Here is a 72089-nt window from a genome sequence, read left to right as displayed (position 1 = left end):
TCATGCACAAGGACACCCAGATCCCTCTGCATTGAAGCATTCTGAAGTTTCTCTCCATTTAAATAATGTTGCCTTTTTATTCTTCCGGCCAAAATGGATAACCTCACACTTATCCACGTTAAACTCCATCTGCCAAATTTTGGCCCATTCACCTAACCTGTCCATATCCATCTGTAAATTTCTTATTTCTTCATTGCAACTTTCCCAACTATTTTGGTGTCATCTGCAAATTTAGGTATAGTACCTTCTATCCCTGAATCCAAGTCATTAATATAGATTGTAAATAGTTGGGGCCCAAGGACCGAACCCTGTGACACTCCACTAGTTACAGCTTGCCATCCTGGCTCTCTGCTTTCTGTTGGTTAGCCAATCCTCTATCCAAGCTAATATATTACCCCTAACTCCGTGTGATCTTATCTTGTGTATTAATCTTTTGTGTGGCACCTTATCAAAGGCCTTCTGGAAGTCCAGACATACTACATCTACAGGATCTCCATTATCGACTTTGCTTGTCACATCTTCAAAGAACTCTAGCAAATTAATCAAACATGATTTACTCTTCACAAAACCATGCTGACTGTGATGGTTTGCATTTTGACTTTCCAAATGCCCCATTACTACTTTCTTAATAATGGATTCCAACAATTTTCCAACTACAGACATTTAACTAACTGGTCTATAGTTTCCTGCTTTCTGCCTCCCCCCATTTTTTGAATAAGGGCATTTTCCCAATCCACTGGAACCTTTCCAGAATCCAGGGAATTTTGGAATATTATAGCCAATGCATCTACTATCTCCGCTGCCACTTCCTTTAAGACCCTGGGATGTTGGCCATCAGGTCCTGGGGACTTGTCACCCTTTAATCCCAATAGTTTGCTCAGTATTTTTTCTCTAGTGATGGTGATTGTTCTAAGTTCCTCCTTCTCTATACCCTCTGCACTACCTGTTACTATTGGGGTGGTACTAGTGTCCTCCACTGTGAAAACTGAGGCAAAATATTGATTAAGCGTCTCTGCCATTTTTGCGTTCCTCACTATTAACTCCCCAGTCTCGTCCTCCAAGGGCCAACATTCACTTTAGTTACTCTCTTTCCTTTTATATACTTGTAGAAGCTTTTGCTATCAGTTTTTACATTTTGCACTAGTTTTCTTTCATAATTCACCTTTGCTCTTTTTATCATTTTTTTAGTAACCCTTTGTTGATCTTTAAAAGTTTCCCAATCTTCCAGCCTGCCACTGACCTTTGCAATTTGGTATGCCTTAGTTTTTGCCTTTATGTTATCTTTAACTTCCTTGCTTAGCCATGGATACTTTTTCCCCCTCTTACCATCTTTCTTCCTCATTGGGATATATTTTACTTGGGAGGAATTGAATATCTCCTTAAATATCTGCCACTGTTCATCAACTGTCCGACCTTGTAGTCTTCCTGCCCAGTCCACTCGAGCCAAATCTGCCCTCATGCCTATGTAGTTACATTTATTTAACTCCAGAACACTAGTGTGGGACTCAAGTTTCTCACTCTCAAACTGAACTTTAAATTCCATCATGCTATGATCACTCTTCCCTAGAGGATCCTTTACTCTGAGATCATTAATTAATCCCATCTCATTACACAAACCCAAATCCAGAATAACCTGCTCCCTGGTTGGTTCCACAACATATTGCTCCAAGAAACAATCTCTAATACACTCTATGAACTCTCCCTCAAGGTTACCCTTGCCAATTTGATTAGTCCAGTCGATATACATATTAAAATCACCCATGATTATTGCCGTGCCTTTCTTACATGCTCCCAGTGTTTCCTCGTTTATACTGTGCCCTACTGCTGAACAACTGTTTGGGGACCTATAGATTACTCCCACCAGGGACTTCTTTCCCTTGCTATTTCTTATTTCTACCTAGACTAACTCTACATCTTGCTCTCCAGTGCCTATATCATTCCTCACTATAGCACTGATCTCTTCCTTTACTAACAAAGCTACACCACCTCCTTTTCTTTCCTGCTTATCCTTCCGAAACACTGAGTACCCTTGGATATTCAACTCCCAAACCTGTTCTCCATGTAACTGCATCTCAGTAATCACCAACAAATCATACCTTTTTATCTCTATTTGCGCCGTTAACTCATTAGTTTTAATCCGAATGCTGCACACATTCAGATACAAAGCCTTTAAGTTTGCCCTATTGTCAATTTTCCCTACTCTTATATGATTCTTTGGTGCAACATGGCGTTCACACACTCTGTCCCTTCCTTTCATTTTTTGGTAACAATCAACCTCGTCACTAACCTGCACTCTTACCCTCTACTTAAACTTTGATTTTTTTTATATTCCCATGCAACTGAACCCTCCCCCCCACTATTTAGTTTAAAGCCCCATCTACGACCCTAGTTATGCGATTTGCCAGGACGCTGGTCCCAGCCTGATTCAAATGGAACCCGTCCGAACGGAATAGCTCCCTCTTTCCCCAGTACTGGTGCCAATGTCCCATGAATTCGAACCCATTTCTCCCACACCAATCTTTGAGCCATGCATTTACCTCTTTAATCTTATTGACCCTGTGACAATTAGCTCGTGGCTCAGGTAGTAATCCGGAGATTATTACCTTTTTGGTTCTGCTTTTTAATTTAGCCCCTAGCAGAACCACTTTCCCCGTTCTACCTATAACGTTGGTATCTACGTGGACCACGACAACTGGATCTTTCCCCTCCCACTCCAAGTTCCTCTGCAGCCCAGATGAGATATCCTTAACCCTGAAGCTTTAGACTGGGCCATGAGGGGCCCAGTTTCTGTGTGTCACCACAAGGAGGCACAGCTGAGGACTTGCTTTTGGAGAAGCTGTACACTGACAGGGAGAGGCTTACACATTTGGCTAGGTTGATATGATATGTCTAGTGTGTGGGTGAAGGGATTTAACATGCTTTCAGCCCTTGCAAGCTAGTTTGCTTCTCATTTTCAGCCGAGACCACAGCTTAGCAACAATGTGAAAAAGAGAGCTTAATGTGTAACCCTCTTCATAGGAGTAATCTGACCAAAAAATGACATTGAGTTAAAGAAGGAAAATTTAGGCCAGGTGACTAACAACTTGGTAAAAGAGGTAAATTCTAAGCTAAGTCTTAAAGGAGGTAAATTGGTGAAGAGGTTTGGGAGGGAATTCCGGAGTTTAGGACCCAGGCAGCTAAAGGCACATCCACCAATGGTGGAGTGAAGTAAGTGGGGGATGGGCAAGAGGGAGGAGATAAACACAGAAATCTGTGGATTGTGGGGCTAGATGGGATTACAGAGATAAGGAGAGGTGAGGCCATGGAGGGATTTGAAAACAAGGAGAACTTTAAAATCACGATGTAAAAACCAGAGGAAGAGGGTTATCATACGAAAGCATTAAGGCTTTAAAGTGATATAGCTAGTGACCAATTCTAGACTCTGAAGCTCAAAGCATAATTTATTTTTAACAATTCTAGGGTGGGAATCTTTTTATTCTCATGTAGAAGTGATTCAGGAAAAGTTTTAAAAATTCTGTTACACAGAAAAAATTGTCACAGGAGACAATTCAGGAAAATGAGTCTCTAATCTCTGGAGTGTAGAAGAATTAGAGATGATCTCACTGAAGTGCCATAACATTCTTATGATGGATTGATAGAGTAGGTTGTTCCCCTAACTGGGGAATCTAGAACTACAGATCACAGCCTCAGAATAAGGGGTCGGCCATTTAGAACAGAGCTGAGGAGAAATTTCTTCACTCAGAGGCTTGTGAATCTTTGGAGTTCTGTATCCCAGAGGGATGCAGATGTTTGGTCATTTGTGTATTCAAAACAGAAAACGGTAGACTTATAGGTTTTAAGGAAATCAAAGGATACAGGGATAAGGTTGGAAAGTGGAGTTGATGTGGAAGTTCAGCCAGGATCTTGTTGAATGGCGGAACAGCCTTGAGGGGCCGAATGGCCTACTACTCCTATTTCTTGTGTCCTTTGGCCACTTTTCAGTGTTCTGCTTTCTAAAAGGACAGTGTTTAGTAATATAAGAAAGAAATAATGGAAACAGGAATTTTAAGTATGTTTTCTATACTTCTGAGATGGTTTAGCTGTAATTGGAACAGATGCTGTAGCTCTGCCACATTTATGGAAGTATGCATATGTCTCACAAGGTTAGGTGCTTTTATTGCATTCTAAGAAGGCAATTACAAGATTCCTTCTTTATGTCCTGTCCTTCACTATTGCTCTTCACCTGTGTTTGATTATGAAAACCATAAACACTGTTACTTTTTTCTGTATAGTACTGTGGGCTGTTTCGTGACAAACCTGCTGGGTATGCTACCGAGCTAGTTTGTTATTGCTTTTGTATGTGCAGACCATAGACGAGGAAGATTTTGCGTTGAATTTTGTTGCAGCTGCTGGAATGACAGAGAAGATGAGAAAGAAATAAACTTGCATTTATCACATTCTCAGAGTATCCCAAATTGCTTCACAGTCAATGGAGCACTTTGGAAGTGCCCACATTCATGCAGTTAAGAATCACAGCAATGCAGCAATGCCTCACAAACTACAAAGAACATAAGGTTTAATCTGTGTAATTCTTTACCACAGAGGGCTGTAGAGGCTGGGTCACTAAGTATATTCAAGGCTGAGATAGATTTTAAAATTTTTAATCAGTGAGGGAATCAAGGGCTGTGGGGAAAAGGCAGGAAAGTGGAGTTGAAGATTATCAGATCAGCCATGATCTCATTGAATGGTAGAGCAGACTCAGTGGGCCGAATGGCCTACTTCTGCTCCTACATCTTATGATCTTATGGGTCTGTTTAATCAGGGCTCTCTTTGGTGACTTTGGTAGAATGAAGAATGTGGGTCAAGAACTTCCTGTTCTCCTTCAAAAAGTCCATGGAATTTTTACATAGATCTGGAAAACAGCACTTCCAGCAATGCAGCACACTCTCACTGGAGAATCAGCATGGATTATGGCTCAGAAAAGTGCAGGATCGGGTACTAAATATTCCCCAATACAAGGTGTCCATGAAAAACAGGGAAGGGAAGGAAAGGAGAGGTAACATATTAAGGAGAACATTACAGTGCTGAAGAGGGAGGATGTCAAAGAGGGGTCAGAAGAGAATCTATTTGGCTAGGGCTAGAAACAATAGAAGCACCATTACATTGCTGGATGTATTCTATAGGCCATCAACTAGTTGAGAAGACATAGAGGAACAAATTTTCAAGGAAATTACAGAGATGTATAAGAATTATAGAGCAGTTATAATGAGGGGCATTCATTATCTGAATATAGACTGCGATAGTAGTGTAAAGGACAGAGAGGGGCAAGGGTTCCTAGAGTGTTCAGGAGAATTTTCCACAGCAGTATGTTTCCAGCCCAACGAGGAAGAGATCATTGATGGTTCTGGTTCTGGGAAATGAGTTGGGTCAAATGAATCAAGTGTTAGTGGGGGAACATTTAGGGGGCAGTGATCATACTATTACAAGGTTTAGATTGGCTATGGAAAAGAACATGGAGTGATCCAGAATAATAACAATTAACTGGAGGAAAGCCAACTTCAGTTGGGTAAGATTGGTCCACTCCTCCATCACCCCCTACTCCTCAACCCCTACCTATGGCACCATCCCATGCCCACGCAAAAGATGCAACACCTGCCCTTTCACTTCCTCTCTCCTCACCGTCCAAGGGCCCAAACACTCCTTTCAAGTGAAGCAGCATTTCACTTGCATTTCCCCCAACTTAGTCTACTGCATTCGTTGCTCCCAATGTGGTCTCCTCTACATTGGAGAGACCAAACGTAAACTGGGCGTCGGCTTTGCAGACCTGCGGTCTGTCCGCAAGAATGACCCAAACCTCACTGTTGCTTGCCATTTTAACACTCCACCCTGCTGTCTTGCCCACATGTCTGTCCTTGGCTTGCTGCATTGTTCCAGTGAAGCCCAACGCAAACTGGAGGAACAACACCTCATCTTCCGACTAGGCACTTTACAGCCTTCTGGACTGAATATTGAATTCAACAACTTTAGGTCGTGAGCTCCCTCCCCCATCCCCACCCCCTTTCTGTTTCCCCCTTCCTTTTTTTTCCAATAAATTATATAGATTTTTCTTTTCCCACCTATTTCCGTTATTTTTAAATATTTTAAAATCTTTTATGCTCTCCCCACCCCCACTAGAGCTATACCTTGAGTGCCCTACCATCCATTCTTAATAAGCACATTCGTTTAGATAATATCACCAACTTTAACATCTATGTGTTCTTTTGTTCTATTGTTGTTGACATCTTTTGATGATCTGCTTCTATCACTGCTTGTTTGTCCCTACAACCACACCCCCCCTCCACTTCTCTCTCTCTCTCTCTCTCTCTCTCTCTCTCAATCTCCGCCCCCCCCCCCAAACACACACACACCTTAAACCAGCTTATATTTCAACTCTTTCTTGGACTCGAACTCAAGTTCTGTCGAAGGGTCATGAGGACTTGAAACGTCAACTCTTTTCTTCTCCGCCGATGCTGCCAGACCTGCTGAGTTTTTCCAGGTAATTCTGTTTTTGTTTTGGATCTTCTCCAGGTGAATTGGAGTAAAGATTAACAGGCAAAACAGTAACAGGAAAAAAGAGCTGCCTTTACAGAATAGATAGTTCCTGTACAGTCAAGGTACATTCCCATCAGGGGAAGAGATGAGGAAAACTAAGCCACAGCTACCTGGGGGCCAAAGGAGATGGAGAGTAAATTGAAGCAGAAAAATAATGCATATGACAGATGTCAGGTGGATAGTACAATAGGCCATCAGGCTCACTACAGAATGTTAGAGGGGAAGTGAAAAATGAAATAAGAGAAGCAAAGAGAGAGTGTGAGAAGAGACTGGCAGCCAACATAAACGTGGAAACAAAATCTCCTACAGGCATGTAAATGTAAAAGGTAGTTAGAGGAAGAATGGGGCTGATTAGGGATTTATGCATGGAAGCATTGGACACAGCTGAGGTATTAAATGAATACTTTGCACCTGTCTTTACCAAGAAAGAAGATACTGCCCAGGTCATAGTCAGGGAGGAGGGAATTGAGATACTGGATGGGATGAAAATTGATACTGAAGGGGCATTAGATAGGCTGACTGCACTTATAGATATTCAACATTATGAGGGGTCTGGACAGAATAAATGGGGAGAAACTGTTTCCATTGGTGGAAAGATCACAAACAAGAGGACACAGAGTTAAGGTGATTGGCAAAATAAGCAACGGCAGTATGAGGAAAACCATTTTACGAAGTGAGTGAATGCACTGCCTGAAAGTGTGGTGGAGGCAGATTCAACTGCGGCTTTCAAAAGAAATATATGAAGAAAAGAATTGTGGTGTTGCAGGGAAATGTCAGAGGACTGGGGCTAGGTGTGCCCTTCTGCAGAGACTTGAGCTCATAATCCAGGTTGACACTCGTAGTGAAGTTATCCACTTTGGTGGCAAAAACAGGAAGGCAGATTATTGTCTGAATGGCTATAATTTGAGAGAGGGGAATGTGCAATGAGACCTGGGTGTCCTTGTACACCAGTCGCTGAAGGTAAGCATACAGGTGCAGTAGGTGGTAAAGAAGGCAAATGGTATGTTGGCCTTCATAATGAGAGGATTCAAGTACAGGAACAGAGATGTCTTGCTGCAATTATGCAGGATCTTGGTGAGACTACACCTGGAATATTGTGTGAAGTTTTAGTTTCCTTATCTGAGGAAGGATGTTCTTGCTATAGAGGGAGTGCAGCGAAGGTCTACCAGACTGATTTCTGGGATGACAGGACTGACATAGGAGGAGAGATTGAATCAGTTAGGATTATATTCACCGGAGTTCAGAAGAAAGAGGGGGGATCTCATGGAAACCTATAAAGTTCTAACAGACTAGACAGGGTAGATGCAGGAAGGACGTTCCCAATGGTGGGGGAGTCCAGAACCAGGGGTCACAGTCTGAGGATACGGAGTAGACTATTTAGAACTGAGATGAGGAGAAATTTCTTCACCCAGAGAGTGGTGAGCCTGTGGAATTCGCTACCACAGAAAGTAATTGAGGCCAAAACATTGCATGTTTTCAAGAAGGAGTTAGATATAGCTCTTGGGGCAAAAGGAATGAAAGGATATGGGGAGAAAGAGGGAGCAGGCTATTGAGTTGGATGATCAGCCATGATCATAATGAATGGCGGAGCAGGCTCGAAGGGCCGAATGGCCTATTCCTGCTCCGAGTTTCTATGGTTCTATGTTTCAGAGAGAGTTCTGCACTGTCGGAGGTGCCATCATTCTGGAGAGACTTTAACCCAAGGCTCAATCTTCCCTCTCAGGTGGACATAAAAGGTGTCATGGCCTCTATTTGGTGAAGAGCATAGGAGTTCTCCCTGGCATCCTGAACAATATTTATCCCTGAGCCAACATCACAAAATAAAACCATTGGTCACGTAGCTCATTTGTGCAATCTTGCCATACTCAAGTTTATTGCCATGTCCAAATTAAGAGGAACAGGTGGAGTTCACAGAGAGGACCCCTCGGGCTGATTGGGGAAGTTTAGGATTATGGCACAGAGTCGAAAAATCAGAGCCAGGCCTTTCAGGAGTGAAATTAAGAGACACTCTAAAACCCAGGGAGGAGTTGGAACTCCATTCTGTAAATAGCAATTGATGCTAGATCGATTCCTAAATTTCAAATTGATGATGATAGATTTTTGTTAAATAAAAGTATTAAGGGATTTGGAGCAAAGTCGGGTATGTGGAGTTAGGTCACAGATCAGCAATTATCTTATTGAATGGCTCAAAAGGTTCAACGGCTACATCCTGTTCCTTCTGAACCCAATAATTATCCTCCGCATCCAATGAACCCACTACCCTGCATCAATTTCTTTTCAAAGATGAAGTGCCCAAGATGGTTCCATCAGCTGTCCTGTTGACAGTACAAGTAAGGAGAAGATGTTTGGTGTGGCAGGAGGGTTGAAAACCTGGAAATAAACAAACTCATGGCGGAACTGGTCTTTGCTCCAAATACTGTCCCTCACCCATAGACCTTGACTGGATTGCGCAGTCCTGTGATTTTAGGGGGCAGGGGGTTGAAATTAGACTTTGATAAATTCATTGGACACTGTGTCCAACTTTCTTTACCATTAACTTTGATAGAAAAGAAAACCAGCATGGTTTCAAACAGGCTGCTAGTTCTCGATGAGCTCAAACTGGCAATGACCAATTTTATCCCTTGTGATTCCAGGTTGCAGTAATTATAATTACACTGAACTAATTTGTTTTTTGTTATTATCCCATTTCAGTTTTTACATTACCATTGTGCTGTTACATCTAGAAGGCTGGAGGTTATAATGACCTATCTGACTTTTATCACCTTAGGCTCAAGTTTTACAGTATTGCTAAACTTTTGCAATGGAAAATGAAAGCAAGCAGATATTTTTATCAATATATTGAACAAGGAACATGAAAGCCCCATTTCATGTGGCAGAAACGACCACTATCAACATCCTCGGGGTTACCATTGACCAGTAACTGAACCGGACTAGCCATATAAATACTATGGTTACAAGAGCAGTTCAGAGGTGGAATTCTGCCACAATAACTCATCTCCTGACCCCCCAAAGCCTTTCCATCATATACAAGGCTCAAGTCAATAGTGTGATGGAATACTCCCCACTTGCCTGGATGAGTGCAGCTCCAACACTTAAGAAGCTTGACACTGTCCAGGACAAAGCAGCCCACTTAGTTGGCGCCACATCCACTAACATTCACTCCTTCCACCACTGATGCACAGCAGCTGCAGTGTGTACCATCTACAAGATGCAACGCAGAAATTCACCAAGGCTCCATCGACAGCAGCTTCCAAATTCATGCCCACTACCACTTAGAAGGACAAGGGCAGCAGATACATGGGAACACCACCACTTGGAAGTTCCCCTCCAAGTCACTCACCATCCTGACTTGGAAATATATTGCCGTTCCTTCACTATTGCTGGGTCAAAATCCTGCAACTCCCTTCCTAACTGCACTGTGGGTGTACCTAAGCCACACGAAAACATATAAACATAGAAAATAGGAGCAGGAGCAGGAGTAGGCTATTCGGCCCTTTGAGCCTGCTCCACCATTCATTATGATCATGGCTGATCATCCAACTCAATAGCCTGCTCCCGCTTTCTCCTCATATCCTTTGATCCCTTTCGCCCGAAGAGCTATATCTAACTCCTTCTTGAAAATATACAATATTTTGGCCTCAACTACTTTCTGTGGTGGTGAATTCCACAGGCTCACCACTCTCTGGGTGAAGAAATTTCTCCTCATCTCAGTCCTAAATGGTCTACCCTGTATCCTCAGACTGTAACCCCTGGATCTGGACTCCAACTGTCTAGTCCTGTTAGAATTTTATAGGTTTCTATGAGATCCCCCCTCATTCTTCTGAACTCCAGCGAATATAATTCAAACTGACTCAAACTCTCCTTATATGTCAGTCCTGCCATCCCAGCAATCAGTCTGGTCAACCTACGCTGCACTCTCTCTATAGCAAGAACGTCCTTCCTCAGATAAGGAAACCAAAACTTCACACAATATTCCAGGTGTGGTCTGACCAAGGCCCTGTACAATTGCAGCAAGACATCCCTGTTCCTGTACTCGAATCCTCTCACTATGAAGGCCAACATACCATTTGCCTTCTTTACCACCTGCTGCACCTGCATGCTTACCTTCAGCGACTGCTTTATGAGGACACCCAGGTCTCGTTACACATTCCTTTTTTTTTTGCAAAAATATACTTTATTCATAAATCTTCAAAAACATTTCAAAACATTTCAAATCACCATTACAAAAATACAAACAGGTTCAACTTTTACAACATGAAACAAGGTGTATCAGAAAAATCAATGAATATTTCAATCATTGGCAGACATACATTTTAATCTGTACAGTCTGAGGGGCTCTAAACAGTTCCCAGCCCCCCAGTGCACTGTGTCAGAAAGGTCTTAGGCAGCGACCCTTCCCCATTGCGCCTTTGCGGCGGCTGCCCCAAGCTTAACTGTGTCCCTCAGCACGTAGTCCTGGACCTTGGAAAGTGCTAGTCTGCTACACTCGGTCGGGGACAACTCTTTGCGCTGGAAAACCAACAAGTTTCGGGCAGTCCAAAGAGCGCCTTTCACTGAGTTGATGATCCTCCAGCTGCAGTTGATGTTTGTCTCGGTGTGTGTCCCTGGGAACAGCCCATAGAGCACAGAGTCCTCTGTCACAGAACTGCTCGGGATGAACCTCGACAGCAACCACTGCCTCTCTCTCCAGACCTTCTTTGCAAAGACACAACCTACAAGGAGGTGAACAACGGTCTCTTCCCCACCACAGCCACCTCGAGGGCAACGTGCAGAGGGGGTGAGACTCCTGGCATTTAGGAAGGAGCTTACAGGGAGGGCCTTTCTCACCACCAGCCAAGCTACATTTTGGTGTTTGTTGGAAAGTTCTGGCGATGAGGCATTCTGCCAAATGACTTTGTCAGTCTGCTCAGGGAACCATCCCACAGGATCCACCCTCTCCTTTTCCCTCAGGGCCTTTAAGACGTTACGTGCCAACCACTGCCTGACGGACTTGTGGTCGAAGGTGTTTCTCTGCATAAATTTTCCCACGAGGGACAGGTGGTACGGCACAGTCCAACTACTTGGAGCGTTCTGCGGCAGCGTGGTCGGACCCATCCTTCGTAACACTGGGGACAGGTAGAACCTCAGCATGTAGTGACACTTGGTGTTTGCGTACTGAGGGTCTACGCACCGCTTGATGCAACTGCACACAAAGGTGGCCATCAGTATGAGGGCGATGTTGGGCACGTTTTTTTCCCCCTTTATCTGGAGGCTTGTACATCGTGTCCCTGCAGACACGATCCATTTTCGACCTCCAGATAAAGCGGAAGATGGCTTGGGTGATCGCCACCACACAGGAGTGTGCAATGGGCCAGACCTGCGCCACGTACAGCAACAGCGAGAGTGCCTCACACCTGATGACCAGGTTCTTACCCGCAATGGAGAGGGAGCGTCGCTCCTACATGCCCAGTTTCCTTTCCACCATAGACACTCGCTCCTTCCAGTTTCTAACGTGTGTCCTGGTCCCTCCGAACCATATCCCCAGCACCTTCAGGCCATCAGCCCTGACAGTGAAGGGGACAAAGGATCGGTCAGCCCAGTTCCCGAAGAACATGGCCTCGCTCTTCCCACGATTTACCTTGGCTCCCGAGACCAGTTCGAAACGGTCGCAAATGTGGATAAGTCTGTGCACCGACGGTGGATCCGAGCAGAAGACGGAGACATCGTCCATGTACAGGGAGGCTTTGATCTGAGTGCCTCCACTATCTGAGATCGTCACTCCTCTTATGCCCGGATCCTTCCTGATGGACTCAGCAAAGGGTTCTATGCAACACACGAAAAGAACAGGCGAGAGAGGGCAGCCCTGCCTGACTCCAGATTTAATAGGAAAGCTATCTGATTCCCACCCATTGATTGAGACTGCACTACTGATGTTAGTGTAGAGCAGTTGGATCCAATTGCGAATTCCCTCCCCAAACCCCATTTTGGAGAGCACATCCACCATGTAGGTGTGCGATATTCTGTCAAAGGCCTTCTCCTGATCCAGGCTGATGAGGCAGGTGTCCACACCCCTGTCCTGTACATAGGCAATCGTATCCCTGAGCAGCACAAGGCTGTCAGAGATCTTCCTGCCCGGCACAGTGCAGGTCTGGTCAGGGTGGATCACCAATTCCAGAGCGGATTTGACCCGATTGGCGATGACCTTGGACAGAATCTTATAGTCCACATTCAACAGTGAAATGGGTCGCCAATTTCTAATTTCCTCCCTTTCCCCCTTGTGCTCGTAGATGAGGGTGATAATGCCTTTCCTCATGGATTCTGACATACTGCCAGCCAGGGGCATACTCTCGTACACTTCTAGCAGGTCTGGGCCGATCCAGTCCCACAGAGCCGAATACAACTCTGCCGGCAAGCCGTTGCTTCTGGGAGTTTTACTCTTCTCGAAGGACTCAAGGGCCTCAGTCAGTTCGTCAGGAGTTAGCGCTTTGTCCAGACTCTCCCATGTACTGTCATCTAAGACCTCCGTGATAAAGGACAGGAAGGACTGGGAGGCCGTGCTGTCTGTGGGCTTCACGTCATACAATCTGGCATAAAAGGATTTGCTGATCCTCAAAATGTCGGACTGAGATGACTTTACTGAGCTGTCTTCTTCCTTCAGGCTGCTGATCACAGAGCCCTCTCTGTGTACCTTTTGGAAGAAGAAACATGAGCACATCTCATCCTGCTCCATGGAGCGGACTCTGGAACGGAAGATGATCTTGGAGGCCTCCGAGGCAAAGAGCGAGGCTTGCTGGCTCTTCACCTCTTGGAGTTCCTCCTTGATATCGACCCCCATCGACCGCAGCCAGAGCAGATTCTGCATGTTTTTCTGGAGTCGGGACATTTCCCTCTGTTCCTTTCTAGCTTTCTGGGTGCCTTTGAGGACGACAAACCTCTTGATGTTTCTCTTGATCGCTTCCCACCAGTGTGTCAGTGACTCAAAGTGGGGTTTCATGGTTCTCCAACCTTTGTAATCCCTCTTGAGCTCCTCAATGTTCTCTGGGGTCAGCAGTTGCATGTTTAGCTTCCATACCCCCCTGCCCACCCTCTGGTCCTTCTCTAAGTGACAGTCAGCCAGTGGGAGGCAGTGGTCAGAGAAGAACACCGGCTTGACGTCGGTGGATCTGACTGTGAATGCACGGGACACAAACAGGAAGCCTATCCTGGAACAGATGGACCCGTCTGGCTGCGACCAGGTGTATCTACGCTGCGCTCCATCTGCAGGGTTGCTGAAGACGTCGTGCAGCTTGGCATCCTTTACTGTTTCCATCAGGGATCTGGACGTAGCGTCCAATCTGCTGTCGGCCCTGCCGGATCGTCCAGCCGCATCGATGATGCAGTTGAAGTCACCGCCCAGAATGACCGGTCTGGAGGTCGCCAGCAGCAGTGGGAGCTGCTGAAAAACCTCCAGCTGCTCAGCCCCTTTTGACGGGGCATAGACGTTAATTAACCGGAGTGGAGCATTCTTGTACATTACGTCTGCTATGAGTAGGCGCCCGCCCACCACCTCCTTAACCTGGGAGACGGTGAAGCTGCCTCCCCGCAGCAGAATCCCCAGGCCGGAGGAACGAGAGTCGTTTCCTCCCGACCAGATCGATGGCCCATGGGACCACCATCGTGACCATTGCCTGTAGGAGCTGAGCTGCGGTATCGCACACTCCTGCAGAAACAACAGGTCAGCTTTGACCTTGGCAAGGTAGTCCAAGATCGCAACACATCGCGTAGTAGGTTTAATGCTACGCACATTTATGGATACAATCTTTACACCCATTTTAAAGCAGTTAGTCGCTTACCAAACCTGTTGTCTCTGAGAGTTCCTTCATGCCCGTGGTGTGCTCACATTGCTTCACTTGGGATAGGCTGAGGAAAGCGTCCTGAACCTCCCCATTGGAGATGTTCTGCTCGGGTGACATCTGGGGGTCCGTGCAGAGAGCGGGGTTTGAAATGTCCTCTGTTGGAGAAGCTTCTCCAATCCTCTCCCCCTCTGGGGCGTTGCTGCTCCCGGCTTCCCGGAGCTGGGGTGCGCTGAGCGCCTCACTGCTCCCAGGTTCCTGGGGTTGTGGTGCACTGGCCTCTTTGGGTTGTGGGCAAAGTTGGGGTGCGCTGGTCTCCTCATTTTCTCCAATGTTCTGGAGCTTGGGTGTCTCATCCTCCAACTCCCTAGTGTTTTGCCGCTTCTTCTGTTGGCACCGCCCTGGCACTTCTTCGTCCGAAGAGCTGCTGCTCTTGTTATCTGTGTCGGATAGGAGATGCCTCTTGACTCTTGTCTGGGAAGAGGCTTGGTTTCTTTTTTGCCCCTTCTTCCTTTTTGCTCTCTTCACCAGCTGCCACTCCCCCTGCTGCTTTCCCACTGCTGCCTCCTCCTCCTCCGTTGATTCGCTCTCCTGAGGAGTGGGAGGTTCAGGGGGCAGTGCTGTTGATTGGCTGTCTGTTGCCCCAATTTTTTCCTCCACCTTGTCTCTCTCTGTGTCCTCCTTTGTCCCGTTGTTCTCCCTGGGGGCCTTGGTGGTTGGAGTGACACGAGGCATTTCTTCTGCTTCCCCCTCGTTGGCTTTAGCTGCCTGTGCATAAGTACGGCAACGTTTGGGGCAGGTCTTGTAGAGGTGACTTGCCTCGCCACACAGGTTGCAGCACTTACCCTGTTTACAATCTTTTGTCTGGTGCCCTTCCTTTTTGCAGTTTTTGCGGAGGACAGCACTGCAGTTGGCCGCCACATGACCAGACTTGCCGCATGAGCGACAAAGTTTGGGTTGCCCAGTGTAGACAAGGTACCCACGGCTTCCCCCGATAGCGAATCTGGAAGGGGGGTGGAAAACGGCTCCCTTACCGTCGGTCTTGAGCGTTACCTCAACCTGGCGTTTACATGTCCAGATCCCCAAATTATCTTTAACTTCAGTGCAGCTCCCAACCTTATCGAAGTACCTGGTAAGGAAGGTGAGCACGTCAGCGACAGGGACGTAGGGGTTGTACAGATGCACCGTCGCAACCCGTTCACGATGCAACAGTAGAACAAAGAGCGGCTCCGCCGTCAGGATCTTCATTTCTGGCAGGTCTTTCTTTTCCTCAAACACCTTCAGGAGTTTGACACAAGCTGCCACGTGCTTGAAGGTCACATCAAAGAAACCAGCGCTGGGGAAATCCTGTAGGCATCAAAGCTGAGATCTCCTCAGCCTCGAAACCACACAGCTTGAATAGGATCCTCTTGGTGAAGAAGGTCCTATCCATTCCTGTTCCTTGCTCGCTGCCCTTCACCATGACTCGGATGGTGTTAGGTACCCCATGGTAAGGGGTTTGACTGGTTATAGCCATTGCTCTTTCCCTGGAAGAAAAGCAATAAAGATCTCTCCCCTGCCAGTGCTCGTTACACATTCCCCTCTCTCAATTTATAGCCATTCAGATAATAATCTGAATTACCTGGAAAAACTCAGCAGGTTTGGCAGCATCGGCGGAGAAGAAAAGAGTTGATGTTTCGAGTCCTCATGACCCTTCGACAGAACTACAGTCTTTCTTTTCTTTCTTTCATTCAGAACCACAGTTCTGTCAAAGGGTCATGAGGACTCGAAACGTCAACTCTTTTCTTCTCCGCCGATGCTGCCAGACCTGCTGAGTTTTTCCAGGTAATTCTGTTTTTGTTTTGGATTTCCAGCATCCGCAGTTTTTTTGTTCTTATCAGATAATAATCTGCCTTCCTGCTTTTTCTACCAAAGTGGATAACCTCACATCTATTCACATTATACTGCATCTGCCATGCATTTGCCCACTCACTCAGCTTGTCCAAATCACACTGAAGCATCTCTGCATCCTCCTCACAGCTCACCCTCCCGCCCAGCTTTGTGTCATCTGCAAATTTGGAGATATTTAGTTCCTTCATCTAAGTCATTAATATATATTTGAATACTGGGGTCCCAGCACCAATCCCTGCAGTACCCCACTGGTCACTACCTGCCATTCGGAAAAAGACCTGTTTATTCCTACTCTTTGTTCCCTGTCTGCCAATCAGTTTTATATCCATCTCAATACACTACCCCCAATCCCATGTGCTTTAAATTTACACACCAATCTCTTATGTGGTTATCTCTCAGGGCTCCAGAGAAGCCCACATCCCATGAATGAATAAAAAAAAAAGAAAATGAAGTCAGAAGGAAATGAAGCGGTTCAGGAAGAAGCTGTTAAAAAGATGCCAAGCTCGTTAATTATCCAGTTGAAACTTACCTTCTATAATTGGAATCTGTGAATTAAAGGAATTTTTCTGGAAATTCAAAGAAATTAATCTAAGTAAAAGGAAAAAAATAAAACGCTTCTGTTGCTGCATGGACATCTGAAACAAAATTGGGAAAACACTGGGAACACTCGGCAGATCAGGAAGCATCTGTGGAGAGAACCAACAGATGAGTGTTGCAGCTGTGGCCCTCAACACAACTGAAACGTAAGAGATGATAGGACTCCTGATAATAGCATTTGACAAACTGGCAAAATACAAAAAGCAATAGCACTGCAGGTCACCTGCATCTAATAACAGATAGAAGCAATGAAGAATAAAAGACATTAAAGAGATAAAGGATATGCTTGTAGTGAAGGAAGTGAGAGGCCTGGGGAATATGGGAGAGGTGGAAAATCTGGGGATGGTTGGGAGTTGGTGAATTGGGTATAAAATTAAAACAGGTACAAAAATGAGGATATGTATAAAGCCTGAAGTTACTGAAGGCAATGGTTAGACCAGGTGGTTGCAGGCTTGGGGTCATTTGGTTCATGAAGCTTGCATTGACTTTCATTGGGATAGTGCATGGGGATAATTACAGAGAGGCTAGAGTGGAAATGGAAGGGGGGTGGGGGGGCGGTGGATAAGGTGGGTGAGCCATGGGCAGCTCGGTTGCATGACCACATAGAGGAAATAATTATATATCTGTGTTTATCTTTAATGTACAGGCGACCTGCTAAGAGTGGTAATATACGTCCTCATCTGAGTTAACACTCAGTTAATACAATATATAGATACTATAAGATTTTCAAACCTCTAGCTGGGTAAAGAATATTGGTGAATAATTTGCTGCCAAAATAATGGGAAGGTGAATGGTACTCAGCAGCATTTATATGCAAATGGCACAGTAACTTCAGATAAGAGTCACATGTCTGGTGAAATGCAAATATCCAAAGGATGCTGCCTGAGTTGCATTGCTCCTGGTTAAACATAGCCAGCCTCATGTGTCCATCTCACCATTGAAATTCATCAAATAGTGTGAAGTTACTGGACTTGTGCTGTAGGTATGAACTAAACTCAGCACAGAAAGTTGTCTTGTCAAACCCTTTTGAATTACCATTCTAATGCTGTGATAAGTATTAATAATTGACAGTTAACCTCTCTAACACTAAAAATTAACTTGTTCAAGTGTGGAGTCTCATTCCTTTAGGTTTTAATTATTGTTGGAGATTTTTAAAAAAACCAAAAGTAAAAGTACAACTTCTCTTTACTTTTCCTTTGTCTCTTTTTTCTAACCCACGTAATCCTATCTTTCTTTCACTCTCATTTCATTTCCTGTATCATGATTTGACACCCACTTTAATTTACACTTCCATCTCAGCCCTTGAACTGTTAATTTCACAATTTTGTCGCCCTGTTCATTCAGTTCCCAGATGTCTGGCTTCCCTCACAGCAATGTTATCAGCTTACATTTTCAGTAATTTGCTACATGTAAATTTTAAAAAGCTAAATTTGTTAGAGTAAGTCTGACTAATGGCAGACACTCTTAGATGTTCTGCCACAGCAAAGTATGGCCCATTGTCTCAGCCTTTTGACCTATCTCCAACATGAAATGAAGAAACCAACATTGACTCTCATAAGGAATATTTGGCAACAAGAAAATTCTTGTAACCAAACAAGTTACCATTCCAGCCCTTTCATAGGAACATGGAAACATAGTAAATAGTAGCAGGAGTAGGTCATTTGGCCCTTCGAGCCTGCTCCGCCATTCAGTATGATCATGGCTGATCCTCTATCTCAATGCGACACTCCCATTCTCTCCCCGTGCCCTTTGACGCCTTTATAGTCCAGAAATCTATCTATTTCCTTCTTAAATATATTCAGTGACTTGGCCTCTACAGCCTCTGTAGTAGAGAATTCCACAGGTTCACCACTCTTGGAGTGAAGAAGTTTCCCTTCATCTCAGCCCTAAATGGCCCACCCCGTATCCTTAGACTGTGACCCCTTGTTCTAGACCCCCCAACCAGAGGAATCATCATCCCTGCATCCAGTCTGTCCATCCCTGTCAGAATTTTATAGGTTTTAATGAGATCGTCTCTCCTTCTTCTAAACTCCAGTGAATTCAGGCCTAGTTGGCCCAATCTCTCCTCATACAACAATCTTGTCATCCCAGGAATCAGTCTGATGAACCTTTGTTGCACTCTCTCTATGGCAAGTATATCCTTTCTTGGGTAAGGAGACGAAAACTGTACACAATATTCTAGGTGTGCTCTCACCAAGACCCTGTGCAGCTGCAGTAAGACATCCTTGCTCTTGTACTCAAGTCCTCTCGCAATGAAGGCCAATGTACCATTTGCCTTCTTAACTACTTGATGCACCTGCATGCTTGCTTTCAGTGATTAGTGTACAAAGACATCCAGGTCCCTTTGTACATCAACATTTCCCAAGCTTACACCATTTAAATAATACTCTGCCATTCTGTTTTTCCAACTGAAGTGGATAACTTCACACTTATCCATGTTATACTGCATCTGCCATGTATTTTCCTACTTAACCTGTCTAAATTGCCTTGAAGCCTCTTAATACCCTCCTCATTGCTCACATTCCCGCCAAGTTTAGTGTCGTCAGCAAACTTGGAAATATTACATTTGGTTCCCTCATCCAAATCATTGATATATATTGTGAATAACTGGGGCCCAAGCACTGATCCCTGCAGTACCCACTGGTCACCACCTGCCACTCCAGTAAAGACCAATTTACTCCTACTCTCTGTTTCCTGTCTGCTAACCAGTTCTCAATCCATATATTATCCCCAATTCCAGGTGCTTTAATTTTACACACTAACCTCTTATGTGGGACATTATTAAAAGCCTTCTGAAAACCCAAATACACCACATCCACTGCTTCTCCCTTATCTATGCTGCTAGTGACATCCTCAAAAAACACCAGTAGGTTTGTCAAACATGGTTTGCCTTCATAAATCCAGGTTGACTTTGTCTAATCCTGTTGATATTTTCTCAGTGTCCCTTTATCACATCCTTTCCACACATATTGCCTCAGACTTGCTACAGTTTGCTAGCAAAAGTTCCATGCGTATGAATTGTGATTGAAATATGACCCTAGAGATTTCTTGTGTTAATAGTGCCGCATGAATAATAATCGTGTGATAGGTTTGGCAAGTTCGTGGAGGACTGGTTAGCAAACAGCAGAAATGGCAAGTTATTCTGCGCTGGATGATCCTGCTCTGTGGACCAGCACAAACATTATGTGGCCTCAGTGACCAATAAGAAGGTAATTCCTCTCAGAAAACTCCCTGCTCATAAGCGAGATAGGAGTGTGAGTGAGTGGGTGCGGGTGAGGGTGTGAAATGAAGGGTTTTGGGCTACTATCTGGCATCTAGTAAAAAAAACAAATCCTCGCTCTTTGCTGCTGTCACCAATCTGCATTTTCTATTGCGAGGTTAGCAAAGTATTATCAAGGGTGCAATGGTATAATGGTTCTACTGCTGAACTAGTATGAGTTTAGAAAGCTTTTATTCCATCAATGCTAGAAATGTAATAACATCAGCAGAGGTTTAATACTGTATATTGTACATTCCTGTGTCTGTAGAATCAACTGGGACCAGTCTGCAAGACAAACACCTGCTAACCACTGTGCAACATTCAATTCTAATTGTTCCCTCTGCCTTTTAATTGGTTTAAATGAGGCTTGAAATATTTAGTCTTTGCTCCACTGTTCCAAGCTCCCTTTATCCCTCAGAGAAAAGTTAGGTAAATATCAAATTGATACATTGTTACTTTATGACGTTCTGTGCAGATGTTCAATTAAATATATTAATTATTCAAACCATTTCTTCCTAGGTTACCTGTAAACCCAGGTTTCGCATGAACTGGAGGTGAATGTTTGGAAGGTTTTAAAAATTTAAACCCGACCAGTCTTGTACATTGACATCAGTTTTGGATGAAGCTAGTCATGCCGAGGGTTACATTCCTTGCCCACCCTCACTTGCCCCCCCGTCATGCTCCACTTATAAAGATATGAAAGGTGATCTATAAATTCAAGTTTTTCCCTTCTCCCTCCATCCTTCCTTCCCTCATTCCTTGGGAGAAATGTCTAGACCAGTTCTTTCCCCCCAAAAACCATGTAATTTCTGTTGACGTATCAAAGAATCTTTGCCCTGGAGAACCTGTTGTTAAATCTGTCTCAGCACCTCATGGTTCACTGCTTCAGGAAAGATCCATATTTTCTGCAACACTCGGGATGCAATGCCAGAATGAAACAGAAAGGCTAAAAACCTGAATTGCACCGTGCCCATTTTATAGATGTAAAACAGGTTCACAATGGCCCAAAATGGCAGGTGTTGTGCACAGGTTCAGTCCACACCAATAACCAAATTGGATTATGCTTCTCTGTAGGGATCCAGGTTGTGTGCCTGAAGCAGGTGGGTAGGCCTTTCTTCATTATTGAATAGTTAGCCTCATACTTGTTTGAAGCCCCATTTGCAACATGCAAATTGTGTTTAATCACCAGCACGAACCATGCATTTCTTCATCCCCTTGGAGGTCAAACCAGTCGCCCTTAAAGGGACCACCGCTTGCCCCATCTTGCCCCTCCTTATTGCCTCAGCATCCCCTGCTCCAAACTCTCCTGTGGACTCTGGGTGGTATCCTGTGCCATGTGATCCTGTGCCATGTGATCCTGTGCCATGTGATCCTGTGCCATGTGATCCCTATCTCGTCGGTGGGACCAGTGAGTTGCCTTTGGGGCAGGTGAATCAGTTTGGGATGCTCTCGCCGTGTGCTCATACGCTGCTTTGAGATAGCACCCCGATTCATGTCCAGTTCCAAGGCAGGAATGTTTACTGATTGCTTATTGACTTACCATATATTTTCCTCGCACAATTTCAATTGCAACCAGGCACATTTTTGAATGACTAAATGCTACATTATCCATTGAATGAATGAATGTAAAGATACATACACCTGCAAATGGATGTTCTTAGCACATAATTATAAATGATGATTAAACATTCCTATAATGTTTTGGTTGCTTTTTGAACTGGAGAAAGGAATATGATGGATAGAGCACTCGGCTGCTGCTGTTCTTAAGATGTATCAATGACTTTGACTTTCGTGTATAAGGGACCATTTCAGAATTTGCAGGTAACATCAAATTTGGAAGCATTGTGGACTGTGAGGAAGAAGGTGATAGACTTCAAGAGGACATAAGTGGAATGGGCAGACATGTGGCAGATGAGATTTAATGTAGAGAAGGGTGTCGTGATACATTTTGGTAGGAAGAATGAGGAGAGGCAATTTAAACTAAAGAGTACAATTCCAAAGACCGCGCAGGAGCAGAGGGACCTGGGGTATATGTGCATAAGTTGTTGAAGGTGGCAGGACAGATTGAGAAGGTGGTTTAAAAGGCTTACAGGATCCTTATAAGTAGGGGCATAGAGTACAATAACAAGGAAGTTATGATGATCTCTTATAAAACACTGGTTCAACATCTACTGGAGCTTTGTGTCCAATTCTGTGCACCACATTTTTGGAAGGGTGCGAAGCCATTAGAGAGGGTACAGAAAAGATTTATGAGAGTGTTTCCAGGATTGAGGGACTTCAGTTATGTGGATAGGGCTGTTCTCCTTAGAGAGAGGGTTGTGAGTTGTTAGAGAAAAGCAGTTCCTATTGGCAGAAGAACTGAAAACCAGGGGACACTGATTTAAGATAATTAGCAAAAGAATAATGGCGACACAAGGAAAGGCTTGCTTCCACAGCATGTGGTTAGAATCTGGAATGCACGGTCTGAGAGTGTGGAGGAGGCAGATTCTAGCATGGCCTTGAAAAGGGAATTTGATAAGCACCTGAAGAGAAAAATATGCAGGTCTCTGGGGAAAGGGCAGGGGAGTGGTAAAGCAAAATTGCTGTTACAGAGAGTCAGCATTAACTCATTGGGCTGAATGGTCTCCTTCCCTTCTCTAATCGTTCTACAGTTCCTTTGCCAATGGAAAATGATTTAAATATGTCAGGATCCATTCACATTCTTCAGATTCAGCTTTTGCAGATCCCTTTATGTCACAGAACGTAATTGTTGAATCACTGAGGTTAAGGAGGGGACAGTTGATACAAGCATTCCTGAGAAGCTTGCCCTCTTGCTTCTAATCTTTGGATGAATTCTGGTGAGCCTTTATGTTTTTTGAGTGACCTTTGATTAAAAAAAAAAGAAAAATAAGAGGTGGAGCTATGATCACTTTGCCACAATTGAGGAAGTTAAAATTCTTCTCTCCTGTTAAACTCCTCATTGTGGATCCCTCCTGACCGGTCCACTGCTGGCTTAGCTCTGCTTGCTCAGGTAGCTCATCACAATATTTGAAAAATTAAAACGGACGCTGGATTTTTTTGACCCTGTAAATATTGATCTGAATGTTGGGCTTTTTAAACCTTAGGCCAGGATCCTCCCTGCCCTCCAGCTTCGGGTGTGGCGATGGTGCCAGCGGGCAATGTGGCGCGATCGGTTTCACGACAGCGTGAAAGTAGTTTGCGATCGTCCGCTCAGCCGGCTGATGGTGAGCCGTGCTTCCCACCACCGGACATCGGGAACCCATCGGAACACATCTGCACATCGTTATTAGGCTAGGCCAGCCCACTGGGATCCTCCCCTCTCCTCCACTGGATCGTCCACACACATCATGGGGAAAACACACCGACCCGTTTCACAACAGCACATAAAAGACATGCATTTGGTGGGCTGCACCTTGAGGGGGACTCAGAGGTGAGTGCATAGTAACGATGTGCAGCACTCACCAGGGCTGTCTGCTGCACTTCAAGATTGAGGCGCGTTGAGGGAGGAGGGGCAAGGGCTGCCCTGCGATTGAGTGTAGCGTAACAACATTTGGGGTGAGGGGGTATGGTGGGTGAAGGAAGCGGCCACACATAAGGGAAGCCTTATATAAAGTAACCATTCCTCTGCAGCTGAGTCAGTTAGTGGACTGCAGTTGGACGATTGGGTACGTTGTGCAATCTCCTTGCTAAATCTGGCCATGGAACAGTCACTGGTGGAGGTGCTCACAGCCCCTTGCAATGTCATCATCCCGGCGTAGCCGCATTGATATGAGTGGAATTGGGCCTCTAGCTTCTCTGCCCACTCAAGCAACGCAGAGGCATGAAAATGCCACCAAGTGCTCCACAGCCTTTCACCCCTCGGGCACAGAGCGTTTTAGTGGACTGCAGTTGGACGATTGGGTACGTTGTGCAATCTCCTTGCTAAATCTGGCCATGGAACAGTCACTGGTGGAGGTGCTCACAGCCCCTTGCAATGTCATCATCCCGGTTTGGACCAGTCTCCTCCATGGTTCAAGCTAACAGTGCAGCCTTGCAGTGTGGGTTAGGAGAAGGCCTGTGTCTGAGCTGAGAGCCACAGCCTGCAGTCCAATTGGCAAAGCTGCTGCCAATTGGTCAGGTGGAGTGGGGTGGAGGTGGGTGAGGGTCTCAGGCAGCCATGCAGCGCACTAAACTCTGGCCATCCAAGTGGTGGTCAGCGCTCTCCGGGATGGGTTAAGGGACCTTCAAACTTAACCAGGACATGTTCTTAGCACACTCATGCTAACCCACACATCTCCCTCTTTCATCCTGCAGGAGGAGTACATCAGGATTAAGGTGAAGCTCAACACAAACTGGAGGAACAGCACCTCATCTTCCGACTAGGCACTTTACAGCCTTCCGGACTGAATATTGAGTTCAACAATTTTAGATCATGAACTCTCTCCTCCATCCCCACCCCCTTTCTGATTTTCCCCCTCCTTTTTGTTTTTTCCAATAGTTTATATAGATTTTTCTTTTCTCACCTATTTCCATTATTTTTAAATGTATTTCCATCCATTGTTTTATCTCTACCTTTTAGCCTTTATCGATCCCTTCCCGCCACCCCAACCCCACTAGGGCTATCTGTACCTTTATTATCACATTCCTTAGATAATATCACCACCTTCAACACCTCTTTGTCCTTTTGTCTATGACATCTTTTGGTTATCTCCACCTATCACTGGCCCTCTATCCAGCTCTACCTGTCCCACTCCCCCACCCTTAAACCAGCTTATATTTCACCTCTTTTCTATTTTTCCTTCATCCTGTTGAAGAGTCATACGGATTATAAACGTTAACTGTGTTCCTCTCCGCAGATGCTGCCAGACCTGCTGAGTTTTTCCAGGGATTTTTATTTTTGTTTTGGATTTCCAGCATCCGCAGTTTTTTGCTTTTATCAGGATTAAGGAGCCTGGTGAACTAGTTGTATGCCTTGTGGTGTATAGAGAGTGAAGACAGTGGAGGAGAGAGTGACTTGGGTGTCTAGCTGGGCAGAGGGAGGAGCAGAACCTTCCGGAAGAAGGGGCGGATGAGGCTCCTGCACAATCTGCCGAAGAGCCAAGATGAGTCATCGCTGGTCGGCACTTAGCAAACCTAAGACCTATAGACACTGCCTTTCATTCCTGTAGATGACCGAGAACCAGTGTCGCCAAAGATTGCGCATGTCCAGGGAACTGATTGGTCACATCTGCCACCTGCTGGAGGACTTGGTGCCAGGGGGACATGGAGGACATTCACTGCCAGTGGCCATGAAAGTGACCGGGCACTCAATTTCTACAGGAGTGGCTCCTTTCAGGGCTCCACAGATGGTCTCTGTGGGATATCACAAGCCTCCACCCACAAATGCATCCATGAGGTCACAGATGCCGTCTTCTCCATGGCAACAACTTTGTGCATTTTGCCCGGGACCAAGAGGGCCAGGATGCAAGAGTGATTGGATTTGCCCAGACCTTGGATTTCCCACAGGTTCAGGGTGCTAACGACTGCGCTCATGTGGCGTTCAGGTCTCCATCACAACACGTGGTCAACTATGTCAACCATAAGGAATTCCATTCACTGAATGTGCAGCTGGTGTGAGACAACTAGAAACGCAACATGCATATGGTTTCCAGGGAGTGTGCACAACTCCTATATTTTCAGTCAGTCACAGATCCCTGACATATTCCAGGGTCCACAGAAGCTGCAGGGTTGGCTCCATGGGGACAAGGGCCACCCGCAGAGGCCGTGGCTGATGACACCCGTGTGGCAGCCTCAGACTGCAGCAGAGCGACGCTATAATGAGGCTCATGCTGCAGCTCACACCTTAGTGGAGCAGACCATCGGGATGGTGATGATGCAGTTCCGGTGCTTGGACCGGTCTGGTGGAGCCCTGAAATATAGTCCACAGAGGGTGTCACGCATCATCACCATCTGCTGTGCCCTTTACAACCTGGTGCTGCAATGGGGTGAGGAGCTGGCTGAGGAGGGAATGAGGGAGCTGCACGTCTCCTCTGATGAAGAGGATGCCGATGAGGGTGAGGAGGTCCTTGAAGGTGCCAATGACGGGAATGAGGCCCTCTCTATGGCTAGACGAGGCAAGCGCACTTGGGAAGCCCTCCTGGCTGCTTAACCATTGAGCTAACTGACCCTTGGTCAATGACTATTGGGTTATTTAACTCTTAGGCCTTGACCATTTGACTAATTGACCTGTAGTTCTTGACAATTTGGCTATTTAATCCTCAACATTTGACCATTGGGCTATTTGATCCTTAGACTTTGACCATTGCACTAATTGACCCTTAGACCTTGACTATTGAACTATTTGATCCTTATTCATTGGCTATTGGCCTATTTTGACGCTTGGTCTTTGACCATTAAGCTATTTAACACATGCTCCTTGACCACTGGACTAACTGACTCTTTGTCTTTCACTATTGGGCTATCTCATGCTTAGTCCTTGGCCACTGGTCTTCTTGACTCTAGGCCCTTGGCTGCTGGGCTATCTGACTGTGTGAGTTACATCCTGATAATGGTATTTGCACTGTGAACTTCTGCTGTCCCCTTGGAATGTTATCGGATCTATTCTGTCCTAAATGGGTGAATTGGAGTCTGATTTTCAATTTGCATTTTCAAGGGTCCCACTGCCTGAATTAGGCACTTTCCTGTCTCGCATTATGCCCCCGTGAAAGTTGTAGTGAGTTGATCTTCAGGGTTAACAGGACGTTAATTGTCCCCACCTGATTATGAAGTCACTATCCTCATTTTAATATCATTTTGGGTAAGTGAAAAGAAACCCTTTCTTTCTAGAATCAACCTAGCCAAAAGGAACTCAAGGCACATCCAAGGTGAGGGAGGAACAACCAATGTCCATCTAGCTTATCTTCTACAATCCTGATAGTTATGCGGTGGGTGCTATTTGAGGCTGCTTTGGCCACACTCTCATCTCTGAATCTGAAGATGGTGGGTTCAAGGTCCACTCTTGAAGTTTGAGCTCAAAAATGTGGCTGACACTTTGGTACAGTGAGGAGAGAGTACTGAGGAGAGTGTACCATCTTTGATTTGGGATGTTAAATTGAGGTCTCAATCTCTTCTCCCAGGCGGCCACCCTGTTTCAAAGAAGAACAGGGGAGTCGTTCCCAGTGTTCTGGCCATTTTTTAAAAATTCATTTACGGGATGTGGACGTCACTGGCTGGACTGGCATTTATTACCAATCCCCAATTGCCCTTGAGAAGGTGGTGGTGAGCTGCCTTCTTGAACCACTGCAGTCTGTGGTGTAGGTGCACCCACAGTGCTGTTAGGGAGGGAGTTCCGGGATTTTGACCCAGTGACAGTAAAGGAATGGTGATATATTTCCAAGTTAGGATGGTGAGTGACTTGGAGGTGGTGGTGTTTGCATCTGTCTGCCATTCCTGTCGTTCTATAATGTAGTCATTGTAAATTTGGAAGGCGCTGTCTAAGGAACCTTAGTGAATTCCTGCAGTGCATCTTGTAGATGGTGCACACTGCTGCTACTGTGTGCTGGTAGTGGAGGGAGTGAAGATTTGTGGAAGGGGTGCCATTGGAGTGGGCTGCTTTCCAGGATGGTGTTGAGCTTCTTGAGTTTTGTTGGAGCTGCACTCATCCAGGCAAGTGGGGAGTATTCCATCACATTCCTGACTTGTGCCTTGTAGATGGTGGACAGGCTTTGGGAGTCAGGAGCTGAATTGCTCGCCACAGGATTCCCAGCCTCTGACCTGTTCTTATAACCACAGTATTTAAATGGCTAGTCCAATGTTCAGTTTCTGGTCAATGGTACCCCCTAGGATGTTGATATCACTCAACTAACATCACCAAAAAGACAGATTATCTGGCCATTGTCACATTGCTTTTTCCTGTGTAATTGGTTGCCATGTTTCCTATAGTCCAACACTGCACTGTCATGGTGACGCTTCAAAAGTATTTCATTGGCTGTAAGGTGCTTCGGGGCATCCTGAAACTGTGGAAGGTGCTATTTAAATGCAAGTTTTTCTTTCCTTTCAACAGTTATGACAGAACAGTTGATTAATCACTGCAACTAATTGATATAGATTGATAGCTACGATTAGTCAATGGCTCCATTATTGCATCAGGATGAAAGCCAATTAAATGGACCTCAATGCTTCTTAAGTCTAGTAGTTGCAATGTTTCTAGAACGGGAGACCTGCTTTACAGAGAATCAACAGCGACTATTTCCTGTATACATTCACAGATAAATTATACAGAAGCCAAAATTGTCAGCTAGCAAATTATCTGTAAGGCTGTAATTAATGTACTGATTAGCAAGAAGGGCAGGATCTAATTCGTAACCATGCGTGACACGCCAGAGATTTAATAATCAGAAGCTGCTGATTACAACCAATGCATGTTAAAGTTATTGTATACCCCCTGGATAGGAACCTTAGTGGAAAAGCTTCCTACAGTTTGCTGCAAGGAGATGAATTTAATGTTTATCTTGTTCAAAAGCAGTTGGGTTTTTATCCATTCCTGGTGTCAGCAGTTTTATTTTTTGTGGGTGGGGGTAAAGGGGAGTTTATCCATTCGGAGTGTGGTTTGTGATTTATTTTCTGTTCAGGGTAAATGGTTTTATGCTTAGTTTTGCAGAAATAGTTTTCATTGTTTTTTTTTCTCTTTGAATAAATGCTTAAACGTTTGGGAGCCCCTGCGGATTTTAAACATCAGAAATCCATAAAGCTGCCTTTGATTAGACCCAGAAGAAAGTACCAAAGCTGTACACTTCAGGACTTTCCTCCATTAGTTAGAAACTGAATATTTTATAATGCTGGAAAAAGAATTGTGTTTAGACGAGGTTATACCACAAACAGAAATGGTTCAGATCCAGCAATTAGTTTGTGAGCTACATATTCTGAGCAAATTAACTTAAACAACATGATTTTTAGTACAAATTGTTTTAGATTTTATTTTTTCACTTTATTCCATTTCACTCATTCTTTATCTAGCTGTGCAGCAGCAATGTGACTGAATCTTAGAGCGTATTTGACTATTGCAAATTACTTGATTTGTTTGTGGCTAACTTATTGAAATAACAGATAAACTACTGTTTTTCTACCACAGCTTAGAAAATGGATAATGGGGCCAGGGGATTTAGAGTTGGATTTTATTTCTTATTTGAAAAATTGAAAGTAAGGTCTGCTTTTCATTATAATTTATGACTCATAAACAAACCTGCGGAGACATGCGGTTTGCAAATGTGCAATTCTAGAGAACAAGATTTTATTAGTGGTAATGTTGAAATAACAACCAATCACAGTGCATTTATACAAGAACCTAAGAACATAAGAAATGGGAGCAGGAGTAGACCATACAGCTCACCAAGCCTGCTCCGTCATTCAAAACTATTATGGCTGATCTGATCGTGGCCTTTCCTGCCCGGTCTCCATAGCCATTGACTTCCCTATAGTTCAAGAATCTGCCTAACTCAGCCTTGAATATATTCACTGCTCTCTGGGGTAGACAATTCAAAAGATTAATGACACTCTGAGAGAAGAAATTCCTCCTCACCTCTGTCTTAAATGGGAGACCCCTTGTTTTTAAACTATGGCAGCGAGTAATAGGTTCCCCCACAAGAGGAAAACATCCTTTCAGCATCTACCCTGTAAAACTGGGAAATTAAGCATTTTATGTTTTGGCAAGAGACGGCTGATTATGTAGTGCTGGGGTGGGGTGGAGGGGTGGGAGTGGGTGTGGGTGGAGAGGGGCCGATTACAGTGTGTGTGGCGTGGGGGTGGACAGAAGGGCTTCACTGGATCTTCTGTCCCTGGGGAATATGCAGAGATTGGGTGAAACCTTAGTTACCAGTAACTGTTGCACATTTTGTTCTATGCCTGTTCAGAAGCATTCCACTTTCCTTATAATACTCAACTCCAGTTTCGGAGGATCATGGCTCCACATTCAGGTAAATCACCTACTTGGTGAATTAAATCCATTTAATTTTAAAACTGCTTTGTCTGAGCCGAATCCACAGTGAAACAGCAGTCTCTGGGACTATGAATGTTATTTTGTGTTGTTTGAAGCCCTCAGTAAAACTTTAACAATTTATTTGGCTCATTTCACATTAAAATCAATGATGTCAAGGTGGCCTTTAGAGAACCCAGGTATCATGTTGATATAGATCAGTAATGCTAAATGCAAATGTGAAGATCAGTAACATCCCCAGCTTCCTGACCAAAGCCCGTGAGTTAGAGTGTCTTAGAGTGGACGAGTAATCCAGAGACCTAGGGTAATGCTCTGGGGATCTGGGTTTGAATCCTGCCAAGGCAAATGGTGGAATTTGAATTCAATAAAAATCTGGAATTAAAAGTCTAATGATGACCATGAAACCATTGTTGATTGCTGTAGAAACCTATCTGGTTCACTAACATCCTTTAGGGTAGGAAATCTGCTGTCCTTACCTGGTTTGGCCTACATGTGACTCCAGACCCACATCAATGTCTGAAATGGCCTAGCAAGCCGCTCAGTTGTAACAAACCATTACAAAGTCTCAATAAAGGAATGAAACCGAGAAAGGACCACCCGGCATCGACCTAGGCACAGGAAACAACAATGGCAATCTCAGCTCTGTCGACCCTGAAAAGCCCTCCTTTGGCTAGAGCCAACATTAGGAGAGCTGCCTTGCAGGCTAGTCAAGCAACAGTGTGATACAGTCATCCTCACGGAATCATACCTTACCGATACTGTCCCAGACACCACCATTACCATCCCTGAGCATGTCCTGTCCCACTGGCAAGACAGACCCAGCAGAGGTGGGGCACAGTGGTATACAGTCAGGAAGGAGTTGCCCTGGGAGCCCTCAACATCGACTCCAGGCCCCACGAAGTCTCATGGTACCAGGTCAAACATGAGCAAGGAAACCTCCTGCTGATTATCACGTACCACCCTCCCTCAACTGATGGATCAGTGCTCCGCCATGTTGAGCATCACTTGGAAGAAGCACTGAGTGGGGCAACAGCACAGAATGTACCCTGGGCGGGGGACTTCAATGTCCATCACCAAGTTCAGTAGCACCACTGCTGGCTGAGTCCTAAAGGATATAATTGCTAAACTGGTTCTGTGGCAGATAGCGAGGGAACCAACAATAGGGAAAAACATACTTGACCTCATCCTCACCAACCTGCCTGCCACAGATGCATCTGTCCATGACAGTATCGGTAGGAGTGACAACCGCACAGTCATTGTGGAGACGAAGTCCTGCCTTCACATTGAGGACACCCTCCATCGTGGTATGTGACACTTCCACCGTGCTACATGGGATAGATTTCGAACAGAACTAGCAACTTAAGACTGGGCATCCATGAGATGCTGTGGGCCATCAGCAGCAGCAGAATTATACTCGAACACAATCTGTAACCTCATGGCCCGACATATCCCCCACTCTACCATTACCATCAAGCCAGGGGATCAACCCTGGTTCAATGAAGAGTGCGGGAGGGCATTCCAGGAGCAGCACCAGGCATAGCTTAAAATGATGTGTCAACCTGGTGAATCTATAACACAGGATTACTTGCCTGCCAAACAGCATAAGTAGCAGGTGATAGAGCTAAGCGATCCCGCAACTAACAGATCAGATCTAAGCTCTACAATCCTGCCACATCCTGACGTGAATGGTGGTGGACAATTAAACAACTCACTGGAGAAGGAGGTTCCACAAATATCCCCATCCTCAATGATGGAGGAATCCAGCACATCAGTGTAAAAGACAAGGCAGAAGCATTCGCAACCATCTTTAGCCAGAAATGCCGGGTGGATGATCCATCTCGGCCTCCTCCGGAGGTCCGCAGCATCACAGATGCCAGTCTTCAGCCAATTCAATTCACTCCACGTGATCTCAAGAAACAGCTGAAGGCACTGGATACTGCAAAGGCTATGGGCCCTGACAATATTCCAGCAAGAGTACTGAAGACTTGTGCCCCAGAACTTGCTGTGCCCCTAGCCAAGCTGTTTCAGTACAGTTACAACACTGGCATCTACCCGGCTATGTGGAAAATTGCCCAGGTATGTCCAGTACACAAAAAGCAGGACAAATCCAACCCGGCCAATTACCAACCCATCAGTCTACTCTTGATCATCAGTAAAGTAATGGAAGGGGTCATCAACAGTGCTATCAAGCAGCACTTGCTTAGCAATAACCTGCTCACTGACGCCCAGTTTGGGTACTGCCAGGGTCACTCAGCTCCTGACCTCATTACAGCCTTGGTTCAAACATGGACAAAAGAACTGAGCTCCCGAGGTGAGGTGAGAGTGACTGCCCTTGACATCAAGGCCGCATTTGACTGAGTGTGACATCAAGGAGCCCTAGCAAAGCTGGAATCAATGGGAATCGGGGGGGAAAACTCTCCACTGGTTGGAGTCATACCTAGCACAAAGGAAGATGGTTGTGGTTGTTGGAGGTCAGTCATCTCAGCTCCAGGACATCACTGCAGGAGTTCCTCAGGGTAGTGTGTTAGACCCAATCATCTTCAGCTGCTTCATCAATGACCTTCCTTCCATCATAAGGTCAGAAGTGGGGATGTTCACTGATGATTGCACAATGTTTAGCACCATTCGCAACTCCTCAGATACTGAAGCAGTCCATGTCCAAATGCAGCAAGAACTGGACAATATCCAGGCTTTGGCTGACAAATGGCAAGTGATATATGCACCACACAAGTATCAGGCAATGACCATCTCCAACAAGAAGGAATCCAACCATCACCCTTTGATGTTCAATGGCATTACCATTGCTGAAAACCCCACTATCAACATTCTGGGGGTTATCATTTACCAGAAACTGAACTGGACTAGCCATATAAGTACTGTGGCTGTAAGAGCAGGTCAGAGGCTAGGAATTGTGCAACGAGTAACTCACCTCCTGACTCCCTAAAGCCAGTCCAACATCTACAAGGCACAAATCACGAGTGTGATGGAATACTCTCCACTTGCCTGGATGAGTGCAGTTCCCACAACACTGAAGAAGCTTGACACCGTCCAGGATAAAGCAGCCGCTTGATTGGTACCCCATCCACAAACATTCACTCCCTCCACCACTGACGCACAGTAGCAGCAGTGTGTACCATCTACAAGATGCACTGCAGGAATTCACCAAGGCTCCTTCGACAGCACCTTCCAAACCCATGACCACTACCACCTAGAAGGACAAGGGCAGCAGGGAAATGGGAACACCACCACCTGGAGGTTCCCTTCTAGGTAACTCACCATCCTGACTTGGAAATATATCGCCGTTCCTTCACTGTCGCTGGGTCAAAATCCTGGAACTTCCTCCCTAACAGCACTGTGGGTGTACCTACACCACGTGGACTGCAGCGGCTCAAGAAGGCAGCTCACCACCACCTTCTCAAGGGCAACTAGGGATGGGCAATAAATGCTGGCCCAGCCAGCGAAGACCACATTATTTGAGTGAATAAAAAAAAATGGCGTACAATAATGACATTTTTGCAAAGTACCTTAAAAACACATATTTTCATATTTATATGATGTATTATTATATGTTCATGTATAATTTAATCATACATTGAATGATACTACACTGCTTTATGGATATTTTGTTTTTGTTGTTATCTGAGGTCATGTAAATTTTCAAGTGTTAAAATGGGGTCACATTGCAAAATAGTTTGGGAAGCACTGCTCTATGGGGTCAGTATTTACTTTAGCTACTCTCTTTCTTTTTATATCCTTGTAAAAGCTTCTAATGTCTGTTTCTATATTTCTTGTTAGTTTACTCTCATGTTCTAATTTCCCCCTGTTTTTTTTGAGACATCCTTTGCTGGTTTCAAAAATTTTCTCCATCATCTACCCTCCAACTAACTTTCACAACATTGTACGCCTTTTCTTCCAATTTGATACCACCATTAACTTCCTTAGTTACTCATGGATGTTCCCATGTATCTGCTGCCCTTGTCCTTCTAGATGGTAGTTGTTGTGGGTTTGGAAGGTGCTATTGGAGGAGCAGTGCATCTTGTAGATGGAACACACAGCTATCACTGTGCGTCAGTGGCGGAGAAAGTGAATGTTTAAGATGATGGATGAGATGCCAAACAAGTGGGCTGCTTTGTCCTGGATGGTGTCAAGCTTCTTGGAGTTGTTGGAGTTGCATTCATCCAAGTAAGTGGGGATTATTCTATTGCACTCCTGACTTGTGCCTTAGACAGGCTTTGGGGAGTCAGGAGGTGAGTTACTGACTGCATAATTCCCAGCTTTTGACCTGTCCTTGTAGTCATAGTATTTATAATAGCTAGTCTAATTCAGCTTCTAGTCAATGGTAACCCCCAGGATATTAATAGTGGGGGATTCAACGATGGTAATGCCATTGAATGTAAAGGGGTGATGGTTGGATTCTTTCCTGCTGGAGATGGTCATTGCCTGGAACTTATGTAGCGTGAAAGTAACTTGTCAGCCCAAGCCTGGATATTGTCCAGGTCTGGCTACATTCGGACACGGACTGCTTCAGTATCTGAGGAGTCATGATGATCTTGTTTAATTTACTATATTATATTTAGAAATATACATAGTCCACAGTCTTAATTTAACCCTATTTGTTTATATTTATTTTTTATATATCAAGCAGCAACTCTTAACCCCACTTTGCCAAATTCTAACACTTACCCAAATTCCCTTGCGCTCTGGTGAAATGTGCACTCTGTGATGTTACCCTGTGCTAAAGCTCTTTTATTATTAACTCAATTAGTGTTTTACCTACTCTGGTTGTCATTCCAGGAACCATCTCCTCAGCTCCTCCCACGGCTGATGAGCAGCTTCATCAGTAGAAATATTTCAAGAAAATTGAGGGAAGCTGACTTTAGGATCAGACTGTTGAAGCGCTCGCATCCTCTCTGATTGTGTGTGACAGGGAAGAGCCTCTCTAAAGAGGTAACATGCAGTGTCAAAGCATGAGGGAACTCTATGCCAACTATTGGAGGGACTGGTAAGGAGGCTGGAAGACAATGTAACACTTGGAGAAGACTACAAAATTAAAGTGTACATCTTGATCAGTGGCTGCATCCTCTTGTCTCTGAGTCAGAATGTCAAGGCTTCAAGTCCCACTCTAGAGACCTGAGCACAAAATCAAGGCTGGCACAGGGTTTGGGGGAAGGGGAAATGGGGGCTTGGGTAGAATGCTGCACTGTCAGAGGTGTCATCTTTTGGTCAAGATACTATATTGAGGCCCTGTTTGCCCATTTTCTCTTGGCAAGATAATAATATCGGACTTATATGGCATGAATGATCCAAGCAAACAATGACACCAGGCATCTCAGTAAAAGTGACCACGAAGCTGTCAATTGTTGTTAAAAACCCAATTGGTTTGTTAATGACTGTTAAAGGAAGAAACCTGTTGTCCTTATCCAGCCTAGCTTGCATTTGGCTCATAAGAACATGAAAACTTAAAAGCAGGAGTAGGATGTGGGTGACATGGCCCATCGAGTCTGCTCTGCCATTCAATATGACCATGGCTGATCTTGGGCTTTGACTCCACTTTCCCACCAGCTCCCCATATCCTTTAATTCCCTGAGACACCAAAATCTGTCCCTTCCAGCCTTAAATGTATTCAATGATGGAGCATTCCTAACCCCCTGGGATACAGAATTCCAAAAATTCACAACTCTTTGAGTTAAGTAATTTTTTCCCCCTCATTTCCCCTCATCTCAGTCCTAAATTATTCGCCCCTTATCCTGAGACTGTGTCCATTCTCTGACCAATGGAAACAATCTTTCAGCATCTACCCTGTCAAACCCCTTCAGAATTTTGTAGGTTTCAATGAGATTGCCTCTCATTCTTCTATACTCCAGAGAATATAAACCCAATTTACTCAGCCTCTCATCATAGGACAACCCCCTCATCCCAGGGACCAATCTAGTGAACCTTCGCTGTATCACCCCCCAATGCAAGTTTATCCTTTCTTAAATGTGGAGATCAAAACAAGAAGACTCCAGTCTCCCAATAATACGGGTTAACTTTTAAATGCCCACTGAAACGATCCAGCAAATTGGTCAGTTGGGTCAAACCGTTACCAGGTCCATTAAGGAGGTCGTACAATACCTTCTTCTCAGGACCAGCCAGAGATAGACAATAAATGCCGGACTTACCAGTGTCGTCCACAACCTGAAAATGAATTTTAAAGAGGTTAGCAAGGAACTAGGGAATAAAATATTATAAATGTCAGGAGACTAACAGGACGTGTTATTAGAATGAATTTTCATGAAGTCAAATTACCTTCTCTCAAACCTCGCTGCTCTTACATCTAAAGGCAGAAGAGGTTGTTATTAAGTGTAATAGGTGAAAGAATAAAATAACTTGCATTTATATAGTGACTGCCACAACTTCAGGACATCCCAAGATTAATGAAGTAATTTTTTAAGTACAATCACCGTTGTGTATGTGTATGTGAGCTTGTGTGGGTGTAGGTGTGAGTGTATGTGTTTGTGTATGTGTGTGTTTGTGTCAGTGTGAGAGAGAGGGCGAGAGAGTTTTTGTGTATCGTGTTTGTATTTATGTCTGAACGTGTCAGTGTGTGTGTGGCACTGTGTATCTGTCAGTGTGTGCGTGTGTGTGTGAGCATGTGTTTGTGCCTGTCAGGTGTCTGCCACAGTGTGTGTTTTAGTGTGAGTGTGTGCTCGTACATGTCTATGTAAGCATGTGCCTGTGTGAATGTGTTTGTGCATGAGTATGTATGTGTCTGTGTGTCTCTGCATGGTTGTGTGTGCATTGTGCCTGTGTGTCAGTGTGTGTGTGCATGTGAGTTTGTGTGTGTGTCTGTATGTGAGTCTGAGTGTTTGTTTGTGTCTATGTGCATGATTGTGAATGTGTGTGTGTGAATGCCTGTGTGTCTGTATATATGTATGTGTGTGGGTGTTGTAAGGGTGTGTGTGTTTCTGAGTATGGCTGTATACCTGTATGTGTGTGTGCCTTTGTGAGAGGTGTGTGAGCGTGTATGTGAGTGTGTGTCTGTTAGTGTATGTGAGTCTTTGTGTTTGAGTGTGGGTGTGTTGCCTGTGTGTGCAAGTGTTTGAATGTTTGTGTGAGCATGTGTGTGATTGTGTGCAATATGAAAATCCTGGGGATATTTTATATTGTATATAAATACAAGTCCTTCCTCATTCTTTCTTTCTTTTCTTTTTTTTATGTCCTTTTCTCTCTTTCTTTATTTCTCTTCTGTCATTCTCTGTCCCTTGCTCTCTTTCTCTCCATCTCACTTTCTCTTTGCCTTTCGTTTTCTGTCATTCTGTCTGTCTCTTTCTCTTTCTCTCCACCTTTCTCTCTCTTTCTCTCTGTCTTTCTCATTGCATCTTTCTCTCCTTTCTTTCCTTCATTCTTTTTCTCCCCTCTGTCTGTCTGTCTGTCTCTCTCTCTTTCATTCTTTTGTCTGTCGATACAGGAGAGAAATAAACTCCCATTCAAATCCAGCACCGGATTGTCCAATAAAACTTTAAAAATTACCTCAGGAGAAAAACAAGCTGATTTGACATTGAATCCTCTGGAGAATAATGCGAACCAACTATTTGTGACAGACTCATAATAGGTACAAAGATAGGAGAGCAAATACACAACCTAGGAAAATAGCATTACCATAGAAACCGAGGACAAGGAGAAAGAATAGCTTCAACAAAATAATGAGCAAAATTTGAAGGTGTCCTATCAACATATCTCACATACATCAGACAATAAATTAAAGGAACAAAGTGATAACAATGGGAATGCTGTGAAATTAAGCTCCTCTATTATTGCCTCTGTTATAACAGGTGGACGGAAGAACTTTGTATGACAGTGCTAAGTGTTTACACATATATATCCCAACAGCCTGACTTCAAGAGCAGAGGAGATTAAGGGCTGGTTTGCTGGAAGTATTCAAGCTCATGAATGTGTCAAGAGTAAATAAGGAGATACAGTTTCCAAGGGCATGAGGACCAGTAACCAGAGGGACACAGATTGAAATTGACTGGCAAAAGAATCAGAGATGAGAGGAGGAAACATTTTCTGATGCAGCGAGTTGTCATGATCTGGAATGGACTGCCTGAAATCTTGGTGGAGGCAGATTCAATCATAACTTTCAAAAGGACATTGCATAAGTTTGCTGTCTATTGGGAATGAGCAGGGGAGTGGGACTAATTGGAGAGCTTCACCAAAGAGCCAGCACAGGCTTGATGGGCCAAGTGGTCTCCTTCTGTACTGTATCTGTGCGCTTTCTGAATAAATATCAGGGGTATGGGGAATGAGAAGTTGAGGCCACAATCAAATCAGCCATAGTCTTTTGAATGACGGCGCAGGCTCGAGGGGCCGAATGGCCTACTCCTGCTCCTAGCTCGAATGTTTGTATGGATCATTCCATGATAAGAGACTACACACAGGATATGAAAGCACGAGCAAATGAATGGCACAGACACTTCCTTCCACAAGGCTACAGCTGGTTAAAAAGAATTCATACAGCCAGAATATTATGTACTAAAATATATTAAATGAAATATATATACCAGACATATGAGCAGTGGTAGCAAAAATGTTGCCATACATTGATATACTGGTTATAGGGTATGGTTACAGGGAATGATCTAGAGGTTTTAAGTTATAGCATTGCATTGTTTATGAAGCTTTACTAGTAACGTAGAGATCAGGAATACAATTCCCAACATGGCATGGGAATTTAATTCAACAAATCGGTTAATTATGAGCTGGAATCTATAATAAGAAGGACCATAAGAAGCTAATGGAATGTTGTAGAATGCTAACTGTTTTGTTGATATCTTCCGAGGAGGGTATCTGTCATCTCTACATAGAGCGGACCTACTTAAAACTCAAGTCCCATGCTAGACTCAACTATTCCAACACATTCTTGGCTGGTTCCTACATTCCAGTTAAGGGCAGCAGACAGGATCTTGAAGCTGGAAGGCCAATCAGAGGCCTTTAAGCCTCAGAGGAACAGTAGGATGCAGTAAAAGGTAAATAACTGAGAGGGCGCTTCAATACAGAAGCTGTCATCTCAGCTACTCTTTAAAAACTTCAATTAATAAGACTAAAAGCAGCCAGGCCACCAGTGTTGGCAGGATTCCCCTCTACACGGTGGCCTTGGACTTCACTCCAATCCAGGCAGGGAGGGAAGGCCCTGAGGCCCACCGGGAAGGTTGGCACACTGGCACGCTGCTGGGTGTCAGCCTCCAGGTCATAAACCTGGCCCCCTTCATGTTGGGAAACTGGAGGCCGACTGGAAAATCCCGCTCAGCCTCCTTCATCCCTGCTTTCTATTGAGCCTAATTGCCTGCCCGTCACATGGGGATGGTCGGCCTTCCCGGATCCTGAACCCACATCGGCCAAAATGCTGGGAACAGGTTTGGGAGACCGGCACGTTGGCTGGCCTTGGAATTCCCAGGCACTGTCCACCTTCGCTCCTCCCCTTGGCAGGGCCTAAAAATTCAGCCCATGATCTCTCCAATGTCACACGTGTTCAGAAAACAGTTTATGTTTTAAAAAAGCATTTTAATTCCATTAAAACTTTCCAGCCATTTGCAGTTGCAGATAGAGCATAGTTTTTTGAGTTAGTGTTGAGAGCAGAAACTGTATAAATCAGGGATTTGTGGGGGTGATCTACATTAAGTCACGCTTCTAGTACAGCTACAACACTGGCATCCACCCAGCAATGTGGAAAATTGCCCAGGTATGTCCTGTAGACAAAAAGCAGGACAACTCCAACCTGGCCAATTACCGGCCCATCAGCCTACTCTTAATCATCAGCAAAGTGATGGAAAGTGCCATTGATAATGCTACCAAATGGCACTTAGTACTGACCTGCTCACTGACACTCAGGCCGGGATTTTCCGGCCCTGTTGTGAGTGGGACCTGCCATGGCTGAGGCGGTGTCCCAGCCAGAAGTCCAATGACTTGCAAAGGGACCAGAGGATTCCGGCGGTCGGCGGGTGCGGAAAATCCTGCCCTCAGTTTGGGTTTCACCAGGGCCACTCAGCTCCAGGCATCATTACATCCTTGGTGTAAACATGAACAAAAGAGCTGAACTCCCGAGGTGAGGTGAGAGTGACTGCCCTTGACATCAAGGCAGCATTTGACCGAGTGTGGCATCAAGGAGCCCTAGCAACACTGGAGTCAATGGGAATCAGGGGGAAAACTCTCCGTTGGTTGGAGTCATACCCAGCACAAAGGAAGATGGTTGTGGTTGTTGGAGGTCAGTCATCTCAGCTCCAGGACATCACTGCAGGAGTTCCTCAGGGTAGTGTCCTCGGCCCAACCATCTTCAGCTGCTTCATCAATGACCTTCCTTCCATCATAAGGTCAGAAGTGGGGATGTTCACTGAAAATTGCACAATGTTCAGCACCATTTGCAACTCCTCAGATACTGAAGCAGTCCATGTCCAAATGCAGCAAGACCTGGGCAATATCCAGGCTTTGGCTGACAAATGGCAAGTAACATTCATGCCACACAAGTGCCAGACAATGGTCATCTCCAACAAGAGAAAAACTAACCATCTCCCCATGACATTCAATTGCATTACCATCGCTGAATCTCCCACTATCAACATCCTGGGGGTTACCATTGACCAGAAACTGAACTGGACCAGTCATATAAATACCGTGTCTAGACGAAGATGAGAGGCAGGGAATTAACTCACCTCCCAACTCCCAAAAGCCAGTCCACCATCTGCAAGGCACAAGTCAGGAGTGTGATGGAATACTTCCCACTCGCCTGGATGAGTGCAGCTCCCACAACACTCAAGAAGCTTGACACCGTCCAGGACAAAACAGCCCGCTTGATTGGCACCACATCCACCACCTTCAACGTTCACTCCCTACACCACTGGCACACAGTAGCAGCAGTGTGTACCATCTACAAGATGTACTGCAACAACTCACCAAGGCTCCTTAGACAGCACCTTCCAAACCCACGAGCACCTAGAAGGACAAAGGCAACAGACAAATGACAACACCACCACCTGCATGTTACGGCCCAAGTCACAGATTTTAGCCTATCAGATTGTTGTTAAGAGCTCATCTGGTTCACTAATGTCCATTAGGGAAAGAAATCTGCCATCTTATCTGGCCTGGCCTACATATGACTCCAGAACCACAGCAATGTGGTTTACTCTTCACGACCTAGCAAGCCACTCAGTTGTATTCAGGAAGGCGGCTCACCACCACCTCCTCAAGGGTAATCAGGGATTTTTAAAAAAATAATTTTATGGCATGTGGGCTTCGCTGGCTGGGTCAGCATTTATTGCCCATCCCTAATTGCCCTTGAGAAGGTGGTGGTGAGCTGCCTTCTTTAGCCACTGCAGTCCAAGTGGTGTAGCTACACCCACAGTGCTGTTAGGGAGGGAGTTCCAGGATTTTGACCCAGCGACAGTGAAGGAACGGCGATATATTTCCAAGTCAGGATGGTGAGTGGCTTGGAGGGGAACTTCCAGGTGGTGGTGTTCCCATTTACCTGCTGCCCTTGTCCTTCTAGATGGTAGAGGTCACAGGTTTGGAAGGCAGCTCACCACCACCTTCTCAAGGGCAATTAGGGATGGGCAATAAATGCTGGCCCAGCCAGTGAAGCCCACATCCCACGAATAAATAAAAAAATGATTAGGCACACACATCAGGCAGGAATTTCCCCTCCATGCACCAAGTGTGCAGCCGGGAGGAGAAAGTGGCTTTTCCCAGCCACCTGCAATGCTGCATTTTCGTGCCCAATTGTCTGCCTCTTGCCTCATCAAATATTCATCAGCTGGAAAGACGCTGTTCAGCTGGCGGGGGGCCTGTGATTCGCCCATCCTGCCATGACCTCATTGTATCCTCGCTCTGGGCGCCATGTTGGAATCGCACCCGTACACAGACCGTTCAATATCTGCATCCCAGGGCTGCTCCAGCCCGAGAGATGGCCCCAAAAGGAGGAAGAGTAGAGCAGTCAAGTTTAGTGACACCTCGTTGGGTCTCCTTATGGACGCTGTCAAGGTCCACCACCACCCCTGGGGTAGCTGAATGATATCCAACAAGGTCAACAACCCAGCTTGGGAGGAGGTGCCTGTGGTGGTGACCACCACCTCGGTCCTCAGGAGAACAGCGATACGGCGCCGCAAACTGACAAATGATCTCATCCGCACAGCCAGGGGAAGTCAAACTTCTCATCCCTCTCAGCTCGCACTCTCACAAGCCCATCACACATTCACAGGATGACAGTCCATAGGGATCTCACACACGACCAGCACAAGGGACATCACCACTCACTCTCCCACACACCCTGACATCTTTACCTGGGCTCCCATCCTGTGCAGATCATGTCCTCATCCCGCACACAGCTCCACTCAGCACGTACACAAGGCAAGCGCCCTTATCACCTGCCTTGGTCTGCTTCCTGCTCACACTCTCTCCATCTGTCTTCATACAGGCCAAGCTCGCCTACGATAAGAGGGAGAGGTCCCAGACTGGTGGTGGGATGCCAGAGATCAGGGCCCTCACCCAGTATGAGGAGCGTGCAGTATACCTGGCTGGAGAGGACCGAGACTGTGCCTCCAGTGACATTGAGGCTGGCGGTGAACACCCAAGTGAGGATCCTGCACCAGCTGATCCTTCAGATAGCGAGACTGAGGATGCAATGTTATGTCTTGGAGTCTGTTGCCGTGCACTAATTATCTCTACTCTCCTTCATAGGCACCACAGCAAAACACCCCAGTGACACCGGGAGCCAGTTCCTCACCTCCAGCCGCTAGGACACCTCGCTCGGGTGAGGATTTTGAGGACCTTCTTGTGGAAGACCTGTCACAGCACTCACCCACACCCTCCACCAGCATAGAGATATGCACCATGGTGGGTCCTAGATCTAGAGCAGGCTCAGGGTCACAACCTGGTGAGCACAGCACAGACTCTGGTCCAGGCAGAGGCAGGGACATCCAAGGTCACCCACACTCTGATGACTGTTGGAGGCAGGATTCTGCGGAGTCACAGTCAGGTGACAAGTCTGTGGACCCAGCCTGAACACGTGTATTGGAGCAGCAGCAACAGGCATGGGAATATCAGGCAGAGTTGTCAGCTACATCCTATAGACTGCAACATACGTTGGAGGAGTCTGTCCATGTTCAGTCTGTGGTAATAGCACCGGCATGCCAGTGCACCGAGGTCAACACTGGTAACACTCAGATGAGGTTTCTCTGGCTAGAGGTTTATAACCACATGCAGAATTTCAGTCAAGACAGAGAGAGAAAGAGTCAGTTAGGGTAGACTTCCTGCTGAACTTCCTCCCCAACAAAACTGAATTCACAAGACAACAGGTTCAATCTTAAAGCTTGTCTCTGCCACCTGATTTCTGGTAAATCACTTGCCTGTGCCTTTACCAGTTTTTTTACCCCTCAACAATTAAAGGGATTGCAGTTCAAAACAAATAAATAGCTCTTCTTCAAGTACCACTCTGGTCAGGTGATTCATTGGAAAAAGCCTGCTTGTTGACAGTTCCAAGGTAAACTTATGACCCTTTTAAAAAAAACTCCATGTCAGCATCCAAATGTCCAGATAATGCAATGTCTTTCCATATTTTAAAAGAAAAGTCCAGTTCGTGAAGATATGGTTTTGCCAACAGTAATTATTAACTTTTCTTTCTCTTTTCAACTTGGAGGCCACGTGTTGAGACTTGGGGCAGAACTTAGCCCTCGATGGGTGGGTGGGCCCCACCGGCTTGGTGGCGGGCGGGCAGCCAATCACTGCCGCTGAAACAGGCCGCGCCGCCATTTTGATTGGGCGGGCCAATTAAGGACCGTCCAGCGGGCTGCCCGACGGTAAGTGCTATGTGCCCCCTGTGGGGGGCGGTGGGGGGGGTGGAGGGAGGGATTCCCCATCTGTCAAAGTGCGCACATCTCCCTGAGACTAATTGCTGTCTCAGGGAGATTGGTGACAGTTTAAAAAACCTCAAAAATAGAAAACTAAAACAATTATTAAAATGTTCCCTTCATGTGACAATGTTACATGAGATGGGACATGTTAATAAATATGACATAAAGTTTATTAAAGATTTTTAAAACGAGCATGAAGCCTCATCCCGCCAGTGGATGAGGTTTCCTGTATTATCAGAAGCCGCTGGGGCTCCTGGCCAACCCACCAACAAGGTTGGACGGGCAGGGCCTTTAATTGGGTTAATTATCCTGTCAGTGGCCTCAATTGGCCAGTGACAGGTCGGAGGGCGGACAGCTGATCACGCTGTGCCCCCGGCCTTCCTGAATATTTAAATGGGGCGGGATGACATTGGGGGTTCCTCCTGACGTCACCCCGCGTCATTTTCGTGTCGGCGAGCAGGCCCCGCCTCTAGCTCGCCGATGGAAAAATTCTGGCCTTGGAGTCAGGGGTCGGAATTAGCAACAAGTTTCATTCAATTGGCGCCTATGACTGAATTATTTAAAGGGGCTTCTCAGGACTGGCTGCAGCCTGGGAGTTAAAAAGAATTAGTTCATCCTTGCAGGCTATGAACCCAGCATGCTGAAGCTGGACTTCCAAGGCAGGTTCCATGGCGTCTCCTACTGCAATCAAACTTCTACCTTTAGCTTCCAGGCTCTGTTCTCTGGAGTTTTTGCTGGTGAATTTTCTCAGTGCCTGTAGCTTCAGTTTGGAACTTCTTTCAGCTCAGAATCCATTGAAGATTTTGTTTTTTAGCTTTTCAGTATTATAGTGAGGTGGAGAAATTTTTGATCCTCAGCTACCACCATGTTGTAATGATGCTGGATATGGAACATGTCTATTAAGGAAGCCTTTGTAGTGTTCTGTAGGTTTAAAAACAAGTCTTCATTAAAAATTGTAATGATACACATGTACACAGTAAAGGGTACAGTCAAAGATCTACCTCCATGTCTAGATCTTAACATGTCTCTGTTCAATACCACAGTGACCCTAGGTCTGTGTCATGTGCCTTCTTACATTCACTGCTTGGGCGATACTGTGCTCAGTTCCACATTAACCCTGTATATACCAGATCCTTATACTACAGTCTCAACTTTTATTTTCCTGTCTGCCCCCCAAACCCTTGACTCCCTTGTCTAACTCTGCCTTGAATAAACTCAATGCCCAGCCTTCACTTATGGTCACTGGGGAAGAGAATTCCAATGACACTCAGAGAGGAAAATTTCTCCTCATTTCAGTCTTCAAAGGGAGACCTCTTATTCTTAAACTGTGTCCCCTAGTTCTAGTCTCCTCCATGAGTGTAAACATCCTCTCGATATCTACCCTCAGGATCTTAAATGTTTCAATAAAATCACTTCTCATCCTTCTAAACTCCAATGGGTATAGGCCCAACCTGCTCAATCTTCCTTCATAGAATAAGCCCTTCATCCCAGGAATGAATCGAGTGAACCTTCTCTATGATGCTTCTAATGCAACTACATCCTTTTACAAATAAGAAGCCCAAAACTGTACCCAGTATTCCAGATGTGGTCTCACCAGTGCCCTGTACAACTGCAGTAAAATCTCCTGTCTTCCTAACAAAAGGACAAAAATGCCCTTTTGAAGTTTGTATCCTCCTCATGGTTCACAATACTTCTAAGTTTTTTAGCATCTGCATATTTTGAAATTGTGCGCTGTACACCAAGGTCTAGGTCATTACACATCAAGAACAGCAGGGCTCCTTGCATCGATCACTGGGGAACTTCCTCCAACCTGAAAAACAATTGTTTACCAGTACTCTTTCTACTTTTCATGAATGTCTCCAAAACTCTTCCAACCTCTTTGGGATTGAGATGTCAAGTATCAGGGTTGGCATCTTGGTCATCTAGGTCTGTGAGTTTGCTCCTCAACCACAAGACTATGTCAGTGAAAAGCTAGTAGCACAGAGGCAGATCTAGGGCATGACTTTCTGTTTGCAAGTGGGAGGCCTACTATATTTGCTTAGTATTCATTAATCTGTTGCATCTATCAGTTCACAGGGAGAAGGAGGATCAAATAATGGAGCTTGCGCTCAGTGGTACCTTCTTGTTAGCAGTGATCTGATTGAGGAGGAGGAGGGCCCGGCACCACCTAGCACAGCTTCACGAGGAGGGCTAGCCTCAGGTCCATGGGAGCCCCAGCAAGCCCTGAAGGATGAGGAGGTTAGGCCCTTCGCACAGAGACAACTCACGTATCCAAGGGTCTACCGAAGAAGACTTTTCTATCTTGAGATTAGCAAAAGACTATGCTGCGCACATCTGTGCTTGTCAAGAGGTGTGATCATATGGATCATATCTGCCACATCCTGTGGGAGGATCTAATGCCCCATGGACTGGGAGGATATCCCCTGCCAGTGCCTCCGAAGGTCACTGCCCTGCTCAATTTTTTTGCCTGCACATCGTTCCAAGGATCCACGGGGGACCTATGTGGCATCTCACAGTCCTCAGCACATAAATGTATCAAGGGGATGATGGATGCCAACTACAGTCATCACTATGTGAAGTTCACACTCGATGAAGCTAGCCAGGTGCTAGATTTCTGAGGTTTGCAACTATCTCAGGCTTCCCAGGAGTACAGGGTGCAATCGATTGCACACATGTGGCTTTGAGAGCTCCATGGCAGCAGCCCCTGATGTTAATTAACAGGAAAGGGTTTCACTCCTTGAAAGCTCAAGTGTTGTGCGATGATCAGAAGAAAATAATGCATGTTTGTGCCAGGTGCTCTGGGAGTTGCTATGACTCATACATTCTGAATCACTCCCAGGTGCCTCACATATTTAAAGGGCCTCAGGGATGGCTGCTTGGGGATAAGGGCTATCCACTCAAACAATGGCTCATGACACCCGTGTGTCATCCTCAGAGTGCCTTGGAGGAGGGATACAACGTGGCACATAGCTCAACAAGATCCATCAAGAGGCAGACAATTGACATCCTGAAGATGTGTCTGATCTGCTCAGGTGGGGCTCTGCAGTGCTCTCCAGAGTGGGGCCCTGCATCATCTTGGTCTGTTCTGCCCTTCATAATTGGGCACTTCAAAGGAGGTGAGGAGGGGGTTCCCTTGCTAGAGGGAGACATGGAGAAGGTGGAGAACTCCTTGGATGATGAAGAGCAAGAAGGGCAAGAACCTGAAGAGGGAAATGATGGCTGGTTTCCATGTGAGGGTGCCACCAAAGAAGTACAATGTGGAGGATGTGCCACACTGATAGCCACAAGATTCCAAGAGCAGTAAGGTGCAGGCAACAGGACACGGCCACATTCCTTCTGTTGTCAAGAAGTTATCATATTTTCCTAATATTATTGTGGGATATTTTAAAGCAGGCTTAAGTTTGTGCATGCATATGATTCTGGGTGCGTGGCTAATTTAATTAAACTAGAGATGATTAGACTGTAAGGTTTAAATTATCAAAGAATTGAGGTGTAAAACAGACTTTTGAAATGGAGATGAGTAAAGCTAGGGTGAGGTTAACTGGTATGGTGTAGATGAAATTTGCATTTTTAGGTAAGTGGGAAAGGTATTCGATTTTCAAAGGGACATGATAACATTTTCCAGCTGGCAAGATAAATAAGGCAATGTTATTACGTTGTTTTTTCCTGAAAGTGCTGGCCATAATAAAATGGAAGATTGTTATATTCTGGGAAAAGTAACTTCTAAAGACAATTTGAAACAATGAGATTTAGAGATAAAAAGGGGAGGAATATATTTAAAGAAGGATGGAAGGCTGTGTGAGGTGTGTCCGTGTGAGATCTTGAAAGGTGGCTGTGTGAAACAGACTTGGGGATAAAGCCTCTAGCCACCCTACAGAAGTTTGCTGTTCCAATAACCAAAGTTGTGTTAAAAGCCTTTGGAATTCCACTGTCCCTTGGATGCTTGTGTTAAAATTGCTGGATGACTTTATAAATTTGGAATCTATTTGGCCTGTTTCCTTAAAGGGAATGTGTAGCTGGGAGCCTGATTAAGTAGAAATTGTGGGAATAGTTATAAATGTGTAACTGTAATCTTGTATGTGTGTTTAAGTTTGTTCTTTTTTTGTTAATAAATATTTTAATTTAATCTTTAAAATCTCTAAAGATGGTAGTGGACTCATTACTTCTGACTTGAGTGCACAGGCTTTCTCATAATAAAAACAAATTGCAAAATCATTTTGATAGCGGGGCCAAGTTTCCCTTGTGCATTTGGTCAGCCTGGATAATACCACCTGCTGTATCATAACACTGTCTCTTAGTGCCATGCCAGTGCACTGAAAGGCCTTTACAAGCAATAACAGCAAGAGAAAGTTCAGCATTCGGACTTGCACCTTTAAGCCTCATGATTTCCAGGCCCTAATGTCTGGAAAGGTCAATGGCGAACCCTGTATCTGTGCACTCTGGGAAAGGAAAGCTGACATAACAGTGCAGACTCTGCATCTAAGGGCTTGATGCAGTCATCGGCACCTTAATGAGAGCCCTTTAGCAGACACTGAGGTGCACGCACGGTTGGAGAGGCTTTCATGGCTGCAGCTCCTGTTCTTTGGTGCTGCCAATGAAGGCAGCTTCTCATTACAAGGAACAATTCCAGCTCACCCTCTGAGGCCAGTGACAACACCTGACACCATGTTGTCTGGTAAGGAGTAGAGAGTTACGAACACATTTTGCAAACACTTCTGTAAAGAGTTTGACACATTCCCCTGACATCATAAAAGGGTGGAGTAACTATCATGACTCAGTTATAAATTACGTGAATGTGAGGCTCACAAAGGGAGGCCATCGTGGAGTGGGAGCATGGCTCACCCTTGCAATAAGACGCCACATATGTGTACATACATGACACTTTCAAATGACGAGACCATTCCCATGAACAGCAAAGGTATTTACAAATGTGCATGATATATAGAACGATTGAATGCCCATAATCCAGAAGTGATGTCAAAGTTTCTTAATTTTTCTTGCCCCACCACTACATCTGGGTGCATCCCTGACAAGTGCAGCAGAGGTGGGGACAGCCTGCTGACTGCTACGCCCTGTTGTCTTTGATGATTTTAGTGGGTACTCTCTGGAGGGCTGAGGCCTGGAGGGTCCCGACCTGCTATGGGTGTCCTGCTGGGGGGCAGGTGCACCCTCCTTGGCCTGTACAGCTGGAGATGACGGGACCTCAGGCAGAGGGGATTGGATTGGGCTGGGCACTGTCGGAGTCACCTCGATGGATGACCCCGGGGTCTCCCAGCTGCTGGTCCTCCTTCCCATGAGTGCCCGAGGGGCCCTGCCTGACCCCTTGAGGAGAAGGAGCACCTGGGGGAAGGTCAAAGTGCCCCATCCTGCCCTTGCCCAGTCTCTGATGGATCCCACCAATGCCCATAGCGATGGAGTACGGGTCCAAGCACAAATCCGACAGCACCAGCTGGACCAAGGTCTCCATGGCAGCTGTCACCTTCCCCATGGAGACCTCGAGACGTTCGCATGTTGGAACCATGACATCTGGCAGAATGCGGATAGACTCCCCCATCCTTCAGTCTGTTGACTGCCTCTCACAACTCTACCTGCCTTTCCACCACCTGCCATTGCATCTCCAGGATGTTAACGATGGCCATTTGCAGAGGCTCATCATCTGACTCGGACTCAGTGGATGCCTGATCTCCAGCGCTCCTCCATGTGCCAGAGACCTGGGCTGTCACTGCCTCTGACTGTTGCAGAGATGTGTCAGTGAGGTGTTCCCAGAGTGTGACCCTGAGCCTAATCTAGATCTCTGAATGACCAAGTAATGTGTCTCTGTGCTGGTGGAGGATGTAGGTGAACACAGTGACGGGTCTTCTTCAAATGGATCCTCCTCTGAAGTGGCCTTGGGGCTGGGGCTTATGATTGGTCTGGAGATCTGTCTGAGGCTGCTGGTGCCTGGAAGAGAGAGAAGATCGATTTAGTTCATAAGCAACAGAATGTCACTCACTGTGCCATTCAGGATGTGATCAGCTCATGGAGGGTTCATCATACTGGGAGAGGCCTTTTGCACCTTCCTCACAGGAGCAATCTTTGTCTTTGCCAACCAGCTTGATGGCATTTTCATCAAACTGGGGCAGATCCTGGACATCTGCCATCCCTCCTCCTACCTGGGATATCACCTTCCGGCTTGGGTGAACTTGGCCTGCATGGAGGTAAATGGATGTAAAAAAGGCAGTACATTAATCATGGATGACTTTAACCTTCATTGGGAAAATCAAATGGGCAGAGGTAGCTAAAAGCAAGAATTCATAGAGTGTGTTTGGGATAGTTTCCTGGAACAATATGTTGTGGATCCAACCAGGGATCAGGCTATTTTAGATCTGGGAATGTGTAATGAGGCAGGTTTAATAAATGATCTCAGAGTAAAAAATCCCCTAGGAAACAGTGACCATAACATGGTAGAATTTAGCATTCAGTTTGAGAGTGAGAAACTTGGATCAGAAACAAATGTGCAAAACTTAAATAAGGATAACTACAAAGGAGGGCAGAGTTGGCTGGAGTGGGCTGGGAGACGAGTTTAGCAGAGAAGACGGTTAATGAGCAATGGCAGACGTTTAAGAAAATGGTTCATGACTCACAACAAAGATGTATCCCAGTGAGGAAGAAGGATTCAAGGAAGGGGATAAACCAACCATGGCTAACCATGGAAGTTAAGGATGGTAACAAATTGAAAGAAAAAAAACATACAATGTGGCAAAGATTAGTGGTAATCCAGAGGATTGGGAAAATTTTAAAAACCAACAAAGGATGACCAAAAAAAATAAAGAGGGAGAAAATGAACTTTGAGGGTAAACTAGCAAGTAATATAAAAATGGACAGTAAGAGCTCCTTTAAACATATAAAAAGGAAGAGAGAGGCCAAAGTGATCATAGTGCCCTTAGTGAAAAAGGCTTCGGAAATAATAATGGGGAACCAGGAAATGGAAGAGGAGTTGAATAAATACTTTTCATCAGTCTTCATGGTAGAAGACACTAATAGCATTCCAAAAAAACTAAATAATCAAGGGGAAAAAGGTGGGAGGAAATAAATACGAAAGCTATCACTAGAGAAAAAGTACTAGGGAAACTAATGGGCCTAAAGGCTGATAAGTCCCCTGGACCTGATGGGCTGCATCCTAGGATATTAAAGGAAGTAGCTACAGAGATAGTGGATGCACTGGTAGTAATCTTCCAAGAATCCTTAGATTCTGGCAAAGCCCCAGAAGGTTGGAAAACTGCCAATATAACACTCTCATTCAAAAAGGGAGAGAGACAAAAAACTAGTGACTATAGGCCAGTTAGCTTAACATCTATTGTTGGGAAAATGTTAGTGTCGATTAATAGCAGAGCATTTAGGAATGCATGATATAATCAGGCAGAGTCAGCATGGTTTCAGGAAGGGAAAATCATGCCTGGCAAATTTATTAGAATTCTTTGAGGAGGATAGTTAAAGGAGAACCAGTGGATGTAATGTATTTGGATTTCCCAAAAGTGTTTGATAAGGTACCGCACATAGGGCTACTTAATGAGATAAGAGCCCATGGTGTTGCGGGTAGGATATTAGCATGGATAGAGGATTGGCTAACTAATAGAAGACAGAGGGTTGGGATATGGTGGGCATTTTCAGGATGGCAACCTGTAACAAGTGGAGTGCCACAGGGATCAGTGCTGGGGCCACAATTATTTATAATCTACATTAATGACTTAGGTGGGAGAAGTGAATGTACTATCACCAGATTTGTGGGTGACCTAAAAATAGGTGGGAAGGCAAGTGGGGGATGTGGTTTTGACTTTACGGCCTGACTTTTCAGCTTGATGGGCGGGTGTGATAGGCCAACCTGGGATCAGCCGGGAAATAGACCGCTGACCGTGATCAGCCCCCCGACCGTGATTTCACACTGGCTGGCCAATGAACGTCCAGCCAAAGCAAAATGCGGGGGCTGAAAAGCTCAGCGCTGCCGGGGTGGGGTGGGGGGGAGGGCAGACAATGACACAGAGTCTACAGAGGGGTATAGACAGGTTCAGTGAATGGGCAAAAATGTGGCAGATGGAATATAATGTGGGAAAATGTGAGGCTATGTACTTTGGCAGGAAGAATAGAGGAGCTGAATATTATTTAAATGGAGAAAGACTGCAGAAAGCTGCAGCACAGAGGGATTTGGGGGTCCTCGTGCATGAATCCCAAAAAGCTAGCATACAAGTTCAGCAGGTAATAGGGAAGGCAAATGGAATGTTGGCCTTTATTTCAAAGGGAATGGAGTATAAAAATAGGGAAGTATTGCTATACCTATACAAGGCACTAGTTAGACCACACCTAGAATACTGTGAACAGTTTTGGTCCCCTTATTTAAGGAACGATATACTGACATTGGGAGGCAGTCCAGGGAAGGGTCACTAGGTTGATCCTGGGTATGGAGGGATTTTCTTATGAGGAGAGGTTGAGTAGGTTGGGTCTGTATTCACTGGAGTTTAGAAGAATGAGAGGCAACCTTATTGAAACATACAAGATTCTTTGGTGTCTTGACAGGGTAGATGCTGAGAGGTTGTTTCCCCTTGTGGGAGAGCCTAGGACCAGAGGGCAGAATCTCAGAGTAAGGGGTCGCCCATTTAAGACAGAGATACGGAGGCATCTCAGAGGGTAGTAAATCTGTGGAATTCTTTAACTCAGAAGGCTGGAGAGGTTGGACTGTTAAATATGTTCAAGACTGAGATAGACAGATTTTTAATCAGTAAGAGAATCAAGGGTTATGGGGAAAAGTCAGGAAAGTGGAGCTGCGGAATATCAGATCAGCCATGATCTTATTGAATGGTGGAGCAGACATGATGGGCTGAATGGCCTACTTTGTCCCTGCGCCTTGTGGTCTTATCGGATAAAACGTGGTAAGAAGAGATGGAGGAGAGGTTTGGAAACTTGTATGCTTGCTGTGTGTGGTGAGACCTGCCCAGTTATGGCTGAAATTAGAGTTTGTGCAGCATGATAGGTGAGATGCTGATGATGTTCAAGTGTCTGTGTGACAATCAGTACTGATGTCTCCCCCGCTAAAGTTATGTGAAATCCCTGAACCCTTTGAGTGCATGATGTCATTATGAGAGTGTGAGAGTGGAGTGCGCTGAAGGTTGACTTACCCTGGTGGAGCGGATGAGATCCTTCGCTGGATTGCGTTTCATGGGGTGGGTGACTGATGAGCTGACCTCCCTTGCAACCACCTCCCAGGCCGGCGAGCTGAGCTTGGCGGGCCTCCTGAGCCATCCCTTGGGTAGAGGATATCCCGGTGCTGGCGGACTCTACAAATGAGGGCCTCAAGGGAGTCATTGCCGAACCTGGGAGCAGCTTTTCTCTTCAAGCCATTTCAAGAGGTTTCCTGCACACCGTTTGCCTGCTGAGAGTAATGTGTGTTCGGGTGGTGTTTAAGTATGGCACCTGGACCTTCAGCCCCATTGGCTGATGGCAGAGCAGGCGAATCAGTGGCCATCCTGTCATGTGATTCGGAGTATTAGTTACCATTGCATAATTAATGAGCTTCCAAGTGTGAAATCGGATGTGAGTCCACCCCCCCACCCCCCCACCCCCCCCACCCCCTCCATTGCCCCCTCCCCCCACCCAGCAGGAAACTCACAGTGAAACCTGCACTTAGTCTCCAAAATGGGAAATAACACCCCAAGTTCCTGATGCAAGTCCTAAGGGCACATTGCACTAGTTTGTCTTCTCACTCACAAAAACATAAGAAATTGGAGCAGGAGTCAGCCGTTCGTTCTGTCGAATCTGTTCCAACTTTCAATATGAACATGCCTGACCTTGGACTTCAACACCATTTTCCCTAAATCTTTTGATTTCCAAACAGACCAAAAATCTGATCCCCGGTCTTAAACGTATTCAACCGTGGAGCATCCATAACCCTCTGGGGTAGAGAATTCCAAAGGTTCATAACCCTTTGAGTGAAGTAATTTCTCCTCATCTCAGTCCTAAATGATCGGCTCCTTATCCTGAGACAGTGCCCCTTGTTCTAGATTCCCCTGTCAGTGGAAACAATCTCTTGGTATCTACCCTATCAACCCCTCTCAGAATTCTGTAGGTTTCAATGAGTTCACCTCTCATTCTTCTAAACTCCAGAGAATATAGACCCAATTTACTCAGCCTCTCATCATAGAACAATCCCCTCATCCCAATTTAGGGTACTTCACTGTATCACCTCCAATGCAAACATATCCTTCCTTAAATATGGAGATGAAAGCTCCTTGGCTTGTTTCTTATCTGTTCCTTGTGTTTACCAAATACACACAGTTTTGAGTTTAGCTAATTGCCTTTATTTTTAACTGTTCTTGGGATGAACCACTGGGAGGGCAGAAATTATTGTTCAATCCTAGTTACCCTGAGGACATTAAACTGCAACTATGTTTGCAGGACTGGAGTCATCACCTATTGGCCAGACTGGGTAAGGATGGCAGGATTCCTTCCCTACAGGATATTAGTGAACCAGTTTTTAAAAATTATTCTTTCACGGGTTGCTGGCTGTGCCAGTGTTTATTGCCGATCCCTAATTGCCCTTCAGAAGGTGGTGGTGAGCCGCCTTCTTAAACTGCTGCAGCCCCTGTGGTGTAGGTACACCCACAGTGCTGTTAGGGAGGGAGTTCCAGGGTTTTGACCCAGCGACAGTGAAGGAACAGTGATATATTTCCAAGTCAGGATGGTGAGTGACTTGGAGGGAACTTGGTCCCATGTGTCTGCTGCCTTTGTCCTTTGAGGTGGTAGAGCTGGATTTAAACAACAAAGCACCAACTTCTATGGTCATCCTTTGATGCTCATACTCAACTGATTTGTTTTTATCACCATGTGACCTTTGGGTACCAGAACTATGAGGCTGTCATTAGACCATAAGACATAGGAGCAGAAATTAGGCTATTCGGCCCATTGAGTCTGCTCCGCCATTCAATCATAGTTGATAAGTTTCTCAACCCCATTCTCTCGCCTTCTCCCCATAATCTTTGATCCCCTTACCAATCAAGAACCTATCTATCTCGGTCTTAAATACACTCAATGACCTGGCCTCCACAGCCTTCTGTGGCAATAAATTCCATAGGTTCACCACTCTCTGGCTAAAGACGTTTCTCCTCATCTCTGTTCTAAAAGGTCTTCCCTTTACTCTGAGGCTGTGCCCTCGGGTCCTAGTCTCTCCTACTAATGGAAACATCTTCCCCAGGTCCACCCTATCCAGTCCTTTCAGTATTCTGTAAGTTTCAATCAGATCACCCCTCATCCTTCTAAACTCCATCGAGCATAGACCCAGAGTCCTCTAATGTTCCTCATATGTTAAGCCTTTCATTCCTGGGATCGTTCTCGTGAACCTCCTCTGGACCCTCTCCAGGGCCAGAACATCCTTCCTGAGATACGGGGCCCAAAGTTGCTCACAATATTCTAAATGTGGTCTGACCAGAGCCTTATAAAGCCTCAGCAGCACATTCCTGCCTTTATATTCTAGTCCTCTCAAAATAAATGTCAACATTGCATTTGCCTTCCTAACTACCAACTCAACCTGCAAGTTAACCTTAAGAGAATCCTGGACTAGGACTCCCAAGTCCCTTTGCACTCCAGATTTCTGAATTCTCTCCCCATTTAGAAAATAGTCCATGCCTCTATTCTTCCTACCAAAGTTCCTGACCTCACACTTCCCCACGTTGTATTCCATCTGCCACTTCTTTGCCCATTCTCCTAACCTGTCCAAATCCTTCTGTAGCGTCCCCACCTCCTCAATACTACCTGTACCTCCACCTATCTTTGTATCATCTGCAAACTTAGCCAGGATGCCCTCAGTTCCTTCATCTAGATCATTAATGTATAAAGTGAAAAGTTGTGGTCCCAACACTGACCCCTGTGGATCTCCACTAGTCACCGGCTGCCATCCTGAGAAGGACCCCCTTATCCCCACTCTCTGCCTCCTGCCAGACAGCCAATCTTCTATCCATGCTAGTACCTTGCCTCTAACACCATGGGCTCTTATCTTACTGAGCAGCCTCCTGTGCAGCACCTTGTCAAAGGCCTTCTGGAAGTCCAAGTAGATAACATCCATTGGCTCTCCTTTGTCTAACCTACTCATTACCTCCTCAAAGAATTCTAACAGATTTGTCAGGCATGACCTCCCCTTGATGAAACCATGCTGACTGTGCCCTATTTTACCATGCACTTCCAAGTATTCTGAAATCTCATCCTTAATAATGGACTCTAAAATCTTACCAACGACCGAGGTCAGGCTAATCAGCCTGTAATTTCTGGTCTTTTGCCTCACTCCCTTCTTAAACAGGGGGGGTTACATTAGCGATTTTCCAGTCCTCTGGGACCCTCCCTGACTCCAGTGATTCCTGAAAGATCACCATTAATGCCTGCACTATCTCTTCAGCTATCTCCTTCAGAACTCTGGGGTCTAATCCATCTGGTCCAGGTGATTTATCCACCTTCAGACCTTTCAGTTTTCCTAGCACTTTCTCCTTGGTAATGGCCACCATACTCACCTCTGCTCCCCGCTTCTCTTGAACTTTTGGGATGTTACTCCTGTCTTCCACCATGAAGACTGACGCAAAGTATCTATTCAGTTCCTCCGCCAATTCTTTGTTCCCCACTTCTACTTCTCCAGCGTCATTTTCCAGCGGCTCAATGTCCACTTTTGCCTCTCTCTTACCCTTTATATATCTAAAAACACTCTAGCAATCTTCTTTTATATTACTGGCTAGTTTAATCTCATATTTAAGCTTCTCCCTCCTTATTTCTTTTTTAGTTGTCCTCTGTTGGTCTTTGTAGGCTTCCCAATCCCTTGTTTCGCACTGCTCTTCGCCGCATTGTATGCTTTCTCTTTTGCTTTTATGCAGTCCCTGACTTCCCTTGTCAGTCATGGTTGCCTCGTCCTCCCTTTAGTATGCTTCTTCTTCCTAGGGATGAATTTTTGCTGTGTCTCCCAAATTACTCCCAGAAACTCCTGCCATTGCTGTTCCACTGTCTTTCCTGCTAGGCTCATCTCCCAGACAATTCTGGCCAGCAACTCCCTCATGCCTCTGTAGGTGCCTTTATTCAACTGTAATACCGTTACATCTGATTCCAGCTTTTTCCTCTCAAATTGCAGGGTAAATTCTATCAATTATAGTCACTTCCTCCTAAGGGTTCATTCACCTTAAGCTCCCTTATCAAATCTGCCTCATTACACATCACTAAATCTAGAATTGCCTGTTCCCTAGTGGGCTCCACCACAAGCTGCTCCAAAAAGCCATCTCGCAGACATTCCACAAATTCCTTTTCTTGGGATCCACTACCAACCTGATTTTCCCAGTCTACCTGCATGTTGAAATCCCCCATGATCACTGTAACCTTGCCTTTCTTACACGCCTTTTCTATCTCCTGGTGTATCTTGTGTCCCACATCCTGACTACTGTTCGGAGGCCTGTACATAACTCCCATTATGATTTTTTTACCTTTGCGGTTTCTCAACTCTACCCACACAGATTCTACATCATCTGACCCTACATCATTTCTTGCTATCGATTTAATTTCATTTCTTACTAACAAAGCAACCCCACCCCTTCTGCCAATCTGCCTATCTGTTCGATAGGATGTATATCCTTGGATATTTAGCTCCCAGTCCTGATCCACTTGCAGCCATGTCTCCGCGATGCCCACCACATCATACCTGCCAATTTCAATCAGCGCCACAAGTTCATTTACCTTATTTCGTATACTGCGTGCATTCAGATACAACACCTTCAGTCCTGTATTTCCCATCCCCTTTCTCATTGTCATCCCTTTATCTGATGTGCTTGAAGTTAGATTCCTAGCCCTTTCCAAATACTCTGTCCTATTTTGTGTTCTGGAGATTTTAATAGCCTCTCCTGGGCTCTCCTTTCTTTTCAGTTTTTTCATAATTTTCCATGAAATTGAATCCACCCCCCCACACGCTAACCCGCTGCTTTGTTTCCCATTAGTCATACTTCTTGGAGTTTTACCCTTCCCTTCCTTCCATTTTCTAGTTTGAAGTCCTGATGACCATCCTATTTACCCTTTTCGCTAGAACATTGGTCCCAGATTGGTTCAGGTGGAGACCGTCCCAACGGTACAGATCCCTCCTGTTCCAATACTGATGCCTGTGCCCCACGAAATGGAACCCCTCTTTCCTGCACCACTCCTTTAGCCACGTGTTTACTTCCCTTATTCTCGCGTCCCTATGTCAATTTGCATGTGGCTCGGGTAGTAATCCGGAGATTATAACCCTTGAGGACCTGTTCTTTAATTTAGTTCCTAGTTTCTGATAATCCCCAAATAGGTCCTCTTTCCTAGTCTTACCTACGTTATTTGTCCCGATATGGAGCACAACAACTGGATCCTCCCCCTCCCTCTCCAATATCCTTTCAAGCCGGTCAGAGATGTCCCTCACCCTGGCACCGGGCAGGCAACATACCATACGGGACTCTCGATCCTGCTTACAAAGGAAGCTATCAATTCCCCTAATTATAGAATCTCCTACAACTACCACTTGTCTTTTTGCTCCACCCTCTTGAATGGCCTCCTGTGCAATGGTGCCGTGGTCAGCTGGCTCATCCTCCCTACAGCCCTGTTCCTCATCCACACAGGGAGCAAGTACCTCGTACCTGTTGGACAAGTTCAAGAGCTGAGGCTCCTCTGATCCTGAACACAGGATCCCTCTACCTGCCTCACTTGCAGTCACACCCTGCTGACCCTGACCACTGACTGAATTTGAGATACTTAATCTACCGGGTGTGACCGCCTCCTGAAACAAAGCGACCAACATTTGCTGCAGATGTGATCACAGCGGCTCGCAATGGGATCTGCCAGCTCCCACATCATACAGCCACAGCACATCACCTGCCCAGCCATCTCGACTTAGATAATTAATTTATTAATTAGCTTTGCAGTTTTTTTTCCAAATTTGGTGCAGATTTCCTACCAACCAATCAGGTCACAGCTTTCCTGTGATGTCACTTTTTCAGTTTTGGCTTCAGTTACTCTGTGCCCCGAGGTCACCGTTCCAGTGCTCCTCCCTCTGGGTCTGCTCCCTAGAGACAAGGCCACCAATCCCCGAGGTAATCTAGATTTATACTCACCACTCTGGTGCTCCTCCCTCCAAGTCTGCTCCCTGGAGACAAGGCCGCGAATCCCCAAGATAAGCTAGATTTATGCTCACTGCTCCGGTGCTCCTCCCTCCGAGTCTGCTCCCTGGAGACAAGGCCGCTAATCCCCGAGGTAAGCTAGATTTATACTCACCGCTCCGGTGCTCCTCCCTCCGAGTCTGCTCCCATGATTTACTCACCAATCAGCTGCTTTTTCTCTAAAATCTACTTTCAGAAGAGTGTCCCTTGTAAGTCTGGTGCACTCCTGAAGGCACTGCCTCTTCCTCTCTCTTTATTTTTAGGTTTGAGGAGGAGGGAGGGATGGAAAGACTACAACAATGTAATGTTTGGGGCTATTTCGTTCTTTGACAGGGGGTCGTCCTCGATTCCCGCCTGAGTCGCGGTGGCTGCGGTGACTTCTCCCAGAATGCTTCAGTCACTTCTCACCAGCGCCTTCTGTTGGATGCTCTTCCTCCTGTTGAGTGCAAGAGTCCTTCAGTATTCACCATTTGCTGTATAACTAGACTTGCAAAGAACATTATGCCAATTGCCTTATAGCCATTCAGCCAGATTAGCCACAGACCACTTGGGATGTAACAATGATACCCCAACAGTTCTCATTTCATCATAACAGACTTTCAAAGTAACAAGGTGCATTTCTAAAGTGTCTCCCCTCCCTGGACTCTCCTTCCAGCTTCAGAAGGACCCCTGGAATCCACCACTCTCCCTCTACAACTACTGATCTTAGTGCTGGGTCCATTCATTCCGACCATGTGAAGTCCTGCTCCTTTTTATTCCCCCAACATTAACAGAGTTCACAACTTGTAGTGACAGCTCCTTTCCTCCTCCATTCAATATAACTGACAATAAGGCTGCAAAGTAACATTAATTCACATATTATTTCTGCTTCAGCACAGGTTAATCCCCCAACAAGATGGGGGTAGGGGTTAGATTTTGACTTTGTGGATCTGGTTTAAAACAGTTGAGAGTGAATCACAGCCCATTTCACATACCTCTCCTGAAATCAATGTCTGCAGCTGGTGGTATTTTGTCTTAACATTTTCCTGTGAAACAGCTCGGAAGGTTTGATTCATTAAAGGCGCTGTTTAAATGCAAGTTGTTTTTGTTGTTGTCTCATTCCTCCTATGAGTTAACGAGGCCCCAGAGGTAAAACACCACTGGGCTTTATGCTGACACCATCATAAGCTTTTGCTCCACCCCATCCCCTCCCCCCATGCTTCATCCCCTCCCTCCCCCCGATCCCTTCCCCCCCCGAGCTTATACCCAGAGTTACAACCGGGCTAGAGAGTTCTAAAGTTTGGGAGAGAGAAGTATTGAGACAAAGTGGATTTAAGCAGTTAGATTTCACGATGAAGCTGCCATTCCATTCTAATACCATCACTTGGTGAAGATGCGATTGCTCGGGTGGTGTGGTGGGGAGGGAAGGTTTCTGACCTTGCACAATTGTGCAACATTGGCAACTCACTTTACCTCTCTCCCATTGCTATTCCATTGATTTCAAGTGAGATATGTGAAATTGGCAGTGATTCACTTTCACCTGTTTTAATCCGTCACGTGGGGCTGAGTTTTACGCCGACTCGGGAAAGTGTCCCGACCTCACCTCGCGCATCCGCGATATTCCGGTCGGCGGGTGCGCACGGAAATCGGAAGTGCTCCCGCTGACAATTAAGCCCATTAACGGCGCAATTGTCTGCCATTTTACCTGGCCCGTCCAATCTTACCAGGCGGCCGTTACATTTTTCATTAAACCTCATCCACGGGCATGAAATGAAATATAAATTAATTTCCGTGTACAGCATTTTCATTGGCTAAATGTTCAGGTGACTGATTATGATGCACGGATACTCTTTTTCATCTTTTGAAACCTTTGTTTTTCCTGTTTCATGTCTTCAGCTCCCTGAGGCAGCTCTCTGCCTTCAGAGAGCTTTCTCTCAGCGCTGACCCCCACGCCAATGTCATCGTCTGCCCTCTTCCCACCCCCCAACCCCCCTCCGCCCCCACCCACCCACCCCACCACCTCACACCCACCCCATTTGCCTTGTTGGGAGATTGACCTGTGATGAATCAGAAATAAATATGTGAATCAATGTTAGTTTGTAGCCTTTTTGCCAGTTATACTGAATGAAGGTGGAAAGGAGCAGCCACGACAAGTTGCGGACTCTGTTAACTCTCCTTTAAAGCAATGCAAAACTCTCTCTCCTGGGTCATTGCATTTGCCTCCTGGCTTCCTGTAACTAAGGGTAGGAAGCAATCGTAAGACCTAATGAGAAAAACAAAGATTCATCTCCTGGTTTCAGACCATGAATACCCCTCATGTGGTCAATTGAAAAGTCATTGTCATGCAAACAGTTTGAGAGAAACAAGAGACTTGATCTACTTTGTCATTCCCTGGGATTAAGTTATTTTGGTTGCATTTATATGTGAATATTCACCACGGGATTCATCTCTGCTCTAAAGTGGATTGATTACAGTTTGTTCTCTGTCTATGTCAGACCAGTATCTCTGGCATTCCACTTTAACTCCAAAGCCTGGGTGGGAAAAACAGATGGGAATGGAAATTAATATCAACTATACCAGCACGTTATATGTAAGGGCACAGTTACACATTGAGGTCAGGGGCTCTGTTTTTACTTTAGTGTTAACCATGATCGTCACTAGTGAACTGCCTGGGGATCATACTAGAATGTTGGATGTAAATGCCACAACATTGCTGGGCGTCAGGCCTGACCTGAAGATGCCAGATACCAGATACCAGATACCAGGAAGGCAAAAGGGCAGACAAAATTCTCAAAAGTCGGACATGAGAACAGTTTGGAGGTGTCAGTGGAATAAAGCTTCTAAATATCCTCAATTCTCTTTGGGAAGATGCAGGGCAACAGTAAAATAACCTGTGGGATTATTTTTATAGTAATCACACTATCAATAAGCTTGAATCTTCCCATGTCATATTAACTTGCTAATGTAACATTAGTCTTTCCCCCTTCTGTATTGTGAGGTGCGTTTTTGCTTTCATGTGTGGCATCTACAACATTGTCACATGACTTGCACCTGACTTTCCTTTGCTGTTCCTCTCTCCCTCGCTCTCTCTCTCTCTCTCTTTCTGGGCTGCAGGCTCACTGACTTCATCGCTAGCTTCTGCAACTCCTGAAAGTTAACTTGTTGTTTTATATGTTTAATAAAACATTGGTAATCTTTCTAACAACCTGCAGCCACGCTTATTCATTAAAGAGGTATTGACACACTTCTGATTGTCTGAACCTCACGCACTCAGCTCAGGGCACAGAGGATCATTCCTTCAAGTACCCAGTGATCCTTAGCGAAATCTGAATGGACTTTGGAAACTGAGGCTGTTTTCCTGAGAACAGGGAATGTTTGATCGAGGAGGTTTAATTGAAGTGTTCAAAATTATGGAGGGCTTTCATAGGATAAATTAACTGATTCAAGTGGCAGGGCAGTTGGTAACCAGGGGGCACAGATTTAAGATTTAAGAAGTACCAGAAGTGACATGAGGAAACAGATTTTTACACAGTGAGTTGTTGTGATCTGGAACACGCTGTCTGTAAGGGCAGTGGAAGCAGGTTCAATAATAACTTTCAAAAGGGAATTCGATAAATACTGGAGGGAGGAAAAGATTATAGGATGTGGAGAAAGTGCAGAGAAACATATAAGATCCTGAGGGAACGTGACAGGGTGGATACCGGGACCATGTTTTCTCTTGTGGGGCCAGCTAGAACTAGGGGACACAATTTAAAAATAAGAGGTCTCTTATTGCTTCTTAACATACGTCCTACTTCGTAGTCTGTTGGCTCCCAATGCCCCAGATTCTAAGAGCTTTGATGAGTTGGTGAATCTTGTGAAAAGCCACTTTCAGCCGAAACCCTCAGTAACAATGCAGCGTTTTAAATTCAATTTGAGGTGTCGCGCCCCTGGAGAGACAGTCACTTTCTATGTAGCAGCCTTAAAACAACTGACAGAGCGCTGTGAGTTCGGGATGTTGATTAACGACATGTTAAGAGACCGATTAGTATGTGGGATTAATGAAATCGCCATTCAAAAAAGGCTGTTGTCAGAAACTAATTTAGATTTCAGCGAGGCGTTGGAGTCTTCAGGAACCCAGGAGCAATGAAGGGAGCACAAAATGGCCCAGTTCTTCATGTTGGGAGGGAGGCGCCGGTTAGAAATGTCTTGGCAATGCAGGGCTACGCAGAAAGGTGGGAAAGAGCCACCTTTAACAGACCAACAAAAAGCAATGGTTTAACAGAGAAAACCCACATTAATAATGGCAGAATTGGAACCAGGCAGCCTGCAAACACACGGCAATTTAAAAGAATCGAGTATTTCTACTGCCATCACAATGGGCAAATTATGAGGTATTATAAAGAGAGATTGAGACAAAATTTTAAACAAAAGGCAGAAATCGTTAAATCCACATAATAGAGGAACCAGGAGAAACAGAGTCAAATATTTATTCGCTGCACAATTTAAAAATGGGTAAAACAGAACCAATCTACGTGACAGTAAAGGTCAACAGGAAACCCATCTGAATAGAGGTGGATACACGACAGTTGTAGGGGATCATACGTTAAAATATCTGAATGGAGGACGCCGCTCACTAACGCTGGAAAACTCAGATGCCAGACTAAAGACATGTACTGGCGAAGATATACGAGTAAGAGGTATATGCAAGGTTCCAATACAGTATGGAAGCCAGTCTGTAAATCTATCCCTCATGGTGATGGCAGGCAGAGAACCCAGTCTCCTCGGGAGAAACTGGTTAAGAGAGATCAGTTTGAGAGATCACTGAGATCTCAATCAGAAGCAGGAAATATTGCTGTTGGGAAAAAGGAGCGTGTAAAGACTCAACTAAAGGAACTTGTAGAGCTGATGCTTCAGGACTGAGTTTGAATTGAAGTCAGTAACCTCCAAAAAGAAAAAGGAAACTTGCTGAAGGATTTTTGCATATTGCAAGATCCCCTCAGATCCCAATTTATGCCGCTAAAAAGGTATGAGAAAGAATTCTGCATATCCCTGGCCAAGATGAAGAATCAACTAGCTGAGAAAGCACAGCAATACTTAATTCTCCAGGAAATAACTAACAAATATAAAAAGGAAATGGAAGAACTGGTTTTGTGGAAACCAAGAAACCTTAAAAATAGAGACCCCTGAGTTTTCAAAGGAGCTGACAGAAGAGGAAATGCTGGAAGTTTCACCCATCAAGTTCACTCAAGTTGAGCTCATATCTGAGCCTAATCTGGCCAATAGGGAAGTTGAAGAGGAAGCCGGGATGAGAGTCAGCGCTGCCAAGAAGAAAACCCATCAAAAGAAGACACATAGGGAGAGAAAGTGGAATTACTAATAAGGCCCCGAAAAAAAAATTCTTTTTGTCACACAACAGGAAGCCGATTATTCCGTCTTGAATTTAGCCTCATCCAACATCCTGATTCTCAGAAGCTGCCTCACAGTTGCCCTTCATATTATTGAACTTGGATGGAAGGGGCAGCAGGAGTGCATGTGATTGGGCCTGAAAGAGGATGAAAACATTCCTGTTAGAGTTTTTCCAACACTTTTTATTTTTGTTTCAGGATGAAAACATTCCTGTTAGTGTCTACACACAGGTAGAAGGAACTCCTCTTGCTTTGGAAGTTCCTGAAGAACCTGTTGAGCCTGAGGGGGTCGAAGAGACAAACTTACAGGTTCCAACTGGGGAGCTGAGTGGACAGATAACTCCTGAGAGGAAGGCCTTGGGTAATCCATCAGAAGTCATAGAACTACGACGGTCGACACGCTTGAAAAAGCCTCCTGAGAGACTGAATCTGTAAATAGTTTATTTATGTAAATAGTTGATATATTGTAAATTGTACTTTTAAGCAGAGGGGGAGAGATGTGGTAATCTGAGGTGTAATACACCTTCCAGAGAATTGAGCAGATTGACCACGTGACTGTAAGACCCAATAGCTGTGTAGCGTGAGCTACCAGGTTAATGTTAATGTAGAGTAGGGTCTGGTTGGAGAAGCGCATGTCATGTCAGAGTTCTGTTGTCTGTGTAAATAAATAGCATGTGCTTCATTTCATATTGGTCTCTGTGTCTGCGGTATATTATTATCGACTCACCCACTTACAGAGAAGCGTGCAACCAGGTCGCGAGCAAAGCAACCCCTTATTAGAACTTCACAGGGGGTGAGGCGGGTAGGTAATTGAAGTGGGTCAGAGGGTTTGAGTTGGGTGAGGTCAGTGAGTGGGTTGAGGTGTAGTCAGCTCGGGTCAGTGGGGAGTCAGGTTGGGTTGGTGTAGCTGGGGCATTAGTAGGGGAGGGGGAGAGTTAGTGTGAGTGATTGTGGGTGGGGGGGAGGCGGTGGTGATGGTGGGGGTCAGCTGTATAGTTACCCAGGTGTTAGACAAGGTTTTTTTTCCTGCCTAACGTTTGCTGGGTAACTATTCTGGTAAGTTGGATCCGTCCGAAGCCTCTGGCTTCAACTCAGAGCTGGGGTCTTTTTCAGAGGGTCCTGAGGAGCAGGGGTATTGCCCATCGGAAGTTCAAAATTCCCGGGCAATTCCCACGGAGTCAGTGTGTTGGGATTTCCGAGGGGTCCTCTAGTGTATCTTGGTGGGGTGCATCTGGTCTCTGACTATCTGGAAACTGGCAGATCTGGGCCAAGATATCCTTATTTGGTTCAGCAGCAAATTTTGTCCAATAATCATTCCTGTGAAGTACTTTGGGGCATTTTGCTACAGTAAAGATGCTATACAAATGTAAGTTGTTGCTGATTCAAATTCTACAAATGCATTTCTCTGACAGTATTTACATTTTACAAATCCATGGCAGTTGCTCATTTATATTAATTTCACTCCTACATATGTCACTCAGTTTTGTACTGCTCCATTCATTAAGTTAAATGTGCTTATCCAACAAATGAAGTATTTTTTTGGTGATAGCAGAGCTGGGTAAACATTGTAATTGGAATACAGTGAGATTTCAGATATTACTAACTGTGTTACATCACTGCATGATTCAGACATAGTGGGGTGGGGGTCGATATTAACCCACCTGATGGGCATGGGATGATTGTGGGGGCAAGGTGGGGGTTAGTTAAAAATTAAAAATCATGAAATGTGAACCCAATGCACTCCTGCTGCCATTTTTACAGTGGGGATTTGTGAGGTGGTTCTGTCCTGTCTTGGAGTGATAGGGCACCTCACTGTCATATGTAAATCATGTTCCCACAAAGCAGCTGAGAGTCTGATCTCCCTCTCTCCCTACTCTTCCCTCACTCTTGCCCTGCTCCCTCCGCCTGCCTACCCCCACGGCTCCCTGCCTCCAGCTCTGCTCCTTTCCCCTGTTCCCTCCATCTAACTCCTATCCCAATGGTTTCAGTTTTTAAGCTACTTGTAGCATTGGGAACAAGAATTTAGTTTTATATTTATGTGAATGAAGGGGCCACCGTTTTATGTAACTGTCCATGTTCATCCATTAACCCTATGTTTTCTGGCCTATACTGGCTCCCGGTCCAGCAATGCCTCAATTTTAAAATTCTCAACTTCTTGACCAACTTGCTCGATGGCCTCACTCCTCTCTATCTCTGCCCCCTCCTCTAGCCCTACAAACCACTGAAATCTCTGCATTCCTCCAATATAAACATACAAATTAGGAGCTGGATAGGCCACTCGGCCCCTTGAGCCTGCTCCGCCATTCAATAAGATCATGGCTGATCTGATTGTAACCCCAACCCCACATTCCCACCTACCCCTGATAACCTTTCACCCGCTTGCTTATCAAGAATCTATCTACCTCTGCCTTAAAAATATTCAAAAATTCCACCTCCACCGCCTTTTGAGGAAGGGAGTTCCAAAGACTCACGACCCTCAGAGAAAAATATTCTCCTCATCTCTGTCTTAAATGGGCGACCTCTTATTTTTAAACAGTGACCCCTGGTTCTAGATTCTTCCACAAGAGGAAACATCCTCTCCACATCCACCCTGTCAAGACCCCTCAGGATCTTAAAGATTTCAATTAAGCCGCCTCTTACTCTTCTAAACTCCAGTGGATACAAGCCTAGCCTGTCCAGCCTTTCCTCATAAGACAACCCACTCATTCCTGGTATTAGCCTGGTAAACCTTCTCTGAACTGCTTCCAATGCATTTACATCCTTCCTTAAATAAGGAGACCAATACTGTATGCAATACTCCAGATGTGGTCCCACCAGTGCCCTATACAACTGAATCATAGCCTCCCTACTCTTGTATTCAATTCCCCTCACAATAAATGATAACATTCTATTAGCTTTCCTAATTACTTGCTGCTCCCGCATACTAACCTTCTGCGATTCATGCACTCAGACACCCAGATCCTTCTGCACCTCAGAGCTCTGCAATCTCTCACTACTTAGATAATATGCTCCCTTTTTATTTGTCCTGCCAAAATGGAAAACCTCAAATTTGTTCACATTATACTCCATTTGCCAGGTCTTTGCCCACTCACTTAACCTATCTATATCTGTTTGTAGCCTCATGTCCTCTTCACAACTTACTTTCCTACTTATCTTTGTGTGATCAGCAAATTTAGCAACCATACCATCCATCCCTTCATCTAAGTAATTTATATAAATTGTAAGTAGTTGAGGCCCCAGCACTGATTGCTGTGGCACACCACTCATCACATCCTACCAACCAGAAAAAGACCCATTTATGCCTGCAATAAAAGCAAAACATTATAGATGCTGGAAATCTGATATATAAGCAGAAAATTTTGGAAAAACTCAACAGATCTGGCAGCATCTGTGGAGAGAGAAACAGAGTTAACGTTTCAGCTGAAGAAGAGTCACACAGATGTTAATTCTGTTTCTCTGTCCATAGATGCTGCCAGACCTGCTGGGCTGAATTTTCCCCCATTGGGGGCAAAGTTGAAGGGTGGGTGCGCAATTTCCCCCCAATCGGAGGTGCAGCGCCATTTTACGTGGGTGGGCCAATTAAGGCGCTATGTGCTCCCTGTGTGGGTGGGGGGGGTGGGGTGGTGGGAACCCTAAAATCGAGAGTGCGGTCTTTCGTGCTTGCACACAAGAGAGCGACTCATCTCCCTGAGGCTGCACTTAGCCTCAGGGAGATCGACTCAAAATGTACAGAACATGAAAATAGATAAGTAAAATTTCCCTAACATGTCCCCTCATGTGTCAATGTCACATGAGCTGGGACATGTCCATAATTGTCACAAAAACTTTATTAACATTTTTTAAACCCGACATGAAACCTCATTCCGCCCGTGGATGAGGTTTCATGCTTTTTGTAGTTTGCGCCTGGGCTCCTGGCCTGCCCAACAACCTTAGGGCTGGACAGGCAGGTCCCTTAATTACATGACTGACTCTTGTCAATGGTCTCAATTGGCCATTGACAGGTCGGTGGGTGCGGAGCTGATTTCACTGCGTCCCTACCTTCCTGAAAATTTAAATGGAGAGCGGTGATGTTGGGAGTTACCCCCGACGTCACCACGCATCATTTTATTCGTCGGCGAACAGGCCCCGCCCCCCCCCCCCCACTCGCCAATGTGTAAAATCCTGCCCACTGAGTTTTTAAAGTATTTTCTGTTTTTATTCCATTTATGCCTATCTCAGTTTCCTGTTAGTTGGCCAATCTTCTATCCATGCCAATATATTACCCCCTACACCATGAGCTTTAATTTTCCACAATAACCTTTGATGTGGCACCTTATCAAATGCCTTCTGTAGATCTAAGTACAGTACATCCACCAGTTCCCCTTTATCCACAGAATGTTACTTCTTCAATGAGCTCCAATAAGTTGGTTAAACATGATTTCCCTTTCACAAAACCATGTTGACTCTGCCTGATTGCCTTGAATTTTCTAAGTGCCCTGTTATAACGTCTTTAATAATAGCTTCTAACATTTTTCCCTCTGACAAATGTTAAGCTAACTGACTGTAGAATCCTGTTTTCTGTCTCCCTCCCTTTTTGAATAAAGGAGTTGCATTCGCTATTTTCCAATCTAATGGGACCTTGCCTGAGTCGAGTGAATTTTGGAAAATTAAAACCAATGCATCAACTACCTCACTAGCCTCTTCTTTTAAGGCCCTGGGATGAAATCCATCAGGACCCAGGCACTTAGCAAATTGTTGGAACTGTGGGTTGACAAGTGCTACATTCCTGGCGATTTTAATTTTCCTGAATTCCTCCCTCCCTTCCAATTCCTGATTTACAGCTATTTCTGGGATGTTACTTGTATCCTCTATAGTGAAGATCAATGCAAAATATTGGTTCAATTCATCTGCCATTTCCTTATTTTCCATTATTCATTCCCCAGACTCACTTTCTATAGGACTCTGTTCTTTTTAAAATATCTATAGAAGCTCTTACTATTGGTCTTTATATTTCTAGCTAGCTTTCTCTTGTACTCCAATATTTCCCTCCTCAGTAACTTTTTGGTTATTCTTTGCTGTTTTTTTATATTCTGTCCAATGTTTTGACTTGCCCCTGTCTTTGTGCAATTATATGCTTTTTCTTTAAGTTTGATGCAATCTTTAACTATTTTAGTTCACCACAGATGGTGGGTCCTCCGTTTGGAACTTTTCTTTCTTGTTGGAGTGTATCTATTCTGTGTATTCAGAAACATCCTCTTAAATGTCTGCCCCTGCATCTCTATTGGTCTATCCCTCAACCTAAATTGTCAGTTCACTTTCACTGGGTCTGCTTTCGTGCCCTCATGATTGCCCTTATTTAAGTCTTACACCCATTCTTCTCTCCCTCAAACTGAATATAAGATTCGTAATATCATATTATGATTACTGCAACCTAGGAGCACCTTCACTATGAGGTCATTAATTAATCCTATCTTGTTGCACAATACCAGATCTAACATAGTATTCTCCCATTCCTTCTCTAGGCTACTTTTGCCCATCTGATTTTTTCCAATCTATATGTAGATTAAAATCCCCCATAATTTTTTTTTATTTGTTCATAGGATGTGGATGTTGCTGCCTGGGCCAGCATTTATTGCCCATCCCTATTTGCCCTTGTTCAGAGGGCATTTAAGAATCAACCACACTGCTGTGGGGCTGGAGTCACGTGTAGACCAGACCAGGTAAGGACGGCAGGTTTCCTTCCCGAAAGGGCATTAGTGAACCAGATGGGTTTTTACAACAATCGACAATGGTTTTAGGGTCAACATGAATCTGTGTTCCCCAGAGCATTACCCTGGGTCTCTGGAATACTAGTCCAGTGACAAAACTACTATGCGACTGTGGCACTGCCTCCTCATCTTTCTGTAACTTTCTGACAAGCTCCAATTATTTCTTCTTTGATCGCCCATCCTGCCATGTGGTCACTGTTAGGGGCTGTATATCACTCCCACCAAGGGACTTCTTGCCTTTATCATTCCTCATCTCTATCCAAACTGCTCCTACATCATGGTTGCCTGAACTTTGGCCATCCCTCTCTATTGTGCTAATATCATCTTTACCTAACGGAGTCATCCCTCCATCTTTTCCTAGTTTCCTGTCCTTCCTAAATGTCACATATCCTTCAATATTCAGGTCCCAATCTATGTTATCCTGCAGCCCTGTCTCTGTGATAGCTATCAGATCATAGTTGTTTCAGTTCATCTGTTTTTTCAAATGCTACATGTACTCAAATACAGAGTCTTTAAGTTTTGGCCATTTATTATTTTTGTAATGTCTAGCCCTATCTGCTGAATTATTCATAGCTTTGTACTGTTAGTCTCTTCCTGCCATGGTCCGTTTATCATTTCCCACATTAATACCTTCCTCTCTTGCCTTGTCTTTTACACATGCAGTCCTCTTACACATCTCGAAAACTCCCTTCCCTCTATCACTGATGGCTGTGCTTTCCGTCGTCTAGGCCCCAGGCTCTGGAACTCTCTTGCTAGATCTCTCTACCCCTCCACCTCGCTCTCTTCCTTTAAGACCCTTTAAAAAACCCACTCTTAGTTAAATTTTTAACCCCTACTCGCAATATCTCTCTCCTTTGGCTGTAAATTTTTAAACCTACTACTACACTCCTTAGGACATTTTACCAGATTAAAAAGATGTATAAATGCAATCTGTTGTCATTGTTCGCCAAAGCTTTTGATCCAGAGAACTCCGAACCAGCCAGAGGCAGCTCTAGCATAGCAGACAGCCAATTCCCCATGGTCAATAATCATTACACATTATACCACATGACAAAACATTTGAAAAACAACACATCTGTAGAAGTTTCCTGTACCCAATCAGCACCTAATGAATCATGAGTGTGAATCTCTTCACCTTTACACATTGCTCACTGCAGCACATGTTCTGTCAATACTGATGCAGACAAATTGTACAGTTGTATTTTGCCATCACATGCTCCTTGAGAGCATATTAATGGCAATGCGAACTCAATCCTGATGAAACTTTCAAGGCTGAATAGAATCCACAGGAAGTCACGCTGCATAAGCCTTGGCAGGGGTGAATACTTGATGAACAAATGGAAGATTAAGAACTCTCCGGTGTGAGACTGTGGTTACCCAGAATGGAACATATAAAGACTCAATGTCTGATTCACAGATATGAAGGAGGCATCACAACAATACTCTCCACTACTCCTGACACGATGATCAGGCTTAACAATTTGAGTGTAAGATTATCATTGCTGCTCAACATCTGTCTCAGCCATTAGAATGAGAGAGAGAATGACATTTAGCTGATCTTCACATTTGATCATAACACAAACAGTTTGGAATGAAGCAGAGGATTGCCTCTGAACCTGCCATTGTTGGGGATATCTGATAGGGATATCAGAGACGAGAGCTAAAAGCAATCTACGGTTATCAATGGATTTGACACTGAACCAACATTTGCACCACACAAGTGCCAGGCATTGACTACTGCCAGCAAGAGATGATTTAACCTTTACCCCTTGACGTTCAATGGCATTACCATCACTGAATTCCCCCATTGTCAACATCCTGGGAGTTGCTATTTACCAGAAACTGAACTGGAC

The sequence above is a fragment of the Carcharodon carcharias genome, chromosome 9, assembly GCF_017639515.1.
Source record: "Carcharodon carcharias isolate sCarCar2 chromosome 9, sCarCar2.pri, whole genome shotgun sequence".
Lineage (NCBI taxonomy): Eukaryota > Metazoa > Chordata > Chondrichthyes > Lamniformes > Lamnidae > Carcharodon > Carcharodon carcharias.
Note: the sequence above shows the minus strand (reverse complement) of the source record.